The sequence below is a fragment of the Chelonia mydas genome, chromosome 2 (assembly GCF_015237465.2).
Source record: "Chelonia mydas isolate rCheMyd1 chromosome 2, rCheMyd1.pri.v2, whole genome shotgun sequence".
NCBI lineage: Eukaryota > Metazoa > Chordata > Testudines > Cheloniidae > Chelonia > Chelonia mydas.
The window spans coordinates 249,192,493-249,264,581 of NC_057850.1; the positions used below are offsets into that span (position 1 = coordinate 249,192,493).

The following is a 72,089-nucleotide window of genomic DNA, read 5'->3' on the forward strand; positions in this document are numbered from 1 at the left end:
TGCATGTCCTATCATAGGGTGTGGTAGAACCCCTCACAGACATCCAGCTTAGGCGGCAAAGGGAAATCGCTCGCTTAGGAGAGGACGGGGTCAGCACACATGTTGCTATTCATTTAGCTGCAGTCTTCATATCTATACTCAAGATATAAAATAGATCCGTTCAAAAATGTTTTAACATATGTAGAGCATTCACGTTAAAAAGGTCATTGGAAGAGTTGCTATCTATGAAGGAAACAAGTTAACCCTTCCTATTAATCATTTAAATTGTGATTTCTTCCTTTAGCCTACACTCTGGTAGGTGTGTGATTTTTATCATCTGTTGCAGGGAAAACTCTAAGACCAAAATGCTCCATCTTGGGAGCCTGAATTTCTTCACCCAAATATATATTTAGGGTCCTACATTTTCGGAGGTGCTGAGTACCCACAGCTTCAGTTGACATGCATGGGAGCGGTTGGTGCTACACACAATGGAAAATCAGGCTGCTTTGATTTAGGTGCCTAATTTTAGACACTCAAATTAGGGGGAAAAAAATGTCTTAACGGTTTGAGCCTGTCTCCCATTGAAATTAATGGAAAAATCTCAAGGATTTCAGTGGGAGGAGAATAAGGTCCAGAATCCTGAACGTAAGTCTCCAGAAGTAAGAAAAGAATGTTTGCTTTAAAATTATACCTGGATCTAAGTTCCCTTTGTGCCTCTAGCCCTTAGCGCTTATCTTGCACTACCTTGAAGTAAAACTGCTCTTTCCTGGAGTGCTTTCCTTCTGATCTTTCTCATTTTGTTTCTTTCTCACCAGAAGATAAAGTCCATCGCTGCTGGCAGGGGGTGTTGGATCCCAGCCAGAACAGTTCTGAAATATTTGTGCTGTTCGCTTCACTGTGCAGTTCCAGGCCTGTAATCCATGAAAGTGGAATGCTCACTACTCACATTTAACTTAATTGGTAAAATATACCTTGAAATTGATACAGAATAAATTACCAGCATCGCGTTCAGGCTGATGGGCCATCAGGAGCAGGCAAAGACAGACCTGGAGATTCATACATGCGAAGATAAGTTAGGCCCCAATCCTGCAGTGAGTTGTGTGTGTGCAGACCACTGAACGCCTGCAGGATCAGGCCCTTAGATCATTAGCTCTTTGGGGCAGGGACAGTGTCTTTATATATTTATATACAGCAATGGGGCCTTGATCTTGATTGTGGCCCGTAGGTCCTACTGTAATACTGATAACAATGCAGAATGAGAGGAGCTAAAATAGCACATTTTTCATCCCTGTTTTAAGTGCAGACATTAACTAATTCCTGCTGTAGCTTCTGTTTCCACACAGAGCAAATCTCTGTTCATCTGGAAGTTATCATGAACTATGGCCTGGTCAGAGCAGAATGAACTGGACTGGAACATTTAACTACTGCCTTCCAGGTGAAGCAGTGGATTTTTCAGGTGCCTTTCTGGGACCAGGAAAGGTGCCGGCGTGTTGGTGAGAGGTGGTCGCTGGGGAGAACTATAATGGCTAGGGGTCTACTTAAATGGCAGAAAAATTACACAATTTTCACGGGTCGGTTATGGCATAAATAGCAAATTTCGTGACTGTGTAACACATCTGTGAAATTTGCTGTGTGACCAACCCATGAAAAATGTGTGATTTCTCTGCAGCGTTTCTCAGACTAGGGGCCCAGACCCAAAAACGGGGTCACAAGTCTATTAGGGGGCCATGATATTGCCACCCTTCCGTCTGTGCTGCTGCTGGCGGCAGCGCTGCCTGAAGTTGGGTGGCAGGAGGGCAGCAGCTGCTGCCCGGGTGCCCAGCTCTGAAGGCAGCGTCACTGCAGCACAGAAGTAAGGGTGATTGTACCCTGCCACCCTTACTTCGGCGCTGCTGCTGGCGGGGGTGCTGCCTTCAGAGCTGAGCAGCCGGAGACCATATTTCACAGGGGAGACCGTATTTTATGGGGTAGACCAGATTTCACAGTCTGTGATGTGATTTTCATTGCTGCGAATTTGGTAGATCCCTAACCATGGCTGCCTCTCTGCGGAGGGAAGGGGCCGCAGAGAAGAAAGAAAATAAAGACGTAGGTCAGTGGTTCCCAAACTTTAACCACCTGTGAACCCCTTTCACTAAAATGTCAAGTCTGGCGAACCCAAACCTCCTAAAAAAGGAATGTTTCCGGGGATTTTCTCCTTTACCTGAGTATAAATTATAAAAGCAGTGATCTTGGAAATATACAATTTGTTTTTATGACATGCTTATTACACACTATTAATTATTATTTATCATTATGAAAACGGCAACACTCTTCCAAGATCTCACTTTGGTAGCTTGTATCACTTTGAATAAGCCTGTTATATGACAAGGCTCCTATGTTTCATCAAGGAGTATCAGATGTGAAACAGCATGAAGGTATTTAAGAAGCCAACTCAAACAGCATTCAGGTCTTGAGCAGTCCAGGCAAACAACACATGTTACAACAAAGCTTAAACTTGTTCTTCATAATCATTTTAAAAACAATAGTAGCTGCCTATTTAATTTTAAAAACAGCAAAAAATATCCACCTCCCTTTCCATTTCTTATGAGGAGTCTTGAAGTTTAAATCTCCTCAGTGTGATAGATATGCTTGCTTTGATCTGCTTTGCTCTTGGAAGTCCAGGGGCTCCGGGCTGCTGGCCCCTTGCTGCCCAGGTTTCCTAGGCACAGCTCTGTCTGCCATTAGGGAATTTTTTCCTGAGAACCCCCTGTAACATTTCGCGAACCCCCAGGGGTTCATGAACCTCAGTTTGGGAACCCCTGGTGTCGGGGATGGAGGTGATGTCAGTTGTGTAATAAACACCTGGCAGTGGCTGATGTTTCAGGGGCGTATATCAATAGCTACTTGCCCGGCTGTGCAGTACTGTCCATGATGATGGTGGCAGTGAAATGTTTTTCTGAGAGGAGCCGTTGGCACGCTGAATCATGACAGCTGGTCAGCACTCAATATGCTGGTTTACGTTCTAGTATGGGGCCACACTGGGTACATCTACACAGCAAAGAAATACCCGTGGCGTTGGCCCATGCCAGCTGACTAAGGCTCACAGGGCTCAGGCTGTGGGGCTGTTTCGTTGCTGTGTAGCCTTCCGGGCTCGGGTTGGAGCCCAAGCTTGGGGACCCTCCCACCCCAGTGGGTCCTCGAACCTGGGCTGCAGCCTGAGCCCAGAACGCCACACAGCAATAAAACAGCTCCGCAGCCCAAGCCCCATGAGCCCAAGCTGGCTGGCCCAGGGCAGCTGCTGGTTTCTTTTTGCTGTGTAGACACACCCATCCTCATCTGGTGCACACTGGCACTGCTCTGTTGCAGTCAGCGGCGCTACTATGATTTATGGCATTGAGGAACTAGCCTGTCTATTAGCAGAGATGTGTCCAAACCAAAGGCATTGATCCAAACATCCTTGGATCTGAACTCGGCGTCTCTGGCCCATGTGTAGTTATTAATGGTCATAAAATGACCCAGCCCCTTTTGAAATCCTGCTCTGTGACCTAGAGGAGAAAAGCTCTATAGCCTAGTTGCTAAATGTGCTGTTTAACTCTTGTTTTATAGGCCCGCACAAACTGAATATGAAGAAAGGAGGTGAGCAATCCCATACCTCTGAGTATTAAAAGAAAAACTCACGTGATGGCCATGCCCAGAAAAAGGAAAGCGCTAAAAGCCCTGAGCAAGAAGTGGCTAGACAAGGGAGCTTGCAAAATAGAATGGGGCAGAACAAGAAAGAAACAAATGCCAGTGATCAGGCACAGCTCTTCCTCCCCACAAGTGACAGTGAAGGCAGCAACGCATTCATTTAACACCCCATCCCAAATTCCAGCCAACATGAAGATGAACCTCCTGCTGTCAAAGGATGCATAAATTGTGTATGTAGTGGGATTAGGTAATGTGTGTGAGTTGGTGCGTGTAAGCTGTCATTGGTTCCGATTCTGCTCTCCCTTACACCAGATTAAATCAGGAAGCGCACGAGTGATTTCCATGGCACTTCTTACCATTTACACCAGAGAAACTGACCTCAGAATCTGGTCTAATGTGTATGAAGCACATGTAACAGGTAATCTAGCATTAATGGCATGGCAGAGTTTGCAGTGGCTCTAATTGACAGTGAGAGATAAGCACTGCAGGACTTTTCCACTAGAATAAAAGACAGAAGGTTGATTCTTTTATTTCAAAGCAGGAGAAATAAAAAAATTAAAATAAAACAGGCAGATTTGTGGCCTTTTAAAATTCAGTCTTATAAAAATTAAGGGTCTGTCACTTTAAAGTTACAGCCTTGCAGAGACATGATACTGAATCCCTGAAGGAAATTCCTCCAGGGCCTTCTCTTGCATGCTATTCAAATCAAACATAAACTTCTCTTGGCACAAAGCGGCTATTATGAAGTCTGCTGTTATTCCATATGCTGCCAACTTCTGCTGCCACAGTCTTGGAAGAGTCAGAGAAAGAAGGGGCGGGAGGGACAAGGTCCTGAGAGCATATTTATCATCTGGCATGCCCAAGCCACCCGGTGGCTGACCTTAGGTGGAGCCTGAAGGCCTGCAGCCACTGAACAAAATGGCAGTTCTCCCATTAAGTGCAAAGGGAGCAAGATTCGGCCCAGTGCACTCTTCCACACTGTAAAAGAAACTGTAGCTTTGGTCACCTGAAAAGACAGGCAGCACAAGCTGGAATTAGAAGACTGCCTGTGCACCATACTTCTGTGTGATGCCTTTTCACTAGGAGCCAGCCGCAAAGCCCACTGAAGTCAACGAGAGCCTTTCCACAGACTTCAATGGGCTTTGGAGCCAGCCTTGGGTCTCTGATACCATGGTGATGGGCATGGCATAAGAACATGAATAGAACAGAATTCTCTCTCAGCTTTAGTGTACACACTGCACTGCACAAACCCATCATTACAGTTCTCCAATCCCTTTGGGGTTTAAACCCATTACTCACAGTTCATATGGCTGATGGAGCAATACAATGGGGTCTATTCTTCTCGCAGGGGGAGCACAATCAACCTAACGGGAAATTATATGCATAGATGCAATCAATTAAAATTATGACTAAACAGATCCTTATGTGTAGAGGAAATACATGCCATCTGCCTAGCTAACTGTGTATTACATAATAGCTATTGGAGGAGGGGGGTTTAAGCAATTACTATTGCTTAAACAGATGAGGAAATAATTCATAACAAATAGTTTATTTGGTGAATTTAGCCTCTTCCTCTGTTCTGGCAACTGATCATGTTTGAAATTACGCAATGGAATTTTTCATGAATTTCATTTACTCTCTGGCTTGCTATTGGATGGGCAATTTTTATTATTGTTTATTTGTATTGCTAAAGTCCTTAGAGGCACCAAATGAGGACCAAGGCCCATTGTGCTAGGCACTGTATAGACACACAGTAAAGATAGGGTGAGATCTGTATTCCTGCTCCAGACCTGCTAGATAAAAGGACCGAATTAATGGAAAGGGGCCATAAAATGTAGATTTTTTTAATATTTAAAGCCAAATCAGCCTTTATTTAATCTAAAAGGTTAAGTGGTGAGAGTGGGGGTTGGGAATGGAATAGATTTTGCAATGGCTCTGATTTCTTACTGGAATGAGCTGATGTGCATTGTCAGTTACATCTTCAGTACCTATTCCATCCTGCTGTTTTGTTCAGGGATTTGGACAAAATAGAAGCTGCGGCATGCTCCATTGTACTACCTGCTGTAATGGCTGGAAGCTAAAGGGTTAAGGGAGTACTGTGCGTGAAGGGGATCTGCTGTATGTGGTGTAGGGGGGCAATATGGTGCCATTGATTTCAGCATGATTTACACTAGTCGGACACCTTGTACTGGAAATTACACACCCATTAATATAGGAATGGGTTACTGAATGTAGGTTTCTGCTTGAAGGAACAAATGAAAACATTTATAAAAGAAAATGATTCATTGGTTCAGAGTTCAAATCGGTGCTTTGCAGCTTGGGTCTAGCTGTAATCTGGTTGTTGGCTTGGTGAGGGTAAACTCTTGATTTCCTTGTCTTTGTCAAGTTAGAACCTAATGTTACTTCAATGTAGTCAGACAGGGACATTTCTGTATCCAACCCCACCTGCAAAACAAGGACACTTTTATTCAGCCTGAGTGAAATTTACCATAGTGCAGAGACCTGGCATAAGGCCTATGTGCCACTAAAGTCCCACTGAGGGCCTCAGATGGGGAAAAAGACAGAACTGATGCCTTTGATGTTCTCTGAGCTAATCCTATTGGTAGGCTTGCTACTGGCCGCTTATTCTCCAAGAGTGCTACTTTTCACTTGGTGGCGTCAAGTTATGCCCCTCCATAGCAGAAGTTTGTGTAACACCTGCTCTGCACCACGCCACCTCATACTTCAGCACATCTGTCAGTCTCTTTGCACAAGGGTGAGCCAGGTTCGGTTGTTGAAGGCTGTGTTCGGGCGAACACCATCAGGCATGTTGTTGTTGTTATTATTTGTATTACAGTAGCACCTCGAGGCCCCAACCAACCTTGAGTTAGGTGCTGTACACGCCATTAGTGAGAGGCAATGGCCCTCCTCAAAGAAGTCACACTCTAAAAAGACAAGACAAACAAAGGAGGGAAGAAGAAACTGAAGTGAAGTGACTTGCCTGCAGCCACGCAGTAGATCAGTAGCAGAGCTCAGAACACAAAAACCAGGGTAAAACACTGGCCCCAGCTGAAATCAATGGCAAAACTCCCATTGTGTTAAGGGAGGCCAGAATTTTATCCCAGGTCTCCTGAGTCCCAGTCTAGTGCCTGACATACTGGGCCTACAATGCCTCTCTGGACAAGTTTCCCCAAGCCTGTCCACACATGTCCCAGTTCTAACTCGTGTCATCCATCCCACACCTCCTGCATGCTTGTTGTCTTCTCCCAGACAAATAATAAATACCTACACCAAAGGCTGGCTCTCTTAGGCTACTATAGTCCACATTCAGAGAAACAGCCTTTAATTTCCCTTCACTACATGGTGACCCTAACCCAGCCAAATAACACCAAAGGATAACATTTGATAGAGCATGGAGCTCACTGCCTTTCTGCTTTTCACCAGCCGAGGCTACTGTCTTCATGCATTTGCCATTGAATTCTCCTCACTCAGCTGTATGTTTCAGAGCGAGTGCATTTCTTGCCGGCTGCTTTAACCTGCTCTGGGCCAGACAAGTTTCAGCGAGCTGCCCTGTTCCTAACAGTGCTTTCGGAGAGAAAGCAACACAGTGTGCAGCACATCTGTTCGTGGTTAGTGGATTTCTTCACAGGGCATCATTTAAAAAGAAAATCTTTCGTGATCCTCACAACAGAAGGGTGGGCGTGTCTTAAAGCTCAGCTGGGATTCATCCAGCACTTTACCAGGGTAAGGATATCAGCAAATATAGCTTGTTCCCATGGTTACTAAACCGAAGAAATGTTTACATAATAGATACAGGAAAGGGTTAAGCCTTGTGTTTGCCAACGTGTACCGCTTCCTGGGCTGTGTATTGTTCGTTATCACACCTTAGCTAGATAGAATGAAAAACATATTTGTAAAGAAAATGCATTTATCTCACCTCCAACCCAACGCCTGTGATAGCTTTAATCTGTTCAATTAATTTTTTGAATTGGGTGAAGAATGAGCATGATGTGCACATAACAAGAATTACCTCCAGTTGTTCTCTAGCCGCACTGCTCGCTCCAGACAAATAACCCACTGATCAGACTGTATTGTGTCCCATTCTGCACCCAATCCACAGCGGGAGAAGACTGTGTGGCTCCTAGCTACAGAGGTAGTGCTTTAGCTTGGTCTACAGGCATCTGGTGTTTCAGTCCCGGAGCTCCCTCGTTCAGTTCCCCAGTCATGGCCAGGATGGTGAACATCATACAATCCTCTTCCTTCACCCTTTTCCATCCCTTGTGCTATTACATCCAATTTAGATCGTAAATGCCACAGAGAAAGAATCTAGCATTTTTATTGGTCCATAAAGCGATGCCCCTATCCCCCATCGTGCTTGAGAAGTTGGAGCTCAGATACTAAGGTCATGAAATGCCTTTCCTACATGGGGAAATTGACCTGAATAGCTATTCTGGAACAACTCCCCTCTATAATGGGGCTTTGCAGAAGTAAAAAGCATTAAAAACTTATTTTTGTCAGTAATTCAACAGATCTGATGCTGAACACAGACACAGAACTGATTGGTTGCATAAGAGGATGCCATTTTCATAGTTACTTTTCTGACCAAGCCTTAATGTTACAGTGCTCTGGAGAAAGATGGAACATTTCGCCAACGTGTTTTCTGTCTTTTCCCCCATCAGCACTTGGTTCAGAGGGATTTCTCAACATCAAGCTGAAGATAACATTTCTGCAAAATGTTGGCATTTCTGAAAAGACCTTTTGATCCATGTAAACTCTTTTCATTTGTATGCACTTATTTTTCTAGGATGCTGTTTTCCTTTGGACAGTCACACTACAGAGCACAACTCTCAAACTCAGATGCCTACATCCACCTGCTGCCTTCTGAACTGGCACTGTATATTGGCTCACGCCAAACTCAGGCAATGTGGCAACCTGTAGGCCTAATTCTGCTCTCTCTGACACGGATGCAAATCCTGAGTAACTCCATTGGGCCTGATTGTCTTTTTTCTTACACCGGTGTAAATCAGTAGCAACTTTATTGAAGTCAATGGAGTGTAGATATGGGTGTGAAAAAGAGATTCAGGCCCACTGACCTCAGTTTACACTGGTGTAACGTCAAACAGGGTTTTGAACCTTACACTTGTCTGCAGGAGAAAGTTGCACTGACTGAACTTAAGATGCAATCTTAAACATTTGTTTCATTAAGCTAGTGGACAAGGCTGTGTGGACAGTCTTATGTCCATCTAGTTTAAGTCAAGTAGGAATCAGTTTAAGCTAATCCAAAATAAGGTACTCTCAAACCGATATAAACCGCCACCCAGAGATTTGCACCAATTTCACTATGTTTAAAATCACACCCAAGTGTCCCTTTTTGTTGTCTCTTCTCTCTAAATGGTGTGTCATTGTATCAGCAGTCCTGTGTGCTGTACACACACACACATACAAGTGTGCAACAATTTGGTTACAGTCTGATTTCACATCCTCTCCTCCCAGGCAGCTATTTTGAATTGGGAGGCTGTTACACATTAGCCTTTGAAACGCACAAGCATCGTTTCTGTGACGCATCTTAGGGGACCAGTGAACTTTCCTTAGCACTATATTCCGCTGGCCGCCTTAGTGTTGCTGTATGTCATTAATCTGTAGCGACCTGAATGCCACATTCTGCAAATCGTCAGAAGGCGCCAGGAAGTTCATACATAAAAAGCTTTGTTAACAGTAATGCTTGTTCTCTGGGACTGGCCACCCAGAAATAATTATAGCAACTGGCTTGCTTTCAAGAAGCTGCCTTCTTGTCTGAATGAAATATGGAGGAAACAGGAGGAGCTTAAACAGGTCCCAAATTCTTCCTTGTTAGGCGAAACCAAAACCTCAGGGGGGAAATCTGAAGCCTCAGCTTTGATTTTTCTCTGCAAAAATCCCACTAAGACTATATTGAAAAACAAACATTTCATGGTGCTGGCCTCCACACCAACTGAACTATTTTTCTTGGGCTGTCACATAGCAGCCTGGTTGTCCCCTAACCTGGCTTTCCCTGTCCAGGAAGCCAGCCCCTAAAGCTTTAGGTTTTACAAAGCACAGCTCATTCTATTGCACTGTGACTTCTAGGACAATGCTGCAGCCTATGGCAGAACAAGCCAAAAAATGTCCCCTAAGACAGTCTCACCAGGTCTGGTTTGGACTTGGACTTCTGGCCGTCAGCATCTGCTTGGTCTTTCACCTCTCCAAAGTTGCTGAGCTGAGCTTCATGCAGTTTACCATGTGCCGATCTTTCAGATGGGATGGTTGGCTCTCTGCCCTATCAACAGAGCAGGGGTTTGGCCTGCTGACCTTGGATCTGTACCCCAGTTGTGTGGAATTCTGCCCTTCGCACAAGTGGCCCCATGGCAGTCACTCACATGGGGACCGTCTACATTAAGATGAGCACTGCGGAGCTCATTGCCCAAGTGACGGGAGTGAAGATGGCTTTAAGTCACCTGTGCACTCTCCTGAGACTGAGTGGCTCTGCGGATCCCATATGTCTTAGAGCACCCTGGGGGGCCCAGGTAAGTTAGTGCAGCTTTCCTGGGCTGCTCTATTGTCCAGAGCAGTGGTTCCCAGCATCTCCGCGGCACACCACTTCATCACGCCCCTTCTGCACCCAAAACTAGGGCTTGCGAAGGGTCCTCTGATGGCAGCCTTACAGTATGTCTGTGCTGTGCTAATCCTCCCCTGGTGTGAGGCCTTTAGAGACCCTTTACACTGCTCCAGCCTGCTCCAGTTTACAGGGGCCAGTGTGGGGGTGAGGATCTTACTCCATATGTCTTGCAAATTTTCTTTCACCTAAGGGGCCCTTTCTCCCCAAATGCTTATCAGGCATTGAAGTTAAACAGGCATTAACCACTAAGAACAGTGACTTACCTTACAGTAAATACGACTCATCAAGATGTTTTCTCTGTGTAGAGCTCATTCAGGATACCACTCCCCCTCCCCCAGCATGCATGAGGGATTGGAATCATTGACTAGTAGTGTCAGTTGAAGCCATGCCTGTACCCAGCATTTCAGCCGGGGCTGTCGCTCCGTTCCCTCACTAACTCAGAATCCAGTAAAGAAGGTCTCCAGAGAAGCAGGGGTGGAGGGCAGCTTGTGGGATCCACATGGTTAAAACATCTCGAAGAGCCACAGTTGCTGCAAGGTGGGAGGCATGGAGCAGCATTCATGTCGTGCTCCCCATTAGTACCCGGCCTGGGCCTGGGAAGCCACTGATCCCACCAGCTGCCTAAATTCAGTGATGATTCCTGGTCCGCACGTGGCACGTAAGACTGCGAGGTAAGTAACTGTTCTTCTGTCTTCAAGTCTTTGGATCCCACTTATGATGACTTGCTCGCTACAGCTGGCTAAGTAAGGATTGCAGAACTGCTCACGTGAGTTTGGCATCTGATCTAGTTGCCAAATCAGGGCATAATGCTTCGAAAAGGTTTGGGCGGGGTGCCAACGGGCTGCCTTGCAGCATGCTGACATAGAAATATTTCTTAGTCTGGCTGAAGAAGTCACCTGGGATCTCATGAAGGGAAGGGGCATATCTACTCGTTGGTTATAGCTTGTAATGCACTGAGTGAGCCACTTGGCTGAACTCTGGGAAGAGGTGACCTGACCTTTCACAGCCTTCCCCGAAGCCACAAATAAATGGGGTGATTGCCGGAATGGCTCTGTCCTGGCTCAGGAATAAAGAAAGGGCTCTGAAAGCATCTGCAGTGTGATGCTTGGGCTCTCCTGGAGCTGAGTGTGGCTTGGTGAAGAAAACAGGGAAGTTGCTGGTTTGGGTCAAGTGAAACAGACACCATCAGGGCGGCACATAAGGTCTCAGCCCCAGGAAGGCAGTTTTGAATGTGAGGTGACGAGAACACTTGGATGAGTGTTCAAAAGGAGGAGGGGCTCCCAAAGGCTCATCAGAACTACATTAACGTCCCTGAGTGCAGGAGGGTCCCCTTCTGAAGGGAGAGTGTGTGCATGGACCAGTCTTTGAGAGGTTTTGGAAAAGTGGGCTGAGAGAACACTGTATGGGGTTGGACAGGAGGGTGGAGCACGGAAAGGGCAGCAAAATGGAACTGGAGAGTACAGCTCCTCAGCTGAAGAAGACCTCCAGCAGTGCCTCTCAAAGCCCGGGGTCAACTGTCTTTAGCTTGTGGGGCTCAGGCTGTGGGGCTAAAAACGTCAGTGTAGACATTTGGGCTTGGGCTGGAGCCCAGGCTTGGAAATTCAGCAAAACGGGGAGGCTCTCAGAGCCTGGGCTTCAGCTGAGCCCAAATGTCTACACTAATATTTTAGCCCAGCTGTGCAAGCCTGAGTCAGTTGACCTGGGCTCTGAGACTCACTGCTGCAGGTTGTTTTGGTTTGTAGCCACCCCCCGAGAGAGCTGATGGTGACGCCCCATGACATGAGCGAGAGGACGTAAGCCAGACTCTTGGGAATAGGGGCTTGCACTGGAGCGAGACCATGTGACGCCCAGACGGAAAAGTTCTTCCATGTTGAGCTGGTGGAGGGTTTCCTGCTCCGTATCAGGAGCTGCTGGACAGCCATGGAGCAATCCTAGGCTGTGATGCTCAGCCAGCCAATGTCTGAACAGTCACTTGTAGCACCGTGGGCTCTGGGTGGAGAATTTGTCCTCAGTTCTGGGAGCGTAAAGCTGGTAGATTGGGGAGAGAAGTTAGTGGCTGGGTGGACAAAGGCAGTTAGATCTGGGAGCCAACACCCATTGTTTCATGTTCTCTGTGTATATAAAATCTCCCCACTGTATTTTCCACTGCATGCATACGATGAAGTGGGCTGTAGCTCACGAAAGCTTATGCTCAAATAAATTCGTTAGTCTCTAAGGTGCCACAAGAACTCCTTTTCTTTTTGCAAATACTATCTGGGGAGCTATCAGAGTCACAGTGGCTGCAATCTGCCTGATCTTCCTTATCACCCCTTGGGGAGCAGAGAGGTGGGTGGGAAAGCATGCAGGCTTTGGCCCATAGCCTAAAGGTACCATTAAGGCACCAAGGACATTTTCAAACTCACCTCTGAGTTGCTGCCCGACCCCCTAGGTGCCTTAGGTTCTGCTGCTCAGCATTGACAAAGCCGCCTAAGCCCTGCCCTGCCCCTGCTGCTAATGAGCAGCTCAGAGCCCTCGCGCAAGCTGATGTCCAGGGTATGTCTAGATTGTAATCAAACATCCACGGCCTGGCTGTGTCAGCCAGCTCGGATTCAGGCTACGGGGCTACAAAACTGCGGTGCAGATGTTCATGCTTGGGCTGGACCCTGAGCTCTGGCACCCCACAGGCGGGGGAGGGTCTCAGAGCTTGGGCTCCAGCCTGCACATCTACCCTGCAATTTGACAGCTCCACCCCCTGAGCCTGAATCAGCTGATATGGGCCAGCTGTGGGTGGGTGTGTGCAGTGCAGACATGTCCCCAAAGCAGGATTCCCAAATGACCTGGGAGGTGTGCCAAGCTCACCAGCAGGGTCTGATCCTGTAGGCATGCTCTTAGCGCACCCAATACCTGCCAGTCCCTGCAGCAGGTGGGACAGACACATGCCACCAATAGGGTGCGGGGGAGCACAGCACCCTGCACACAAGACAGCTGGGGGCACAGAGCAACGTAGGCCACATGTGCGCAAGAGACAGCGAGACCCATTGTTCGGACGCTAGGGCACGGGCTGCCTGCCAACAACCGCTTTGGTTCCTACGCCCCTCCCCACTCCCAAGCCCGTTTCTGCAGCATTGCACTCCAAACGCATCTTGCTGGCTTCTGAAAAAATCCCTTCATTAGGCACCCACCTCCCCATGCACTGTAGGGGAGCCTGGGTACCTGACGCAAGGGTGTGAATTCCACTGGGCGGCAGGGCACCTGGGAGTTAGGTGTTGCACTGCTGAGTGGTGCAATGCCTAAGCACCTGGGGCCTTGAGAACAGCCTATGAAGGACCCTGGGCTAGCACCTGCTCTGGAGCAGAAGCAAGGACATTTGCTGCTGGTAAACAGCTCTATGGAGGGGAGCCCCCATCCGTGGAATATAGGCTTGAGAGTGTCCGTCAGGGACCATTCATAAGAGAGGCATCTTCTGGGCCTTCCTCCTGAGCCTCTGCCTCCTAATGTTATTCTCGCTCTCGTTGCCTTGGGAGGTCTAAGAGTCACAGCTCGCGAAGGGGATCTAGGAGGAGCCACTCCTAGCGGGGCCTGGACCAGGGGGCCCACAATGGCAGGGCTAGAGCTAAAGGGATAGGATAGAGAAGGAGATGTCTAACTGGGATATCGGGGGTACTTAGGCATTCTGGAAGGGATCTTAAGGAGGACCCCTAAAGTCTGCTGGTGGTGATCAAGGGTGTGATCTGAGTTGCTCTCTCTGGGGGATCCCTGGGAGAAGGATGGGGATGGATGTCCGGAAGAGGGTCCCTGCTAGATTCTGGAGAGAAAGTGTTGTGGGCAGAGGAGGAGGAGGAGTAATTCTGTTCTGGAGGTGATGCTGACAGACTCTCCTGCTGCTGAAAGTTTTAATTCTTTCTGGTGCCAGAGAAATTGGTGCAGGTGGCATTGGAACCAAGGCTGGTGTCCTGGTATGACTCCGGTATCCCTACAAAGCGTGTGGGAGCTGGTGAGAAGTCTCTGCCAGCACTGGGCTTCAGTGCTGGAGTGGACTTAGTTCTGCTCACAACAGGGTGACAAATAATTGGCCCTGCTAGCTTGCCCAGGCTGCTCAGGTCTCAGGGGAAGGGAGCTCTTCTGGTTTAGAAAAGTCAGAAGGCCCATGACTCAATTTCTTTGGTATCTACTGTTCAAAGGAAGAGGATCAGCACCCTGAGTTTCTCTTAGAATAGTGCTAGCTCTGCCCTGCCTGTGTAACTTCAGTGGGAAGCTCCCAGCTGGTGCCAAATTTGCTGTGAAGGACCAAATATGTCTGACTGAAAGGGGTTGCAAGTCCCTTTCTTGATACCAGCAGTGAACCTTCACATTCCAGTCCCTTCTTACTACTACAGAACATTGTGGTTTACCCTGGAACGAATGTTTGGAGAGTTTCCAGAGTAGCCTTCATAAATGCCAATTAGCTCAAGCTAGTTAACACAATCAATTAGCTAGAGGTAAAAACTCTATCATGGACATACCCATAGGCCTTGTCTTCACTAGAAAAAACAAAGTGAGTTCTTAGTTAACACATGGTTTTAGCTAGTAGGTGGTAACTAACACCAGATTAAGGCAAGGTAGCTTGTAATTTTAACATGTGCTAGCGGGTCAAGGTAAACCTGGCTCCCGCCCGTCTTTTACATCAACCTACCCCATATTAAAACTACAAACTTCCTGATCTCCACTAGGATTTTGCCTTGTGTTACCCCATTTTCGAACATCATTAAGAATGCACCCTTTTTCCTAGTGAGGCTGTACCCGTATTGACACAAGGGTGTTATGAAGGCCAGTTAATATTTATACACTTCAAAGGACCTGCCATTATCTGCAAAGGTTTATCTAATTCTGGACTGTTTTAAGAAAGGTAAGAGACACTGTAGGCCTGGGATTGGCAGCTTTCGCTCACAAACCTTTTGACTGGAACGAGTTAACACATTTCAGCAAACACTTGTATTGAAATAGCCAGGAAAAAAGGCAGAGGCACGACCATATTCAAACAAAATTGTTTTATTGAGCGTGTAAATGGAAATTTCTTCATATTGCTTTGATGAAATGACAGACAGCAGCTGTAGACAAATATGCTTTTTTTTTTTTTTTTTTTTAAACAAATGAAAATGGATAAGGTAAAAATAAAGCTTTTTTTACTTGTACCTTTAAGCAACATAATCACAATATATACACAAGGAAAGCTAAAATAAAGCTATGTTGAAACCAAAGCGTTTCAATCAATACATTAGATAATTACAGATTGTGTCAATAAATACCCAGTTTTTAAACTGTTTGATAGGCAACTTTTTACACAGATACGGAGAGGGGAAAAATATATATATTTACAGTACAGTGCCCTGAAGGAGGGGAAAAAAAGAACCAATCTCTCTCTCTCTCTCTCTCTCTTTTTTTTTTTGGCACCAACACAAATAAAATGAATAAATTATAGAAAAAAAAATCCATGAAGGCAGGAATCTTTATTCCCATCATTCACTTCTAAAATGATAGATATGCAGAGAAACCTAGGAATGTTCTAAAACATAATCTTACATTAGTGCCAATAAATACAGAATGGTACCGGACACTTTTTGTCAGTATTTTTGATGCCGTTTGAAGAATAGAAACGACCACCAATTAGATAACTGAATGGGATTTTCAGAACAACAAAGAAAAATTCTTGAAATCCTCCATCTGCCAGTAGTTCACGTACAATGGCCCTCCTGCATGGCAGCCAAGTCCCATCCAGCAACTCTTGCTAGGTAAGACTTGTATGCAAGTGTACCATTGCTCTGCACAGCACAGGGCAGGGTCCTCAGTCAGGGTTCCAGTGTGGAAGGAATGGTGGGGGCTCAGTCAGGGTAGCCGGGGCTCCAGGGGCGAAGATGCAGGGTGTCCCAGAGAGGCAAGTGGAGTCTGATGAAGTTAAATCAGACAGCACCAATGGACTCCTGAGCACCACAACCTGCAGCTATACTGAAACCCAGCTATTAGTCACAGCTGCAAAGGGTCACAGTTCAATTTGGTTTGTTATAATATGTCCCATTTAAAAGTTGACCAGCTCAGTACAAGAGAAGATCTACAATTGACAAAATAGCTCTCCTGGTTATGTGAGAATTTCCTGATTGCTGATAGCTGTGAACAACTTGCCATGCCAATTAGAATACCAAATAATCATTTTATTAACGAGCAGGTACAAACCATTGTAATCTCTATAGTCTGCTATATTTATAGTTCAGCCTATGGAAGTGTTTTGCCTCACCTTTTCATAAGGGTTTTTGTTTTAGCCTAAAATCAGTCAAACTGACACCATCTTTTCCTGCTTGGGAGTCTGCATATGCTGGCCTATTCAGCAAAGCAGACACCACAGGGTTACATTCAGAATACGGGGTTGCTATATGCACAGCTTTTGTTTAAAATAGCTAGAGCAGGACATTTAACTCAATGTACACCAGGCTTTAAAAAGAAAAATGTATTCCCTAGCCCCCCCTTTGGCTATTGCTCAAGTACAGGTATCACTCTATCACGTACAAGAATTGAATCTTTTAAACCTATTTTTAAAGCTGGTAGATTTATACCATGATATTGGGATATACAAACTAGACCAACACACATTAGTACTGTTGGCATAGGCACTTAGTGTACTGCTAAAATACAGATTATGTCCAATTATACGTAATGGCCAGTGACCTGTTTTCAGACTGATTTCAACACACATGCCTAAGAAGGCCTCTAATACCCTTTAAAATGATACTATTTGATTTCTAATTTATTTCTTAAAAAGTTGTGCCAAGTTATTCAGCTTTAGTTTTTTATTTTAGGGTTTTCTAAAACATATAAAAGCAATAAATAATCCAATACCTTCATTTTCATCTAAATTTACTTGTATCAATTTATCTATAAAATGCATATAAATGGTCTGGCCCGCTGTGTTTCATAATCGTTAGACCCTTTACACTTCAGTGTCCTAAGGAGCACTTAAATCAGGAGCATGAGCAGTGTTGCTCTCATAAAGTTCTACCGGCTGGAAAGGTCCTCATTACATCTGCTGCTGCTAATGGTTCCTCTGCATATTCAGGCACCATAATAGATCACTAAAGATCTCATGGCCAAATCCTTAGGAAATTAAATAAAATTATAAAATAATTTATGAAAAAAGTTTTTTTAAATATAGTTAGTTCATATTATTTCTTGAATAGTTTAGGGGGGTTGTTTTCCATAGCAGAATTATGGACCTCACACAACATTGTATAATCCCATCCATGAAAGGATTTTTAGCTACCAAGAGGATGTTTTTAATTATGAAAAAACCCCAACACCAACCCCCCCCGCACAAACTTCACCTGGCTTAGGCTCTTTTAGAAATGTTATACAAAGACAGAAAAGGTATCTGACAATCTCTGAAGTTAACATCTTTCCGTCTCTTTTAAAAAACAGTGTTGTCGTCTTTAGGATCTGTGCTGCTAAAGACTTTATTGCACTTCCAGGTCATTAATAAACCACAGTGCTATTCATGTACTAAAAGGTAAAAAATAAATAAATACAGATATATTATGTAAAAAATATGATTGTACACATAATACATCTGAGGTATTACCAATTTAAATAAGGTTTCATACTAGTTCAAGCTTCGGTGGCTATTTAAATTCTGGAATTTGCAATAAATAGGTGAAAATGATTATGGATATAGTGTATGGATCTTTTCTGTAAACCTCTTCAGATTTAAACATAAGCACATGTCAGGCTCACTCTTATGCAAATCATTTTTCACAATAAATATGGATTCAAAAGTTGTTTTAAAAAGTTTCTGCAACACTGAATAGTTTCTAGAAGGGGCTGTTGTGTATGACTGGCAATGTTAACAAGGAGTATTTCTTAATAAGTCTTTTTGTACAAAACACAGGTAAATTCGTACTTGAAAGTCTTCTATTTTTTCCAAATTATGAAAGTTTATAAATTTTGCACAAACAGCAAGGGAACTGATTGTAGCTGCAGTATTTCAAAGTGTCCATGTTCTACAAAGACCAAAAATAATTTGTCTGCTTAGAAAGCTTTTTGTAGTATTTTCTCCTTCCAGTGAAAGTTTGCTCAGTACTTCAGTTTTAATTTCAGTTTCCTTCTTTTTTTAAACTTTCACTGTTTCCATTAGCGACGACTTAATGGCATCTTCTAAAAGCTGATTGTCTGTGAAAGGGACTGGAGTTTCTGGGACAGATTCAGACAAGCCAATTAGAGACTCCAGGAAACAGGTGCTCTGGTCTCCTGCCTGGGGAAAGCCAGGAAAATTAGGCAATTGAAACTGCAATGCTGAAAAGTTATCAAGGTTCTCATATTCCTTTAACGAGTTATAAAGAGGTCCCAAGTTATAGTCGGAAAATGACTGAAAAAGATCCAAGGAGTCAGAGGAAAGGCTGAGATCTGTGTAGCTCTTTGAGCACTGCTCTGCAGAGGATGACATGCAGCACGAAAGCCCATCACAGTGTGTATCAGCAGTGTCGTCTAGAAAACAACCAGCGTCCTGATTGGCATTTTCATCCAGGCATTCGGAGATGTTTGACAAATGGCCAGAGTAGTTTCCAGTGCTGAGTTTTTCAGCAGTTGTACCACACTGGTCTTCAATGTTAGCACTAAAGAAGTCAGCAGGATGGAAACAGCTCAAGTTGTCTTGGCAATTATTACTGTTGTCTTCGATGTCAGAATCATTGAAATGGAGTATTCTTGCCAGACCATCGTCATCAATATCAGACTGAGACTTATCTGATGGGACACTCTCGTACGGTTCTTCCGAATCCTCGCTCTGAATGGATGAAATCGAAGAGTCTGTCATATCACTACTACAGCTATTCTCCCCAACTGTCTCCAGGTCCATGTTGAACTGAAATGCTGGAGTCAGTGGGACAGCTCTTTCCTCAAACACATTTTTCCCTGCCGAACAGCCAAATTGATGGAGTCTGTCCCGGAATGATGATTCGGGTTCTACATTCCTTTCACTGCTCTGCTGGTTCTTTTCCAGTTCCAATTTCATGATGGTGTGGATGAAGTGAGTTTGCACTCTAGCCTGGTTGAATTCTATTCTTCCTTCTGTATTTCCACAGCCATCTTTCGTGCAGCCACAAGGGAACGAAGTGTGATCCATCTGCCATGGAGCAAAGAAGACAACAGTGTTAGACCTCTGAGATTCTACCTCTGCTTAGGTGCTGTTAGGCGCGGGGCCCATAAACCCTTGCATAATGTGAAAGAAAGTGACTGCAAGCTCTGAAGAAACCCCAAACTTCAGTGATGCTGAGAAACCATCTTCATAACAGAGCATACCAGCTAGCGGGTAAAAACAAACACTCTTTAGAAGAAGGATGGATCTCGGTACAACTTAAGACCAAAGGAGCTGAAAAGGTCTAATGGGTAAAGCATATACCCTTTCAAAGGAAACGTGTGTGGAAAGTTTTGGACAAATAGTATAAATAGTGATATATTGATTATATCATATGCACACGTAACAAGAGCTATCGTGATAGTCACTGGGGACTGCTCCCATGACCCAGGCTGGTAATAAGCAGAGTTTCTACCGTTTGAAGTAAAGGAGTAACTGCCGTAACTGGCACCTGCGGTAGAGTCATCCTCTGAGGACCAGCCACTAGAGGGGGACATGTAAAACGCGCTGGACAGTAGGTTGCACACACTTCACACACTTCCATCCCCACAGCCATGACATATAATGAATTAACATTTCAAAATCCATGGAATGCATCTTGCAGAACATATTTCAAGAGGCAAGCATCTACAAGGAAAACCTGAACACAAATTCCTAAACGGAATTACACCAAGAGGGTGATACAGGCCAACTCAGTCTGAAGTTACCTACAGGCAGAAACTTGAGGTTGGCATGCCAAACTCATCTCTTGGGGTGGGGTGCTTAAAAATGGAGGAGGACTCTTTGAAGATTGGGTGAAGCTATGCACGACATCACATGCTATAGACTGTCAGCCTGGCTTGTCATCACTTCAGCATTGGGATATGAACTAAGAAAAGCCAAGAAATCCAAAGGGACACGCTCAAGACCTAACATGAGACCTAGAAGCATTGTTTAAGTTTGTGGGCATGTGCCTCTGGTGCAGCCCTCTGCTCTACCTGCCTGCTCAGTTTTGGCAAGCCAGTGGAACATTAAATATGCATCAGTCCTGCTTTAAGTGATCAGTATGGGAGTACGGATTTCCACACGTGGTGGATTTGCAGAAACATGCAGAACAGAGGGGCACTGGGACATGGACATGACTGCAAAGAAATGCAGCACCCACTGGGCATCCCAAGGTGGGGGCTGTCCAGCAGAGATCATGGAACTTTATCTACACTGCTACCCTCATTTTATCTTGTGCTCTTGAGGAGTAAGAAGGGCCTAATTTTCTATGCTCTGAAATACAGATAAAGTATATGTGTACATATACCATTTTTAAGGCAGGTAGCCAGAGCTTAACCTGTCAATTTCAACAGTGTCCCTTTGACAGTTACAATTTTTTAAATGTAAGTTAGAATTAGCGCATTTTACAATCCGGCTTTGCTAGCAGGAGAATCTAGTCTATATACTGCGCTTGCTCAAAACGAGCTAATCTTCCCCGTCTGCTTTTTTTTCTGCTTGCATCAAGACTGCAGACACTGCCAAAAAGCCTGGCCATGTACATAGTTCCAATCTGTGCAAGGACCCTTCTGATATTAAGTTTCACCCTTGTCTCAGTCCTAGCCTCGCTCACATATGTCCCGAATGGATGCAAGGCACAACGCACAGCCTGGGTGGCACAGCGAGCAGCACGTACCTGACATTTAATGCCTGCTAAGCTACAGCTGCAGGTCTCTGGATCGCAGAACTCCTGACAGTCACAGCCGCAGTCTTCACGGGACAGGCGGATGCTGTGCAGCTCCCGTTTCTCCTCTCTGTCGATCTTCTTCACCCCCATGGTTTTGAGCAGAGCACGTCTCTTTTTGGCAGGATAGGGCTGTAGGAAGAAGCCGTCTTCCAGCTCCACATTGCTCACATCCACGTCATCGTCGGATATGTCCTCAGTAGTGAGCTGGCTGGCCTCCTCAGACTCCGCCGTGCCGTTCACGGTCAGCTGTACCCAAAGAACAGAGGAAGACAGTCAGCGGACCACATACACTGAAGAACGCATCTCAACCTGCCAGCAGGTAGCTGTACTAGCAAACGCACACTTAGAACTAAGCCAGAACAACAAATATCCTCCTCCCCGCCCCCCCCGCCCCCCACTATGACTGCACCTTGGCCTTTCCCAAATGGGTGTCTGCCATGTATCTTGGGTAGGGGTGAAGAGACGGCTGTGGGGAAGAATCAGAGAACAGTGACCTAAAACTGGTGACCATTAAGACCCAGAGGGGCAGAAGCTAAAGGGAGAGAAGGGGACAGGTCTAGTCCTGCTTCTGAAATGCAGCAGCTTCTTGGGTCATGAGGCAGACACCTGGTAAACTGCTCAAGTGGGAAGAGGAACATTTTGGCCTAGGACACCAGGGCAAATCTTTACTCTTCTCAAGAGAGATATGAGACGGCCCCTCAGGAACAAGCAGACAGGAACAAGGTCTCCTCTAAACACTTGGTAAGTTATTAAATTCATGGAATTCAGTTTCTTCACCTTGGGAGAACAGAAAAGCTGAGCTGCTCATCTCTACATTTGAACACATGCTTCTAGAGAATCTGGATATGTCAAAACTGATACTTAGACCTCTGAGATGCCCCGAATGGTAAAGCAGCCAGAAACTAATCATAAGCAAGGCTGCGACTTAGTCACGGAAGTCACCGATTCCATGACTTCCAAAGACTCCGTGACTTCAGCCAGCCTTGGCTGGGATCTGCAGGGTCAGACAGACCTACCACAACTTCTAGCCACCGCAACTGAAAGGGGGGACCCCCGCTGCTCCTCGCAGCCCCAGAGACCACTGCACCTCTCCGCTTGGGGGGGGTGGGGAGAGCAGGAAGGACCCCCAGAGCTCGGAGCCCCCAGCAGAGGGGGACCCTGGAGCTCCCAGCCCACCCGCAGCTGCTCAGGCTCTTCATTTCATGAGGGGTATTTTTAGTAAAAGTCAGGGACAGGTCACGGCTTCCGTGAATTTTTCATTATTGCCCGTGACTTTTACTAAAAATATCCGTGACAAAACCTTAGTCTTAATCATAAGGACTTGCACCAGCTCATGACAAATGATGCCACATGTTACTACTCACCTTCCATTTCAATGCCTCCAGTTTCTCCTCTTTTAGCCGCTCCTTGAGTTTCTCCCGCCGAACGTTCTCCTGTTCCTTAGAAAAGTCTGCCAGTGTAAACTGCCTGGACGAACTGTGCTTGCTCATCATCCCCAGGGTACAGCCACCACGGCTAGGCACGCTGGTGAACCCCTGGCAGCGTGGAAAGTAAAACACAGTGACCTGGTCGAACTCCACATTGTTCTTCTTTAACCGCTTGGTTTTCTTCAGGATGGATGTAGCTAGAAAGGCAGAAATGAAAAAAGGCACATGACATACCTCTCCTATGAACAGATGTACGTTCATGTTAAACAGCTGCAAACCACTGTAAGACTTCCAGTTAGTCTACATAAATCAACCAGTTAGTATTAGGCCAGTATCTCAGCAGACAGATCCTCAAGTGCAGCGTGCAAACTCATTTCAAGGCAGGTGAAGGTGGTGCAAGAAATCATAGCCAATATTTTTCTGCTAGCAAGGAACATTGATCAGTCTTTCTAAGAAGCAACTGCCTATCTCCTCCTCACATGGATTTCCTCAAGGAAATTTACATTTACTTATTCTTCAAGTATAGCAGAGCATAACAAAATTGTGTGTGTGAGTGTGAGAGATTTTAAACACTTGGGTCCTCTCTATATGCTGTTAGCATCACAGCTTTTAGGGTACCTTGCGTTTATTCCTCAGATTCTTTTTTGCAGACCCCCAAATAGTATGCTTGTTGCAGCTTATATGGGAGAGCACACAATTACCAACAGCTGCTTTTATGGTACTTCCTTTTGCATCCACTGGGAGGAACTATGAATCTGCAGTTTATTCTCCGGAGACTAATTTGAGAGCAGCTGCAAAGATGTTAATCTTTGTACAGGTGATCCCAATATAAACATTGGCAACACTACACTGTGGTTTATCTGAAACTGCTATAACATGCTTTATGTATTGAGAAAGTTTAAAAATGTTATCTCTACAGAGATACCTAGTTTTACATTGTCTAGTGTGAATCTATCTATCTATCTATCTATCTATCTGTAACAGATCAGATTTACTAGTCTACAGGAGTAATTCCAGAATCACTTTGTTGCCCTGCACCTATCAGGACATGTAAAATGGAAGGCAAAATTGTGGCAATATTGGTTTAAGGAACTACTTTTCCTGCAACATGTTAGGAAGAAGAGGCAGCAAAAGACAAAATTAGCTTGTTTGCCCACATCTCTGCTAGATTCTCATAGAAGGTGGGGGAAGTCTTAGTCAGCACAAAGATAATCAAATTTTAGAGCCCAAACCATTGACAATTAATAAACAGACCTCACATGGCAGGTGGAAAGTCTCCAGTTACTGGGGGGGGCCATGTCTTCCCAATGACAATGGCCTCCCATCTCACCCTCTCAGCTAAAACAGCAATTTAAAAACTTGCCTTGTCTGTATATGAAAAATTGTGCCAGATTTTATTCTACATCCCTCTAGCTATACTGGTACATGCCCTAGAGCAGACACACTTAAACTGGAGTAACCCTTGTTTACACTGGTTTAGCTTAAATCAGTAGTTTACCAAACCCTACTGTGCTAGGAGAACTGTATACACACCGAGTAAGACAGTAAATGTCCTGAAGGAGCTTAGAATCTAACTCCACGAGACAGAAGAAGAATTATCGTCCCTATTTTACAGATGGGAAACTGAGGCTGCAGTGACTTGATCTTGCAAAGGGAATCACTGGCAGACTGTTCTGAACTCAGATCTCTGGATCCCAAAGCTAGGTCTGAACCATCTCCTTCCTCTCCTGATTAGAACTACTATGGATATGGAATTGTTATGACCAGCTATAAACTCAAAGGGTGTTTGCAGAGGTGGGGTGGGATCAAGTGCCCCTGAAGCTTAGAGAAATGCAGAACTGGAGTTAGCTAGGCCCACTTTTAACAGTAAGCCTCATTTACCAGCATATAAACAAACATTTCTTAGTTTAGTCTAAAGGAGCATTGATGCAGCTATGTTAGCAGCTTCTACTACACGTATCAGCAAAGCTTTCGAGATCTCACACTGGTCATTGTCATCATTTTAATGACATCTTCTCACTGGGCACAGCATTTTTGTGTAGTCTTGGCTTAAGCATTTAAAAGTATTTATTCTTTACCAGAACACCCCACCCGCAAAAAACAAAATATAAATATACTTTGCTTCCCCCCGCAAAAAAAATTGTATTCTCATTCCTGACACTTTTTAATCGGGCCAGAGCATACAGAAAGTCCATTGTTATTTCACAAAACCCAGAGGACAAAAAAGAATGAGACTCTTTATTATTACAAGACTTCTAATGCTTTTTCAGACCAGTGCATGTCTGTGTATGTCTGCTAAGTGGACCTTAACTGCAAGATATTTGCAGGGCTCTAGTATAATTTACTTGGTAAAGCTATTTCCCTTAGCTGAAGATTGTGCGCATTGTAATTTTTGGATGACAAGTGAGGGAAGAAGTTCTTCTGTGTTTCCCCAAAGCAACCCAAACTGGTAGTAGCTGCTAGGAAAACAAAATAGCGTTTGTCTGCACCAGCAACAGTGTCAGTGGCAAGTTATCCGGTTTGCTTACGAAACCGTTCTTTGAAATGGTTTGTATTAACTAATTAAGCCATTGGTTAATCACTTGTACCCTACTTTTTTTTTTTTTTAATGGCCACCTATAACTAACATTTAGGCCCCTAGTTGCCCATTTAGATACCTGAAGGTAGCTTTAGGTACTTAACTTCAGGCTCCTATCTTTGCAAATTGGGGCCTCTATGCAAATTCATAGAGGCCCTAATTTTTAGAAAATACTGGGATAAACAGTTGAAGAAAACTATCCTTAAAATGCAGGCTAAGTAAACGGACCATATTTATAAAATTACATGCACCAGACTTCATAGACTCATTCCATAGTTACAATGAATAAATCAGCATCTGCCAAGATTTTGGGAGTGACTGTAATAACTATCCACAGAGATGGTGCCATGTTTTAAAAATTCGTTTGCAGAGTGTTTGGACATACATGGGCTCCCCGAGAACACAGCCCCACCATCTAGATATAACAACATATACTGTCATAGGATACTTACGAGTAAAACTGGAGGGTAAGGCAGTGCTGGGCTTGCTGTCTCCTCGGGAGTTTTCCTCGTCTGTTTCCCAACCTGACGAGGCCGAAGAAGAGGAGAAAGGGGAGCAGGAGGAAGAGGAGCAGTAGGTGGCATCGTCCTCCAGTTCATCATACTTCCTTTTCAATACCCCACTCATGGTTATTCGGTGTTTTTCATAGAACTGAAAAATAAGGGAGAAAGGAAAAATAAAGCATGGGCAACAATGGATGTTCTTCACTAGGGGTGAAATTCGCTCCTGTACAGGGAGCCAACACAAATACCAAATACCACTTAAGCCTTATTTTGAGGGCTTCATTGGCATTTCAGTGGCTTCTGTGCCAGCTCTCTGCACGTGGCTAAGATTTACCCCTATGCACCTAAAGATCAGAGGGAGAGATGTTTAGGCCAGCTACCTATAAGTCACACATTTGCTACCTTCACATTTGCTGGGCTGTTCCCTCACAACCTAGATAGGTGGTGGAGCACACCATGATTTCAGTTTCTACATCAACTAATTCCCATCCATGAAAGCTGTCCCCTGATTTCCACCATAATACAAATGGTTACTACTTAAATTGCTATAGTTTTTGAACACATCCAAGTCTCTCCCCTACTTCTGAGGTTCACATTTTTACCTAATTCACCCTACCTTCAAACCTTATTTATGACAACTCAACTGAATTTCCTTGCAGCATTCCACCCATATTAAGACTGTACAAAAAAGGTGGGTGTAAGTTACTGCGCACACACACACAAAACAGATGTTCCACACATTCATTCCATCAACAGAAATGTTAATAAATTATAAGTACTACATTTTGTGCACTAAGTCTTTTATGTTAACTCCTTACCTAAATCACTTACTAGGAAGTTACAGCTCTAGCTTCTTGCTAATTACAAAAAGAAGCCAGTTTGTTGGGAACAATCCCTTGCCATGATTTACTTGCTTCAGTCCCCTGGGGGCTTATTAAATGAAGCACTGAAATATAAATATATCAAATGCAAGAAACAACCCTTCCTCTCAGTTTCTTTCAGATCCAGCCCATGTTCACTAAACCATGCGTTTATTTTGTGTTATAGATCAGACAGAGTACCAATTAAAAGCCATCGAGCTAATTAAAAACAAAGTCGTTCTGTACTTGTCTGGATTTCTAAATGTTGTTCATTTCTTTTTCCAACGTTCAACCCACCAAACAACTTCACATTTAATCCTTTAGCATCTTTGGAATAAGAATTTCCTACAACAAAAAGACACTATACTTTTCATATAATATGCCAGCTGAATCATATCACTTACTCTACAGCTCAGAATCCATTGAGTCAGAACACTCTTGGGGAGAATGCTGTTTGGACCAAAGACCTTTTCTCCCTGTAAAACCCTATATACAACATACTCGATGGATGCCTCTCTATTTTAATAGAAATCACCACTGGTCTATTTAGGTTTGAAGCGGGTGAGCATGTAACCAGACATCATGACAAGATTATTACTGGAAGACTGACTCACTATGATTCAAACCAGTGCATTTATGTATTTATCAGCAATAAACATATGAGGCTACAAATCATGACAACCCAGAGATAGAGTTCAGAAACTTCCTTTGGCAAGGAAATAGGTGCAGTTTATGAGAATCACCCACCCTCTTACTGAGGGAGGGATGATACTGTGGCTCCAGTCACTTGGCATGACACAAGTATGGCTGCTTCTTAGTAAGCAATTTTAGCAGCCAATGAAACTAAGAGGCTATTATCAGAAAGTGTCGCTGAATGATAAGAATGGAACTTGATCCAAAGTCCACACAGCCAAACACAGCTGACATGGGAAGCAAGACAAGCAGAAGGATGCTGCCCTCTCCCCTCCCCTTTTCCAGATGCCTTACAAAAAAAGGTCTACAATTAAAATAAAAAAAGTCACAGTTTAAGAACCATTAGAAAACATCTAGTGAACGAAGCCTGGCCACGGACCGAAGAGTTACTCAGCTGCTTATTACCAAGTTACACAGAACTTCTTGAACTGCACGGAATTCAGGGATCTCACAGGATTGTTCCATTTAACATCCTTAATTCTAAAAAACCCAGAGGTATCCTTTAACGTGACACTAAAATCAGAACTCAAGGATGTGTCAGATATGTATTAAAAACAGGCCTGAAATCTTACAAAGCCCAGTGTTGTACTTGACTACCAGAAACTCTCCTCCCCAATCAAGGTTAGACTTTTCTATTAGCACAAATGTGTTCGTGACCATAATTGTATTACTACCTCTTTCCTTTGCATGGCTAGTCTGTTAATTCTTCTTTAAAAGCTCCTGCCAAGTGTGGGCACACAGCAAAAAATGCATATTTCAAAACCTTTTAATGATGGGATTTTAACATTTCAATAGCACTGCATAATAATACTTAGCGCATCTATATAGCTCTTTCGATCTTCAAAGCTCTATACAAACACTAATTAATTATGTTGACAAACAGCTCTCCAGAAGACAATAGTCTCTAAAAGGTTAAAAATTGCTGGCTGTAATGGCCCTTTGGTTATAAGAAAGTTAATCATTTACTGCAGCATGGCTGTATTGGGGCTTCAAAGGCACCAGGCTATGCAACTTTCTAATCTGAACTTGGGCTCAATGAAGAGCATTTTTATGCACTATTTTCATACTAGTGAAAAAGTAACTGGTTCCCCAGCCTCTTTTTATACCCTTTGTTGACAGCTCGAACATGACAAGGAGACAGAACTAACATTGCGGGTGGTTTTGCCACAGTTGTTTTTTTGGCCTTAATCCAAAACAGATGGGGAGGTGGTGGATTTGGATATCTTCCATCAGTAACACCACATGTACTACCTGACACCTGGCTTAACCCCTTTGTTACTTTCCATTTAGCTCACCAATACGATTCAGCAAGAACTCCCAAGTGACCACAAGGAAGCTCAGCTGTTAGTATAAATTCTCACTGTACTATGTGCTTTCTCCCGCATTTTACAAAATGAACACGAACTCAGTAGTTTAAAAACAAGACAAAAAAACCCCCATCGTCTCAGTGTGGGGGTTGAAACAAGCTCTGTGCAGAAGTCTGAGGCTTTATTCAGCTCAGTTTTACTAGTCTGTTCCAATTATATAGTTGGAAAATTAGGAGTGACTGAGCTAGTTAGTACTCAACTACTCCTTACTTTATTGTTTGATTTCCCTCCTCCTATTTCGGGGGGTGGGGGAAGGGGGAGTAATTTAAAGCAGCCCCAGTTGCGTTAAGGAGTAATCACTCTTCACTCTCTCATGCCTCTAAGCTTGTGGACAGCTCATTTGTAAAGCATACTCGCATACATGTGTATGCAGCCTGACAGCTGCTCCTTACGTCACAGTCACCTTCCACCCCAACATGCAGACTTTTGAGCTACAGCATTTGCAAGGGATCCCCCATTTGAAACAAACAGGGATGAAAGTAACCCTCTCTTCGCTTGTGCCATCTGAGCCGGCCCCATGGCTACCATGACAGATGTCAAGCAGCAAACGCAGGAAACTCGTAGAACAGTCAAGGTTGCGCTACAGAAAAGATAAATAATAGGGAAATAACACAGATCATGTCAAGCTCTCTTACAGCAAAGCCCTTCCCCCCCTTGAACAATGTAAACTACTGCTTTGGAAGAGTGTTACCTTTGACATTTGTGCTCACAGGCCACCTACACTGAAATCAGCCACAACCATCTTCCAACCCAGCCTAACCAACAGCCAAATTCTGACCTCAAATTCTGGCCTCTCTTCCATCTCCCTGATGGCTCAGTCACTAATTTGTGCCTCAAGAGATATATTTGGCAGTTTGGTGGTACAGATAGGCTACCACGGGCATAAAAGAGAACCAAGACCACAACAGTTTCACTTGCAGGCAAAAAGGCGGCACATTAGAAATACTGAAAGCAAAGGCTACAACAACAACATACCTGATTGCTAACAAATTACATTTGTTTTTACGTTGTTTAATTGGCCTGTACAGGCTCTTCCAAGATGACACTCGAAGTTGGCTGGCCTAAATGACTGTGTTGACAGTGGTCTCATTATGAAGTGGGAAAGTACCAACATGAAAATCAACACTGATCTTAGAAGCACAGAATAAGGCACATACACACTGGTCTGTTTATAAAGACACAGCAAATCATGTCACAGATAAACAGATGGTCTTAATGATTGTTGGACTGAAGCACAAAACCATGATCAAGCTAGGTTATAATTGAGGATTACCTAATGCAATAAAGCCCATTATAAAAGTGCTCACCATGCATAAGGTATTTTCCCCAAGAGTGGGAAGAAGGAAAAAACGTATCACTTCGCTTCATAAGAATGAAGTGAGCTAAACATTTAGGGGGAAAATAACCCACTACAGTATGACAAAGTTATTTCAAATATTTTATTGCACTGTCAGTGCATAAATAGAGATCATGCAAACACAGTTCTTGATTAATTGGAAAAGCTTTTACTGAAACTGCTCCCAAAGCATTTTTCCCTTTTCTGTTTTTGATTTTAAGATGGAACATTTCCCCAGGTAGTTTTCAAAACCTTTTCACGAAGTATACAGATAAGAGTGAAGCTGAACCCTCAGTGTCTAGTTGCACCCACCCAAAAAGAAAATCTGACAGAATAGAGTTAAACATTTGCAGTAAAGCCAATCACTCTTCCGTGAGAGCAGAATTCGGCCCAGTGATCTGAACACTGCCTTGAAACTCTGATGTCTCTTAGCCTGTTGAATGCTCAGCCAATAAAACCTGAATGCCAATTTATAGCCAGTGAGGATATTTTAATGGCAGTAATTCCACAATTAAAATGTCTATATAGGACATAAATATGGTTTTAAGAATAAGCCACCAAAACTACACAGCAGCTTGAAAAAGGTTCCTATTCTTGCACTCACAAAGTCTGCAAGTACCATATACAAGAGGAGTTTTTTCCCCATTTTTTTTTATATAACCTGAAATAAAATAATCCCATCTCCCTTTTGGTTGCCAAAAAAGACATTCTGTTCTTGGCTAAGACTCCTTACTCATCTATTTTACTGAAAACAGCTTTTTGAACAAGTACATAATGCGATGGATCAAACCCGCAGGAATTCCACTAGCACCGCAACTCCCACTATCCTGGGAATACTTTCTAACAAATATTTAGCTCAGATGTGCATTCCTCTCTTCTTTTTTTTTTTTTGAACATCAAACTTGGGGCAGAGGGGGGATGTCTAGTGGGGGAAGGGGAATTGAAATGGCTAAATCCTATTTCTGGCTCTCAGCAAGTCGCAGGGCAAAGCCCTAGTACACTGGAATGCAAGGAATTAATGTTTTAGCTATCCTACTCTTGGACTACATGTCAACAGTAAATATTTCAAGTAATTTAGATTTAAGAAGATTTGGCATTTATTTAGTCAACCAGAGGAAAAGCAACCAAAAACAATAGTGTTCCTTTAGTCTATTTATAACTAACCCCACAAGACATTATGTTTGTGTATGCAAGTTGCTGGTCGTTTTATTGCAGAATATAAACTATTCGCATTTTTACTTCGTAGCTGTTATATGCAATTGTACAATTGAATGGTTGTAGGGTAACCAATAAAGTCAAACTACAGAAACTTCTTATATTAGATCCAGTTGCTGTAGGTTCTGCATTCACTAGTACCAGGCTGGACATCCACATCCATGCTTATAAAGAGCATCAGAAAGGACATCAGTCTGCAGTGACATTTTAAAGTTTGGTTTCATGGCTGAGGAGCCAATGCATGAAGGAATTCAAGATTTGTGCAAAAGTAATTTAAAGTGCAGCTCTACTCTGAAAAGCAACTTTGTAAAAGTGTTGTTATGGACTTAAATATTTGTTTTTCAGTAACTTTCAGATCAAATCTCTTCCATTTACAAGTAAAAAGATGCCAACTCTGCAAACAACCTGGAATCTGAAAGTCAAGGTGGGTTCTTTCTGGCTCATGGGTCAACAACAACAAAGAGTCTGCAACTGGAAATTAGTTAGCAATTTTGTTGATCCCAGAGTCAGATTAGAATCCAGCTCAGTCCCCCAGGGCTATGGTGGGTTTGCATGTCTGACAAGAGCAAATATTGGTTTAAAAACACCACCATGCATTTTAGTCAGGAAGGACACTGAATACACTCACTGAGCAAGTCTGGAGTAAGACTGCAATTTTTACAGTCTCTCTTCAGACCAGGAGGCACTCATTTACATGCCTCTGTTGACTGCAGGTCAGATGACCTTGGTACTGTATCTAGCATTAACAAAAATTGGTGTAGAGCAGAACTTTTAATTTAACCATCTGAATGTCAGATATCTAAAAACAGAGGTGCTTTCACTGAAGCTTCTAGATTACTTAACAATCAGTACTCTGCTGGCACTGATTCACTGAGCATCCATTCGTTTAACTATTTTAATTCTCTAGATATTTACTTAAGTGGTTTCCATAGCACTACTGTTACATGCTCTAGCCTGACAATATCACCTGGGTTGATGTAGGCATTTTGAGGAAGCTACCATAAAAAGAACCAGCCTAGAAAGGAAAGTGCAAGAAAAAAGGTAGTCTCCCTCCCAGTTTCCTGCTCAAGCATGGAATGTAAAGCAAGGGATAACCAGCATCATAGACAGTATTCCAAGAAACACAAGCCTTGCTTTCCAGTTTAAACTAGATCATTTTAACCCAGCTGGGTATGGTTTCATAACCTTACTCTGGGTAAAAATAGACTCTGCCTACCATGCAACAGCAAAAACTGAACTAGTCAGTGCCACAGAATAAAAGCATGAATCAGTTTATAGTGCAAGTTTATTCCTATGCCAAAATATTTTTCAGAGGAAGAATTTAAGACTTTTCAAAAAGCCAAGAATTAAAATTTGGGTCTGTGCTTTCCCCACCATGCCATTATTTCTTGTTGACAACTGGAAAGATAAACAAAAAACAGCAAAATACATAGGAGATTATCTGATTTGGCTGCTAAGAAATTAAGCTTCCAGGTCTACTTGACAGGGATCTTACTATAATAAATATGAAAATACAGTGTGCACTTTGTCTAGGAAAATCCTTTATTTGATTACCCCTTATGAATAATTCACAACAGGTTTCCATATTTGTCCTCCAGTAGGTACACACTGTACATTACTTTTTCTCCTATGTGTGCACACTTTTCCTGCACTAAATTATTAAAAAGCTTGCCAGCAGCTGTATGCTCTATTAGAGTGAAACATACATCCACCAGATACTAAAACAAACCTCCCGACCTTGATGGCTTCACTTAAAATTGCTTAGCAAAAGCTCCAGTTGTAAAATGTTAGATGACTTGATAGTTCAATGCAACAAATAACTATACATTTACATTTGTAGATGGCTATAAACATTTTCTGTTGATTCCAACAATTTTTTTTAATTGGACGTTTTAGAAGGCCATCATTACTTTAGAAAAGAGTTTTCATGCATATCACACACACATTATACAGTCTAAAGAAAACCTGTTTGGTTTGAGGAAAAAATACACACTCATGAAACTTTACCATTTTAATCCAGGTATATACTTAAAGAAAAGTCAAATTGTTTACTTAATAAATTAAGACAAGAGCCACTGCTCTGGGAAGATGAAACTGATTTGCATACAGTTCACAGAAGAAGTCACAGGCTGTGGGGTAAAGTACCTTCCTGCCTGGTGTTTGGGCAGCAGGACAATGCAGCTGATCAATTTGTCTCTAAACCAGTAGGTGTTGCTGTGGCAATGGAAAAATACTGTCAGTTTTGCAAATTTGGGCGATATAACTATCAAGTGCCCCCATTTCTTCAAATATCAACAGAAAATTCAAACTGCAGCCTTTAAACATGGAGAGTGTTCGGCTTTTTGTCTTGAGGAAAAGCTGAGTGTCACCACCAAAATAAAAAAGTTATTCTCTGCATTTACATTTGTAGTATGGAACCAGTTTTGATGCATGAGCAGCATTAATAAATCCTTAAGGAGTGCCATATAATAAACACTCTGTCCCTTTTTCTCCTGAAGCTATTTCAGACAACACCTGGGCATCTAGAAAAGAACCTGATTTTAATCGTGAGTCACGGGCAGAAAACTACATCCAAAGGCATCTCCACTAGCATGCCTATTGGGAAGGGATCTTATACAGCAGTCTACAGGACAGAATGGAAACCCCTTGGTTTCGTTTCCTCAGTGGAGGAAACAATGTTAGTGTCTTCCCTGCACGCCTGGAACCACGGAAGGAAGAAGAAAAGCAGGCATCAAATTCCTTAAAAGCAAAAGAAATCCCCTGCCTTGTTAATTTGCCCAGAGGGAATGTGCATTCCCTTCAGAGGAGATAGCCCAGCATGGGGCCAGAGATCATTATCTCTTCGGGCTGGGGGACCCGGGCTCCTTAATTAACTTCTTTTGAACTGTTTTGGTGCATATCACTCCAGGACATGGGGAGGGGACGGGCCGGCTCTCCATGCACCCACTGCGAGCGAGACTCAGCAGCAAGAGTAACAACTTGGGCCAGCTAAACGTTACTGAGCGCGGCCCTGGACACCCCCGCGCCGAGTACCACCAGGGGCTCGGATTATTGGGCAGCCAGCGCGCTCCGCAGTCATGCACTGGGAGCCAGGACCGGGGGAGTCACCCCCCCCCCCCACGGCGCATCCCTCCCCCGGTAACGCCGGGCCCCGAGTCCCCCCCAACCCGGCGAGGGACCCTAGCGGCGCCATCTCGCACGGCGCTCCCCACCCCTACTGGAAGGGGGCGCTACCCCCCAAAGCGCATTTCCGCTCCCGCCCCCATGCCAGCCCCCGACACTGTCCTAGCCCCCCTCCCCTTTCCCATGAGAGATCCCGAGCTGCCACCGGGCGCCCCACTGAGCCGGCGTCTGCTTCACCCCCCCCCCCTTCCCACTGCCCCCGCCGTGCGCCCAGCTACTGGAGCGCCCCCACTCCGCTCTCGGGTGTCTGCCTGCCCCCTCTGGCTCCAGGCTAACTGCGCCCCCCCCTTCCCCTCCGGCCCGGGGCGCCTCGGCTGCGCCCCGCTCCCCGACCCCCTCCGGCCCGGGGCGCCTCGGCTGCGCCCCGCTCCCCGACCCCCTCGGCTGCGCCCCGCTCCCCGACCCCCTCGGCTGCGCCCCGCTCCCCGACCCCCTCCAGTCCGGGGCGCCTCGGCTGCGCCGGCTCCCCCCGCGCCGCCCCCCTCTCGCCCTGGGCGCCCCCCTCCCGCTTCGGCGCCTCTGCTGCCCCCCTTTCCTCTCCCCAAGAACTGCAGCTGCGCTGGAGCCAGCCCGAGCCCCGCTCACTGCCCGAGCCCCGGAGACCTTCCCCCGCCCCAAAGTCACCCCGACCCCCGCAGCCGCCCCCTCCGGGGACCGGCACCGGCCGCCCCGAAAGAGCCGGAGACACCTACCTGCGCCTGGGTTCCGGCGGGGGCGGCGAGCGATGGAGACGCAGGGGCGCCGAGCAGGCGCCAGCAGCCCCGGCGGATCGGCTCCGGGCTCCGCAGCTCGCAGGACGGAGCCTTCGCTCAGCCTCGCATCGTCTAGACAAGCGGCTGCGTCTGGAGCTGCGGCCGGACTGGCTGCGCCTGGCTCCGCTCTGCGCCTCCCTCCTCCGCCGGGCGCAGCAGCGCTGCCCTTTTTCGTCAGTGGAAAACTCCTGGGCGCTGACGCAGGCGGTGACAAGGGAGCCGGAGCCAGAGCCCTGCCTGCCTCCAGCCCACACTCTGCTTCCTGCCCCCTCCCTCGGCGCAGCCCGGGAGCGGCGCGAGTCCTGCCTCCCCTCCAGCCGAGAAATTACACGGAGCCGGGAGAGGGGAGCGAATGAGTCAGTGTCTGGCTGCTGGGAGGGAGAGGCCCCGACTCACATCAAGGGCTGCTGTGTCCTGAGAGACAGCAGGGTACACACCTGACAACAATGGGGGCGGGGGGGGGGGGGGGACAGGGCGTCAGACGCGGGACTCCTGGGTTCTAGCTCAGATGCCCTTCGTGATTAACGGAGTGACCTTTGACGTCATGTCACCCAACAGAGCCTTGGTTTGCCCCTGTGTGCGGAATTAAATATCCAGATGCTCGGTTCCCTTCTCTATGGGTCCTTTGATCCCGGCCAGTTCATGTCGGCTCCGTGCCTCAGTTTCCCAGTCTGTCATGGGGAGGACAATTATACCTGCCCAGCTTTGTAATAAAGGGTTCCAAGATCCATGTGGCTGAAAAATGGTAAGTGTTACATCAATGAGACCAGTATCTGTCCCTGAGTGCTTTGGGCGTAGTGTGACCAGGGGTCCTGATTTTATAGGGACAGTCCCGATATTCAGGGCTTTTTCTTATATAGGCGGCTATTCCCCCCACCCAGTCCCGATTTTTCACACTTACTATCTGGTCACCCAATTTGGGCACCACAGGCAAAAGGTGCTATGTGGTATTTTAAAAACAATAGATGTACAATATCTATGAAAGGCAGCCATTTGAGGGGTGGAAAGCAGAGACAACTGGGAGATAAAAGGAAGGAGGACATCTTTAGCCAAGGATGCATAGGCAAGAGAAACAGCACTGCGTATAGAGAAGGCACTGGAATCTTTACTGTCCTGGGGCACAACCAGGTTTTGAAGGCCTCTTCTGAAAACCCCCCACTCCATATGTAGTTCCCTTTATGAAGGGCTGAGTTAAAGCAGTCCAGAGTTGAGCCTTTGGTGCCAGGGAGATTAGGTATGTTCATTGCTTTGAAATACCACTGAGCTATAGGAAGGTTTGTTAAAGGATGACACATTGGGGTTCACTGTATAATAAAGAAGGGGGGAGGTAGGCAGAGGGGTATCACCTTTTCTGTGAAGGTGCTCTCTGCTTGAGATGCATTATTTAGAGGATTCCTAAAGACCAGTGAACAAAGGGGATTGTTCCACTTCAAAGATAAATGACCCTGATAAAAATCATGTGGGCTGGAGTGGAAAGACATTTGCTTGTGCCAGACTACCTTTGTGGGGTAGCACTGAAGTGCTAGATGAGGGTATGAATGCAATTACCATAGATAACCTGAGAGTTTCAGGGGGCTTCAGATTTTTAATCATGAATTTCATGTTAATGCGTATTGCCAGATTGCCACTGCTATGAGTACTTGCTCTTGTTGGAGCCTTTCAGTTGGGTTCAGTGGGGTAGAAACCCCCAACTAACATCTGTTTATCAACAGACCAGATATGAGGACTGGCTGGTCAAACTTGCCCTTCAGCATTGCTCAGCTTTGTCATTATGCCCAACACTTAACCCAGTGTGACAACTTCTGGGGTTAGAATAGTTCACTCCTCTGAGCAGACAGTGCCATGAAGGAAAATTGCTAGTTAGCACCAGGTCTTGTGTCCATTTACTGGGACACCCAATGGTAGTCTTGGCCTGTATCCAATCCAATTGAAACAGGATCAAGTACTCATAGCAGTCCTGGCTCTGCAGTCCCATGGTGGACCCCAGTACTATCAGGCAGAGGTCTCGCTGACATATCTTGGGATCCAAACTGTGTGGTTCTTTGTGTCCCCTCCCCAGCCCAGGGGTTGCATCCCCGAAACTGTTGTTTCTGCCTTAATCAACACTGTATCCACCTGTTACCTCTAAAGGAGATGGACAAGAGTCTCACTGGAGCACATCTTAATTTGATTATCCAGCTTTCTTGCATGCAAGAATCATCTGTGAAATACTCAGTGTTGAGAAGCTGCCTTTGCTGTGAATGGGGAAGTTCACACCTCTCCCCAGAGCTATTGTTTCAGACGTAAACACATCAAGGCATTATGTATATGGTGACTTTTGACTTTGAAGATTTTCTTTACAACCATATAGAGTGGAGAATTGCACTGAGGGAACTTCAAAGCAGTATAGCCTTCTAGACTAGATTGTTTTGAAAATTTTGTGCTTAATTCTTTTCAAAATGAAATCTTAATTTTGGAGCTAAAATGTCAGTCATTTGGGAAAAGTATCTGATCTGGCCTAGTCCATCCGAGGAAGTGAGCTGTAGCTCATGAAAGCCTATGCTCTAATAAATTTGTTAGTCTCTAAGGTGCCACAAGTCCTCCTGTTCTTTTTGCAACCATTTCAATTCACAGTCAATTAAAGAGCCAAGAGGTGTGACTGACACTCTTCCGCTCCTGTCCCAGATCAGATTTAGAAGTTAATATTTCTGCATTCTGTTACCTTGAGCCGCACAGCTCAGCACATCCATTGGATCCAGGACGTCCAGTATCCTGATTCCAGCTCTGCACACTATGTAATCTTGGGCAAATAATTAAGATAAATGTTTTAAAAAATGTCCACTAATTTTGGATGCCTACCCTGACATTCTTGATTTTTCAGAACTGCTGGGAACCTGCAGTTCCATTGACTTTGAAAATCGGGTTGGGGACCCGAACGTGGAGGCACCCAAAGTCAAAGTCTGCTTCAGAAAACGTAGACCTTGCTTCCTGTTCTCTCCATGCCCTGAGCCCCTGTCTGTAAAATAAAGATGAGAGTTACCTACCTCACAGGAATCTAGTGAGGGTTAGTGTATAGCGCTGTGAGAGCGCAAATGTCATACAGGCAATATTTATAGATTCTGAGGCCAGAAGGGACTGTTCTGATCATCTAGTCCAGTGGTTCTCAAACTGTGGGTCAGGACCCTGTTTTAATTGGGTCACCAGGGCTGGAGTTTAGACTTGCTGGGGTTTGGGGCCAAAGCCTGAGCCCTGCTGCCCGCAGCCGATGCTGAAGCCCGAGCTGCGCCACTCAGAGCCGAAGCCCAAAGGCTTCAGCCTGGGAGAGTGGGGCTCAGGCTTCGGCTTTGTCCAGCAAGACTCAGGTTAAAGGCCCCCAGCCTGGGGCTGAAGCCCTTGGGCTTTCATCCGCCCCCCTCCCACCCCGCCCAGAGCGGCGCAGTTTGGGCTTGGGCTTGGGCTCAGACTTTGGCCCCCCACTCCTGCGGTCATGTAGCAATTTTTGTTGTCAGAGGGGGTCGCGGTGCAATGAAGTTTGAGAACACCTAATCTAGTCTGACCTCCTGCATAACACAGGCCAGAGAACTTCCCCAAAGTAATTCCTAGAGCAGATCTTTTAGAAAAACCACCCAATCTTGGTTTAAAAATTGTCAGTGATGGAGAATCAACCACAGCCCTTGGTAAACTGTTCCAATGGTTAATTACTCTCACCATTATAAATGTACGCCTTGTCTCCAGTCTGAATTTGTCTAGTTTCCACTTCCAGCCATTGGATCATGTTATACCTTTCTCTCCTAGAGAGCACATTATTAAATATTTGTTCCCCCTATAGGTACTTATAGACCTTATAGACTTAATAACCTCTCTACCCCTACTCAAGATTCCCATTTATGCATCTCAGGATCACATTAGTTCTTTTGGCCACAGCATCATACTGGGAGCTTGTGTTTAGCTGATTAACCACCACGACCCCCAAATGTTTGCTGCTTCCCAGGATAGAGCCCCCCATCCTGTATATATGGCCTACTGTGTTTGTCCCAGATGTGTACATTTACATTCAGCCATATTAAAGTGCATATTGTTTGCTTGCACCCAGTCTACCACATGGTGGGTGAGGTTATATATTTTAGTGCACTGGATGAGATATACCACATGTTGTGATGGGCCTGGGTAGGACCCATAGATTTTGAAATATGTGTTATGGAGGAGTGAGGGGAGGGGGGAAACTGACCATCATAGCAGTGGAGTTATGGCTGCAGGTTGCATCGGGTTATTCTGGCAGGGTCTGGTGCTGCTTTGAGTTGGTGTGTCCTGGTCTGTGGGGAGCTTGCATCTGATGATGAGCTTCACAAACTTGGAGGGTTGTTTGAAGGCCAGAAGAGGGAATTTGGGAAAGATTTCTTTCAGGATGTGGTTCCCGTCAAGCGTGGGTTGTAATTATTGGCTGTAACTCCGTAGGGGTTCCAGGGTGGCGTGGCAGGTGACAACTAGGGGTTCACCAAATAACCGCCTTCACCTAACAAGGACACCCCACCAGAGAAGTAGCTCACACATGGAATGGGCCACCCTAATTCCCTGAGAGAACCAGCTTCAGTACAGAAAAAAACAAACCACTGACCGCACACCCCAGTTGTCATTTTGAATGGTTTCTTGCACTATGTATTTACAATCTGTTCCACTACAGATGTCGCTGTGACAAGTACTTTTCCCAGACCTGAAGAGGAGCTCTGTGTCAGCTTGAAAGCTTGTCTTTTTTACCAACAGAAGTTGGTCCAATAAAATACACCCTTCCAACCCTTTGTCTTTCTCATATAGGCAATATGTATTTATATAGCTAAACTGATAGTATGCAAATTACTGTTCATTCTTATCAGTAATGTACGTGAGTCTTCCTGAATATGACGGCTTACAGCACTTGATCTTCAAAGGAACAATTTCCTTGAGGTTTCATTTACCATGTTTGGACGCAGCTGGGATTAATATTTCCTCACAGGAAATCGTCATGAATGCAGGCTTTCCTGTGCAGGGCTTGGGTCGAGGGCTAGTGAGGCTGGGTTGTACACAGGTTCCTCACTTCCTCCCACTTTGAGACCCACCCCAGACCTCTGGCCGCCTCCCTATCTACTCTGCAGCTTCTGAGGCTCTGATGATACCATGTGCAGAGGGAGGTTTCCCCTACATCAGTGTCTGTGGCTTTGAGTTACCGGGCCCATGCTGTGTCCATTCAAATCTCACCACTCAAAGGGGAGGCTCAAAGTTTAGGAGAATTTAATGTAGTGACACCAGGACAAGTAAAGTTGCAGGTATACTGAGAAGACGTGTTCATGAAATTAAAGATACAGGGCCTAATTTATCATTGCAGCCAGACTGAGTTTGGCACTGGGTTTGGGGTGGGAGGAAGGGACACCCTGGCTTCAGGCAAAATTAGAACTGCCTCAGGAGCTGTTATTTAATTCTGCAACCAGAAGATTGCAGTCCAACAACAGCCGGAGAACAGTAGCTCTCCACAGCAACCCTCCCTTCCTCCCAGGATTCAACATCCTTACCATGCTGACTATGCTGAGGGTTACTGGAAGAGTTGGCCCAAAGCTAGCTATGCTGGCTGTATGCCATGCTTGTATTCCTCTAATGCCAGGGGGATGCCCTGTTGACCAGTTATGGCAAATTGAAGGGACTTGGTAGAAAGTGGTAATCACAGATCTGGCTCAGCGGAGAAGGGTGCCAGAATAAGGAAACTAAGTTAGGGGAGATAACGGGTGTGAATGATTTGGGTCCAGACGCACAGTTCCAAGTTGCTACTATTCATATTCCTGCAGACTCCATTCTAATCAATGCAGAGCAATCTGTTTTTCAAAATATAAAAGTTCACTAAGTACTTTCAGAATTAACAAGTTAGGAGAATTTGGTTCTACTTTGTAACATGTTTATGTGCGTAGCACTAAACCAGATTTTAAATGTTAAAAGCCCTTATCAGCCTTTTTTATCTCCTTTTATCTTATCGCCCATGTGCTACTGGACGGTGTAGTTACTGATTTCCAAATGAAGATACAGGAGAAAAAGAAACCCTTGGTCAATCACATGTTTGGCAAAGGTGCCAGCTGCCGCCCCTGCTCAAACCAGTCACTTTTCAAGTTCAGACAAAACGAGTACTTAGCCTTGGTAATGCACTATGTAACCTGGACAAATTGTGCTGGTTCTGCCCATGAGTTTTCTGTGCTTGTACCCCTTCCTCCCCTACCACATCTGAAACAAAAGTAGAACAGAGCCTCAAGTTGTGTCTTTCCTTGTAAAACTCATGTTTAAATAATTGATCAGTAAGCTATGTGTAGCTTGCATTCTAGTGCAGTCTGTTACACTGTTTTATTCAACCAAGATGTTCATGGGGAGTGGGTCCTGAAGTTGCCAGAATGGTGGGAGAAATGTGTGCAAACAAGGCCATGTCTACCCGACAGAGTTCGGTTGACACAAGTGATATATCCGTTTGCAGTGTTGTAGCGTGTTGGTCCCAGCATATGACAGAGACAAGGTAGGTGACGTAACATATTTTATTGGACCATGTGTACAGCTGGCGGCTTTCTGTATATTCCCTCAGATACGTGCACACCTGGCTGCTTGTGTTGGTGCAGTGTGTATTCCCCATAAGTGGTTGCGTTGATGGAAACTGGTGTACCACAGATAGGTATCCCAATGAGCCCCTTGCTGCTGTCTGGCTCAGTACCTTATGGGACATCTTTGTGAAATACAGCAATTCATCCTGGGATTTCTGGGAACTAGGGATCAGTTCCCCTCAATGCCATTTTCTCCACCCCACAATGCTTTTCCCATCCTGTATTTTTTGTGCTGGTTTTAAAACTCCCACAGTCCTGTGAACCGCTTTTCGGCCTCTGCCATTGCTCTGGCAGCTGCGTGGACCCTGCAGAGCTCAGCACGATTCTAATGACCATTGCTAACATGGGAAGTATGATTCTCCTGTATTTGCAGAACTTGGACTGCTCAGGGAGGCCTTAAAAGACCATTTTAACCATCAGCCACAGTAGTGTTGTGTGCTGCTTTTATGAACTAGTGAATCTTCATGTATATGGAGCTTAATTATGGACGGGGTATGACTCCCATTATGAATTCTGTAATGCAGCAGTTATGGTTGGTGTAAACTACTGTAATAAACTAATTCTGAGTTTCCAAAAATAGAACTTTATTGTAAGCAAAGAAAGAGGAAATAAAGCTAAAGAACAAATATACACATTAAAACTATTTTAGCAGCACTGTAAAAGGGTGAGCCGTACTGTAAAAACACAAGTAAACAATAAATGCTTATGTTTATGTTTTAAAAACCAGGCCAGTGTTTCAGACCTGGTACAAAACACGTTGTTCATTGTGGTTGCTCCTGTGGTTTTTGCAGGTCTGTGTATGTATAGCTACAGTTCTCCTTGCTTTTCCCGACTGCATGGAGTGGTTGGGGTAGGGGGTTTGCACCATGCTGCCCCCTGCTATGTGTAGGGAGCAGTGACCGTGGAGTTTTTCATGGCTTGGACAGGCTGCTGTGCCTCTGTGTAGGTGGGTCGATAAATGTGCCTTAGCACTGAGATTGTTGCCTGAGTGAACCCAGGATGTCCTGATGAACTGCCCGATGTGCCTTTCCGTCCTCTCTTGTAGCAACCACTCTGTCCATTTTCAGTCCTTCTCCCTGGTCACGGTCAGACAGCCCCTCCAAGCCCTGTGTTCCCGGTCAGTGGCTGTAAAAGCCTGGAGGACAGCGCAGAAAAAACGTATCCTCCCTAGTCTGCTTCTTTCTCCTCTTGATTGGGGGCAAATGTTCAGCAGGCATGGAGGGGGCACCTCTCCGGGCCACCACACCAGGTTGCTGATTAAAACAGACAGATCCACCATTAGATTTACAGTCACAACGGAAAGGGAAGGCAAAGCCTCAGAGCCCCCTTACATTATTCCCATGAACACCTGTCATAAGAAATATTAAATGTCACTTTAGTTTTGAAGTCCTTGTTACAGCACTGCTCTGCAGCTCAAATCATGGTGGGTCTGGCCTAGCCTGGTGGGGAGGAGGTGGGGTGTTCTGTGGCATAGAAAGTTTAGACACTTGGGCACCCATGGGCACGAGTATCGGGAAAATGGAGTGAATACAGCCAGCGTATTCCCAGGTAGTGGTTATTCTGTCTGAGATCTCACTCCTGAGAGTGACAGACGGAGGCACAGAGAACCCAGCTGTGACTGGCGTCCCAAAGCCATATGCTGCTAGCCTGTTTACTGCAATGGTGCCGGTGGAACTCATCGCGGAGTGGCATGGGAAAGTCTCCTGTTGCAGGGGAAGAAACCAGGCTGCCATCCCTAGAAATGTTTGGGAGGGGAGTGCAGAGTATCTCCAGGAAAGTTTTATCGGGATCACTCAATAACATATCCCTATTCAGATAAACAAAGCACAGTGCATGGCCCCCCGCCTTGCCCAACAAGCCAAAGAATGGAAGAGCGGATGCAGCCTCTACCTACTTCTTCTACGTCTATCTGAGTAGCGATCACTGATCTGATGTGGACTGTGTAATGTGGCCTGCCATGCTCTTTTTTAAATGGATTTTCTAATGTTTTATGAGTGACGTGAGCATTGAAAAGCCAATGCCTTTGTTCTGTAAAGCAGATGGGATGGGTGCCATCTTTAAATGGAGAAAAAGAAGCCCCCCCCCAGCCCCGGTTGCGTACTGCAGGAGTCTTCATCTCAGACTCCCGCGAAGTGTCCACATTCGAATGTGGGGTGCTTGTGGGGTCCACACCAAGTATGACATGCCGGTCGTTGTAGAAGAGGAAGGTCATGGGTGAAGGGCAGCCTGCCGAAGCTCCTTCGCTTGGATGCAGCACTGCTGCTCATCCCTGGCGTTCCCCAGTTTCAGCATCCCCTGTGCAATCTGCACATGATGTCTGTGTTCCTTGGACTGCTCCTCAGCTGGGCTCAGACCGTCTCTTCTCCTTACAGCCCAGGGAGATCCAAGACTTCTTGCCTGCTCCAGGCAGGGGGTGTGTCTGGTAGCTCTCTGTGAGTGGACCTGACATGGTTGGATGCTAACAACAAAGATGGGCTTGCCAAGGTGGGCAATCGGGAACAGGCATTTCAAAAAGACATTGGGAATTTTAAAAGGGGAGGGTGGCCCTTCCCTTCTCTGTAACCCTGGGCAGTGGAGAGAGCAGCCATTGTTACAGGGACAGGGGCATTGTGGGACAGCTTCTGGAGGACTGTTAAGGTTGACACAGGTCGTGCAGCAGCTACACTTGTGCAGTGATCTAAGTAGGTCAAACATGGCGCTGTGTTGTTCAGGGAGGTGGTATTATTGTATTGCTGTAACAGGGTGCTTATGTTGACAGGAGCAGACACACATACAACCTAACTTTGTAGTGCAGACCAGGCCTAAGGTTACACCATGAAACTGACGCATTAGAGGACCTGATTCTCCTCCTTACTTATTTTACACCCGTGTAACTCCAGCAGTTTCAGTGGAGTGACTTCTGATTTAAAATGGCACGAGAAGACAATCAGATCCATAGAGTTTACATTGCATACATGGGATTCTATTACTTTGATCATGATTTATCCATTCATTAAAGCATATGCCAACCTCTCACCTTCTTTCATATATGCTGTTCCATTAGTCTTTAGGGGTATATACTGTATCAAGCTAGTGCAATATTCTCCTGCATATAACCACACTGGTGAAACAGGAGAGAGTGATCTGTTTGCCGGGGTGTGTAGGTATAATTTTTCTGCACTTCACAAACACACCAAATGTGCAATGTGGGCAAGGTTTAGAAAGTTTTGCTTTAAAATCAAGACACACAAGATGAACTGTGAAAGTGTCAGATAGTTCATTAAACTGCGCATTGGTAGTTGGCTAGTGGCAAGAAAAAAAGAGTAAGGATCAACAAAATGTTACACCACCACCTGCATGCGAGTCAGGCATCCAGGTCCTTAATTAATCGGACCAAAAGCTAACCTCAGTGTCAATAGAAATCCTAACACCAGAAATCAGAGATGGAAAAGATCTGTTTGCGCACTATATATTTAGTGTATTGTCTATTTCAGCATTTCAGTGTTTCGACCGATGGATCTGCCACCATATCTCTTTCAAGGTGCTTGCTCTCATGCTAATTAAATCTGTCCCTTTCGAAGAGAGCTACCAATGGCCATACTTTAGAAGTTGTTCTTTTCACTGAACTGTTCCGCCTCTCCACATAAAGGTGTTCCAAAAAGCTGGTAGAACATTGTTAGTACCAGCAGGGCCAACTAACAGTAGATTGAACTCCAGCCGTCGCCAAAGGTAGCGACTATAAACAATCTATAAGCAGACACCTAGAGCACTTACAATTTGTCATGCTCCTGGATTCTTAGCAGGCCCTGAAGAAAGTGGAAGCCACAATGTGGCTTCTTCATTAACAGGGTGGTTGAAATATGGTAGTTTTTCAGCATTAAAACCTGTCTCCTGCTCCAGGTTTGTAATTGGTGTTGTTGGCAGCGAGCCAGGCACTGCGAGCAGTTCTGTCTCAAAAGGACAAAACCTCCATTACTTTATGCTCTCTAATTCTCACAAGGTATGCTGGTGTCTATCAATAGAGTCGCCATGAGGTAATAGAAATTACAAGCCTCCCCAGACTTATTTGTCTGAAAGCATTTCTTGTAAAAATAATTATGCGAGTCTCCAGAACTGTGATACATGAAAATAGCAGAAGAGAATTTTCACAAATTAAAATGCAACATAAGGTTCTTTATCATAAGCTGAGAGAGAGCAAGAGAGAGAGAGAAGTTTCCATTCTACTGCATGGTAGTAGCTTATGCAAAAAAAAAAAAAAAAGCAAACCTGCTACCTCTTTCCCTCTGCAGCAGACCGGGTATAGAGATCTGATGCCCAAGTGAGGGTATGATTAAGCAGAGATGGTCTTATGGTGAAGGTAATGGCTTGGGATGTAAAAGAACTGGGTCCAATTCCTCCCTTTGCCACAGATTCCCTGTGTAATCTGAGGCAAGTCACTGTCTGTTTCTGAGCCTCAGTTCAGGGGCCTGTGAAATGGGGATAATGCTGTCTGCCTTGTCTATTTAGGTTGCAGGCACTTCAGCTCAGGGCCTTTAGCGTTGTCCTCTGCACTAACTAGCACTGGCTTAGTTAACTTGTGGCAAACCTCTGTGTGGTCAGAGTGATTTACTGCGGTTTAATTTAAACCTGTTCCCAATCAATTTAAGCTAAACTGAAATAAAGGATTTAACTAAATTGCTTTAAGTTAAACCAGTGCAACTGTTTCCTGTACAGAAGGTCTTACTCAGGCTGGGTGCTGGGGATCAGATGTCTTCATAGCTGAACAGTTGTCATGACACTTGGCTTGTAGCAAGAGAGCAGCGTTTTTATTATAATTATTATAACCCGATTGCATTAATCCATGGCAAAATGTGCAGTAAAAGCCCTGGTTCTGTGTCACTCACAGATCAAGCATCTTGTGGTGTATATCACTGCAGAGTGCCACACACCACAGCTTAACTCAGAGCTACTCAATGTTAGTGTATCTAAGCGCTGGCAGATAAAACCTACTTAAACAAGGAAAGCAAATAAAACGGCAGCAAATCTCCATTTGGAGATTGGTTTTAACTGTGTGCCGATTATCTTAACTCTATTCTTCTGCTGCTCACATGGTGCCTGCCCAGTGTCATTCAGTTTCAGCATCATATGCTGACAGTGCAGAGGCTTTGCTTCAATCAGAGCTCTTAGCAAGGATAAGGGAAAGGCCGGAGCATGGAATGAGGTACAGGAAGTTAATTATTATTTATACATATGGGCTACATTCACATCAGGACTTAGGGAGCCTAGCTGCCCCTTTAGGCACCTAAGTCCAAGACTTGGGGATTCACAAAGCCCCTGCTCAGCTGCCACTGAACGCTGTAGATAGCTAAACTCGCTCGGCGCCCGGAATTTTTGCAGTAGAAGGTCCCTAGCACCTATGTTTCTGCCATGGAGTGGGCTCACCACAGCCTTACGCCAGGCATCCGGATGCCTGAGCCCCAGAGTGATTCATGAAGTGGGGAAAGGCGGGAGACCCAGGGTTCAGGCCCCCTGCTCCAATGACTTTTTTTATTAATAAGCCACAGGGGAACAGCTTCAAGAGAAGAGAGTGAGGGAGCCCCACCTCCGACTACTCCATAGCCCATAGTGGGTAGGGCACGGCACTGAGAGGTGGCAGATCCCAGTTCAACTCCTTTCTCGCACTCAGGTGGAGGGGCAGGGGGTTTTAAACCCACATTCCCCCTCCCCCCCTGCCGTTCTTTTGTGTAAGCTCCTCTGTAGGGGCCTGATCCAGCAGGCAAGCTCTGAGCTTGCTTACCCGATTGGGCTCTGCTTGGGTTGCCAACCCTCCAAGATTGTCCTGGAGTCTCCAGGAATTAAAGATTAATCTTTAATGAAAGATTATGTCATGTGAGGAAATCTTCAGGAATTTGTCCAACCAAAGTTGGCTCCCTAGGCCCTGCCCATGAGTGAGGTGGAGGACTACCTGCCTTTGCCCAGCTCGTGAATTGCTCTGGGCCTTAGGCATCTGGACGCCTGGCCTGGGGTTGCTCTGCGCATACTCAGAGGCCAGACCATTGGCACCTAGGGAACTTTTACTGCAAAAATTTAGGAGCCGAGCATGTTTAGGCACCTACAGGGATTAGGGGGAGCTGAACAGGGGCTTTGTGAATCCCAGTGGGGCCTGATTTTGGCATTTAGGTGTCTGAAGAGGCAGTTAGACTCCTTTTGTGAGTCTAGCCCAGAGAGGCTGTGACTTGCCCAAGGTGGATCAGGAAGCTGAACCAAGGTGTCCCAAGTGCTAGGCTAGTGCTCTAACCACTGGACCAGACTTCTTCTCTGCTGTCCGGTGACTCTTATGGAGCTGTGCCCCTGTCCACCAGGTCTGAATTTTAACCATCCTAACCTGCTGCTTGCCTTGGAAAGAAGGAGCAACCTGCATTTGCACCAGGGTTGCTGATGTTGCAAGGCGTGACTGAAATGCTCTTGGAATTTTTGAGAGGAGGGGAGCTCTCTAAAGAGGGCTCCTAGTGAGCTATTTCAATTTGAAGGTAAGGTACATATAGTACCAGACTCTTTTCATTTCTCTAGGACATTCCCCAGTGCTTGTACACACAACACTTTTCCGGGACTACCAGTAAAACAAAGGGCTCCACTCTGTCTCGAGATCAGCCTCTGAGTGGCTCTCTCAAAAGTGGGATGCACACAGAGAAACTAGCACTCCAGGAATCTGTGCTAAATTAGCAATCTCCCGGTAATTTCAAAAAATTAGCAGAATCCATCAAAACATGTAGGTCATCACTATTTGAGAAGACAGCTTTGCAAAAAGAGGGAGGCTGAGCCTAAAGGTGAGCACAATGCACCAGTTCCCAGGCTACCATCTGAAACTAGGAGCTAGTTGCATAAGCCAGTTGCAGGACCTTCTACTGCCAAATCCAGTATTGCTAGACTAACCAGTGATTCTTGTGACTCAGCCTAGCCTGCTCCCAACTCAAAGATCCAACTGCGAATGCTAGAATCCATACTACTTTGCACTTAAATTATATCCATAGATCAATGTGCTTCATAGAGACAGCAGGCACTGGGAAAGTCAATGACTTGCCCATGGTCACACAATGAGTTAGTGCAGTGAGGCAGATCTCCTAGCTCCATACTCCATCTAGACTACGGGAGTTCATGGGTGTTAAAAGTGCTGGATTGGGAGCACTCGGAAGAGCTGGGTTCTATTCACAGTTCTGCCATCGACATCTTGCGTGTGCCCCTCAACTCCCTGCCTGTAAAATGGGGACAAAGTTACTTCTTTTCACCCTGCTTTTGTCTTGTCTGTTTGGGTCGTTAGCTCTCTGGGGCAGGGATGGAACCTTCCTTTCAGTTTGTACAGAATGTGCCCTGGATCTCTGCGGGGTTTTCAGGTGCCACTGCAGTATGCCCAAAAATGATACAGCCCTCAGGACAATGAGATTGCAACACTGACACTCTTGGTACGGATGTTCTGCATAATCTGATTTGCATATTTTATTGATGTAAGAACACAAAATAGAAATTGCGTCTAGGAAATGTGAGCAGGTGTTGCATCATTCTGTGGCATGTGACATGCTTTCCAGTGGCAGTCCACAGCCAAAATGCTAGCAGTGACGTGCCTTATTACATGGTTGGAGCCCTGCCATGAAATGTAGCACTGCCCTACTGTAAAACAATGCTATGCAAGTATAATCTCACCAAGGAAGTGGATTGCTGGGCTATTTAAAAATTGAATAATTGCCATTCTGTGGTGTCTGCCATGTAGGGATCTCAAAGCATGTTATATATTATTTGTACTACAGGAGCAGCTAGAGGACCCAGCCAGGATCAAGCTGCATGGTACCAGGCCTGACACATGCGCATAGTGTGGGAGTTCTTGGCCCAAAGACTTTCTGTCTAAATACACCAGCCCAGCAGCACAAAGGCTGGAAGGGGAAATTAGCGACACAGCAAGGAGAAATGACTTGCCTGTGGGTCACTCAGCATATCAGTGGCAGAGGCAGGAACAGAAACCGGGTGTGATGATTTGGGGTTCTTAATGTGACGATTTGGGGTTTTGGCTGTATCACTTCTGATTTGTGGATGATTTTATGAAATTGTACCATAGAAAATTACTGTTTCCCCCATTAACAGGGTTGTGTCATGTCTCGGCCAGACCAGAGACAATGATGAGTGATCAGTGCTCAACAATTATCTATTCAAAGTGAAACACCCTGAGGCAATGGGTTTACTCAAGACACTTCCCCCTTGTGTTTGAAGGTGTGCGGTGGAGAGGAATGCAAAGTTACTCTAGAAGGAGAAGCAGGTGACCCCAGCAGGAGTCTCTAAAGGTCCTCACAGAGTGGAACTGGGGGGAAGACCCATTTTGCACCAGATTAGCCCGGTGAGAAGGGGGCAGCGGACCCTGCCTCACGGATCACAAAGAATCCCCCAAGGGAAGGGTGAGCTAGTGAGGGACATTGCATTTGGGATAGTCTATTGCTTTGTATGATCTGTACACTCCTGTGCTGTATCTGTTAAGTAAAGAACATTAAAGTTAGACTGTGCAAAGTGTGTGTGTGTGTGTTCAGAGCTGCTGCATTGTGCCCCTGACAAAGTTAAGTTGTAACCAGGGGCTGCGTACCTATGGGGTGGAGTTCTGAGGAGGTGATGAGTTTAAGTACTGGGGAGTCTGAAGGGTCAGTGCTGCTACGCGGCTGGACAGCAAGTTCCAACACTCGCAGGAGGGTGGTAGCTAGAAGGGCTGAGCCCTGAGTGTGTACCAAGAGACCCTGAGCATGGGGCAATGGCTGGACTCCATCCAGCTTCCAGGAGCTTGAAACTCCCCAGAGATCCAGAATGGCAGATGCTTGGATTCTCCTCACAGCAGTCCTAGTGGGTGGCCAGGAAGCGGCGCTTGCTAGGATCTGTGATCCCAGGTCTCCTGAATTGCCGTTCACTGGACCACAGCACTTCCCCAGCATTAGTGTATTAAAGGAAGCATCACAACATCCCCAGAAGGTACATCTGTTTTACAGACCAGAAAATTGATGTGCCAAGGATTTGTGACTTGTTCAAAGTGACACGACAAATTTATTGTCGAGGAAGGAATAGAACCCAGGTCTTCCGATTCCCAGCCTTCTCTCTTGCCTATGTCTTTCTCCAAATAAAGTAACGTAGAAATAAGATGAGAAGTGTATACATATATACCTTGCTCAGCTTCTTTGTGGTCATTCAAGGAGAAAGAGGCATGTCCGAGTACATGACTAGAATCACAAACTCTCGAGTCTAATCTAAGGCCAGCTCTGACTCATTCCCTGACAGGCCCAACGCCCTCTGCCTCTGTTTCCCAAGCTATAAAATGGGATGCTAATACTTACCTCCAGGGATTTGTGGGGATTAGGTTGTTTGCAAAGCAGTTTAAAAAGATGAAAAGCACCATAGAGAAGTGCTAAATGCTGCTATTGCGTATGGTGCATACACTGTTTGGACACCGCAGTGTCAGTTTCCTCACATGCTGATAGTCACAGTTACTATGATTTGTGTTGTGTGGTATAGAAGTGACTAAGAAGCCAGCTCTCGATTGGCCATACTGAATGAGGCAAATGCTAGATACAAAACGGCGTAGCCCATATATAGGCAAAGGGTATCGGAAGTGCAGATACGGAAACCCGCCTAACCACAGCCAAATCCACTCCCACCTCTCCCATGAGAGAAGCAAGCAGCAAGAGTTTCCAGCTCTCTCTTGTAGCACAGACACTGCAGAACTTCCTCCTGGCGGGAACAGAGCCAACCGCTACGCTCAGAACCTTTCATACAGCAAAGTCTGAGGGCACCGGGAAGGGAGAACGGGAAAATGGGACTTTTGTCCGACAAATGATTAGCCAGTCTGTGGTAGTTGTCAGTATTAAGGATGCAATACAGTACATGCATGGTAGTGGCTGACATCTGTGGGTGTGAAAGACCTGTGTAAGGAAATGACTGACCACAAGATAAACACTTAAGGCTACCCACTTAACTAGCGGCAGAAAGGGAGGGAAGGAGAATGAGTGTTTCTTAACAAGCAGCACAACCCTGCCTTCCTTACGCAGGACAAAACACTCACTGAAGTCACAGATGAATAAGCCCAGCATGACCAGGCCCAAGTTAAGCGTTACTGTGCAGATGGGTGCAGTGTTGCCAGTCCCAAATATTCAAAAATCACGAGCCAGGCCCACCCTCAAAATCATGCAGTTGGTTGAAAAACCAAGAGATTAAAACAAATCTATCAATCTAGGTTCTTTTAAACTTCCCTCTGGGTTTGGCATCTTTTAAGGGTTCACAGTTTCAAGCTTTTCCCTTCAGCCATCAGGGTGACACACTTACTTTTTGATTTTAAATAAAAACCACAGATTTTTAGGTAATCATTTGACTCCAGGAGCTGAGGCTTTAAGAAAACAAAAATCTGTGACACTTGCAATGTAATCGTGTCTGCCCATGTCATCAGTGCACATATGGAAACTGGAACTAAACTATGGCTTTATCACACCAATAGTTTATGTACATTTCATGCCTTCACTCATCCTTTGATTCCATAAGAAAACCATTAATATTTGTATGTAACTTTGCGTGGTTGATTAGCTCATCTTCCCACGTGTTTATGACCAAATCAGAAACCTACAGAAATGGAATCGCAGTTGTGTTTTAGAGATCTAAAGCTAAATTACAGTGTAATATGCAAGTTATTTCACTAGCTGACTGTATTTATAAACACTTTCCCTAGCTAGGATCCTCTCTCTTGGTGCTTATGAAGTTTTCGTTGTATCCCTTAGTTATCAGAACATTTGTTATCCTTCTTTAATGGGAAGTTTGAAGGAGCAGTGAGATAGGACTATACCAATGAATTTTATTTTGTCCAACTCTGTAAAAAGTAGCACTATTTATTTTACCAGTGAAATGAAGACCCTGCTTGTAGCCTATGTCATACTCTCACACTGTGTTGTAGCATCATAACTATAATAACTCAACATAAAAATGCTGCAGGGGAGAAACAGTTCTTAGAGTCACGTGGTATAATTTACTAACAGATGTATTAAAATCTTAAAAACTAAAAGTTCATTTTACGCAGTTGTGCTTTTGCTGCTGTCTAATGCTGTAAAAGCTCATCAAATGAGTCATTTGCACTCACTTTCTATAACACCCTTTTACTATAAACTTGAGTGCGTGTTTGCTTCATAATATCAATGGACCCTTAATTCCATGCACCAATCAAATTCTGAGGCTTTTTGCTATAGTAGCTTAAGCATTTCAGTGTGGTTACACGGCATGTTCAGGACCTTACATGCTTATAAACAAGTGAACCACTTGCTTTAAGTAAGCATCCAGTAGTCCTCCTGCTTCATTGTTTATGAAGAGGGTTTTAGTATACTTATTAGGGCTTTGTTATATCTTAACCACATTGCAGAGTATTTAGCGTATTTAAAGTATTGGACAAACTATTGTTTTATAGGGATAGGATCAAGCAGTGAACTGCATTGACCTTCATTGTTTCTCACGAGCAATGTGCACCAAAGAACACATCTCGGAAAAGACTATCAGGGCTACGAATGGTGTAAATATTTTATATATGTATAGCATTTAAATAGGACTTCAGGCCTTAGCATTCTTCCACTCGGCCATCTCTAAGGGAAAGGGATCACTGATTCCAAAGTCTCACACTAATCGAGAGGAGCAACCACACCAAAAGCATTGAGGGGGCTCTATGAGCAAAGATGCATCAATCCTGTAGCTGCGCTCAGGGGAAATCAATGAGATAGTAGTAAAGGTCTGTGCTTATGCTCCAGCCTTTCACACCTCACCTCCTCCACTCCAAGTGACATTCCCCCAAATCCTTCCAGTCAGAGAGCCGCACCATTGCTTTCCTTAGCCCCTACACATTTGACCCTTCACCCTTAAAGGCCCATTTGTGCAGCAAGTGTTCTCTGACTGCTGAGGGCTGAATGCATCTTCCTGCAGTGTTGAGTGATGCTCTTAACCCAGCCAGAGGGACTGCTAATGGGCAAAGCGAGGACTCTCCCATTTGTCCAAAGTATGTGCACACTAGACAGTCATGAGACCATCTTTGTGGCAGTTTGCCCAAGGCTCAGGAGTGAAATATTGCTCTGAATTAGAGCTGTGTGAATAACAGATTGTAATTTTCAGTTCAATTGCTGAACCGAAAAAGCAAAATCAGGTTGGGTCGAACAAAACATTTTGTTCAACACCAAACTAAATGCTTTGTTTAGTTTTGGGGTTTTTTTTAAACCTTCAAAATTAAAATGGAATATTGGACTGGCACTCAGGGGTGTGACAAATCCACCCCCCTGAGCAGTGTAGTTATACCGCCTTAACCACCTATGTAAACAGTGCTACGTTGGCGGGAGAGCTTCTCCCGCCAACATAGCTCCTGCCTTTTGGGGAAGTGGACTAACTAAGCCGATGTCGGTGTGAGCGTTTTCATTAAAGCGCTACAGTGGTGCAGCTGAGCCGATGCAGCAGAAGTGTAGACTTGCCCTTAGGCCTTGTCTACACTACGGGGGTAAGTCAACCTAAGTTACTCAACTCCAGCTACGTGAATAACATAGCTGGAGTCGACATAGCTTAGGTTGACTTACTGCAGTGGCTACACCGGGCTGGGTTGACGGGAGACACTCTCCCATCGACTTACCTTATGCTTCTCATGCCGGTGGAGTACTGGAGTCAACAGGAGAGCGATCAGTGGTCGATTTAGCGAGTCTTTACTCAGTGCAAGTGTAGACATGCACTGAGTCTCACCATCTGTTTAAAATGGGAATAACAAAGCAGCACTCTGTAAAGCACTTTGAGATCTGATGGAAACTGCTATAGTGTTGTCACTGTTTCTCCTTTGTGGGTGAGGTTTTGAGAATGTGGGTGGAGTACTGAAAGTGTGCCCCACGGACCTCTGGGCTTTACAGTTTTTCATACATAAAGTGTCTGATACTAGAGCCTGGTACATGCACTAGTGTAACTAAAGGTGTGATTTAAACTGATTTAGTTAAACTTGTGCACCTTGTGTGTGAACATTCTTATAATGGAATAAATCTGATCTGTAAACCTGTTTAAGGCATTTGCTCCTGTTTAAATTGGGTTGTAAGATGATTTAAAGTAACACAGTGCAGCTTATGTGCAGATAAGCCCTGGGTGTGATGATGCTTTGTCATCACAATAACCTTTGCATTTTCACGTGTTATAATTTCATGATCTGGACCTAAGGGGTTGCCTATGGAGACACACTAGGTCTGGGGCAACAATGGGATTATAATGGAAACAGTTGCAACCTTGACGAAGGAGCGACTATCACTACTCCTTAATTAGATCGTACCAGTGATTAACCTCAGCATACAAAATAGCTAAGTAAAGAAAGCCAAGTCCCTCGAGCACTAAAAAAAAAAATAGCAGAATATCAGAAAGAATCATCAGTGAGTCTTTGTTACAATTAAAATGATTTAATCATGTTTTCCATTTAATCACAAAAAAGTAACATTAAAGATGATTCCGTTTAGATTCAAGTATTTTATATTTCCAACCCTGTCACACCTGCATGTTCATTGATAGCTGTGTGAAATAAACAGCTCTTTGTTATAACCCTACTAGTCCACTTCATCTTTATAGATTAATAGGTTATAATCCTCTTGTAGTGAAATCATAAGCATTCCTGCAACTAACAGATTCAGATTTCGCAAGCAGGGGGATTATGACTGCGTAGTCTGAGCAAGGAGAATGAGATGGACTGTCAGGACAAGAGCACTTGTTAAGAAAATCATTGTGAAGCATTTAAGGGAAAAAACACCACCACAAACACATTAAAAAACGGACTTTCGCGATCCAACTTTGCAGAAGCCTCAAATGAAATGTCATCATAATCAACTGTTTCATTTTTGGTTTTGACCAATAGAAAATACAGCCCAGTTGGCTGCAGCTACTATACTAGGTACAAGAAGTATACGTACATTGTAAATGATATGGTTGTCGGTATTAAAGGTTTTGCTAACAGTTACCCCAATTTTCTCCTGTACTTAGAATAGAAAAAGAAACTAAGAGTCGCTGGCTAATCTGGCGATTTTAACGGCAAAGACTGCATATGCTATCTATAAGGCTACGATTTAGTCATGGGTACTTTTAGTAAAAGTCATGGACAGGTCATGGGCAGTAAACAAAAATTCACGGCCTGTGACCTCTCCGTGACTTATACCATAAATATCCTTGACTAAATCTTAGTGGGGAGGCACTGCTCGGGGGAGCCCCAGGGGCTGATGCTGGGAGGGAGTCCCTGGGGGCCCACTGCTGGAGGTGGGGCTGCCAGCCAGTGGTACCAGCTGCTTGGGGCTGCCGAGCGGCAGCAGCTCCAGCCGCCCCTGAGGACACCTCCCTGCTGCTGCTCCGGCCACCCTGAGACCGCTGCTGGGGGCCACCCCCTCACCGCTGCTCCAGCCGCCCTGGGACAGCTGCCAGGGGTGGCTGAGCAGTGGCTGCTCCAGCCACCCCCAGGACTGCTGCTCTGGCTGTCCATGGGGCCAGCCGCATCAGCCGCAGCTCAGGCGTCCCTGGGGCCAGCTGCCTGGAGCTGCCTGAGCAGCAGTCAGTGCGCCTGGCCCCAGGGCCGCACCAGCAGTGGCCAGTGTAGTTATCCCCTGGGACACTTGAGCAGCCGACCCTGGAGCCAGCTGCTTGGGTGGCCCTGGGATCAGCCACACTGGCTGCTGCAGAAGGCGCAGAAGTCACGTCCCCAGCGATCTAGGATCCAGTTTGATGGGATTGAGAGGCTGCCCGCAGTGACTCAAGAGCCTGAGTACCAATCTCAGGGCAGAGGGTTAGGAAACAGGGCATGAACCCTAAACTGGTTGTGAGTCGCATTTCTCTGTTATCATGGTATGTTCTGCTAGGGGCAAGACGTGACCCTGGATTTCCACTGGAATGCACTATTTTGTAAGTTAAGTCTGGCAGGTTGAAAAACACCTGCCTGTGGTATTTCAAGAGGGCCAACATCTCCTGCTTTTGGGTTCGGTCCAAACCCTCGCAAATCCAAGAGCTCTCTAGAAGAGATTGTTCCTAACTCTCCCTGACCACAGCAATTAAAGGGGCAGTAATTGTTCCCTCTTCAGCACAACCAAATTCACCAGGGTCTGACAAGATTTCCCTAGGGGGAAACCTCCTTTGCTAAGAAATGGTAATTAGGGCAATAGCCAAAGTTTCAGCTTCTATATTAGATAGAGCAGTGGCTTCAGGGTACCTAGTGGAGGAATCCACCACAACCAGTAGATACTACTTTCCATTTCTGGAAGATCTGGGTAGGGGTCCCACAATGTCTATAAAAGAAAAGGAGGACTTGTGGCACCTTAGAGACGAACCAATTTATTTGAGCATAAGCTTTCGTGAGCTACAGCTCACTTCATCGGATGCATTCAGTGGAAAATACAGTGGGAAAATTTATATACACAGAGAACATGAAACAATGGGTGTTACCATACACGCTGTAAGGAGAGTGATCACTTAAGGTGAGCTATTACCAGCAGGAGAGCGCAGGGGTGGGGGGTGGGGATGGGGGGGAGAGAGAAAACCTTTTGTAGTGATAATCAAGGTGGGCCATTTCCAGCAGTTGACAAGAACATCAGGAAATGGCCCACCTTGATTATCACTACAAAAGGTTTTCTTCCCCCCCCCCACCCTCCCCCCTCCCACCCGCTCTCCTGCTGGTATTAGCTCATCTTAAGTGATCACTCTCCTTACAGTGTGTAAATTGGTTAGTCTCTAAGGTGCCACAAATCCTCCTTTTCTTTTTGCGAATACAGACGAACACGGCTGCTACTCTGAAACCTGTCACAATGTCTATAGACACTCAGGCAAACACCACCTTAATGATGGGCAACACCTGCAGAGCTGCCTTGCACAGTCCCTTTAACCTCTTATGCTTCTGACATAAGACACAACTCGTATAGTAATTTTTTATTGTCTCAAACATGAGGCCAATAAAATCCTGTTTGAGTCTTTCACGGGTTCACTCCACTCCTACATGTCCGGCAAAGGGACAATCATGAGCAACCTGCAGAAACTCTGTCTTGTGCTTATCAGGCATTGCATGTTTGCATTAAGGAGCAGTTTCTGGCAAAGCAATGGAATCTCCAACCTCTTCCTCTTGGGAAAAACTGTTACTTTCAGCTGACAAAGAACTGAGTGTTTTTCCCTCCACCTTGCAGCCCTTCCTGCTGCCCACAGATAAGCCAGGCCTGGCAGGGCTATAGTCTTTATGGCTGTGAGTTAGGTTATTAACCTGCTTAGACATGGCTAAAATATTGTTACCAATTCAAACATCAGTGGGAAGTAAATTCCTGCTGCCCACAACAATATCTCCTTTAACATTCTCACACTCAAGATAGACCTTTGCCAAAGGTACAATTACAGGGGATTTGGCCAAAGCTAATGTATTTAAGCTTTTACCAGAAGGACTGTCTCCCTTCCATACCAAACTTTCCTTGACTAAAATGACACAGGGATGCTGTGTCCCTCCAGACCTTACAAACAATGCCATTTACCTTAGCATTTTTAATAAATTCTTCACTCCGAAGACTCAGTCCTAATATAGGTCATTAGGATTTCCCCCTGCTCTACCACTGGGTCTGGGCAATGGTAGTGGCACTCACTATGGGAAGTGGGGGTGTGGATTGTAGGGTTACCTTACATTTTGGGTAATTTGGTTTTATATAGCCGGGAGCCCCACAGGGATGGCAGATTACGTGCCTTTCTTTTTGGTAGGGGGCTTTAAAACCTGGACTCCCTTGGGTTTTTTTTATCCAAGTTGGGGTTAGGTTTATATCCAATCCCCTCTTCCCTCTTAACCTGGATGACATGGGGATTTACCATTCTGCTGGGATTTGCTCCCCCTATGGACCCTTGATTCAAAATATTCATCTGCAATTTCTGCAGCCTCTAAAACTGTGGAAGGTGTTTTCTCATAGATGGCTGCCTTTACCACATCTGTAACTAGTCATAACTATCAGATCAAACAATCACTTTCAGCCCTCCCACCCCCATTACCCATTATCTCATAGACGTACACATTTTATGTACATATTCAACAGGGGCGACTTTGTCAAACATTCTGAGGTTCTTATACTTCAGTCGACAGGCCTCAGGGCTGATCTTCAATCTTGTCAATACATTTTCTTTAAATTCCTTGTACACCTTAACATCACCCTCCTCCATATCATTAAAAACTTGTCTCACTCTCCCAGTTAATCTGCTCACCAGGGTAGTCAGCTGCTTATCCTCTGGAATACTGTGCATCCCACATAGTCTCTCAAAGGTGGACAGGAACTCCACTATACAGTCTATATAAATTGGCAACTTTCTCCCTTGTATAGCATGTGTGTGTGTCTGGGGGGGAGGCGGTTACTCACCGGATGGGGATGCTCCTTTTGCTGCTCCACTATTCTGAGCGTCATTGCCCGTGCTTCCATCAGCTTCCTGTGTGCCCTCTCCTCAACATCTTCATTGGCTTTGACTGTGGCTATTTGGTCCATGTGTCTTGGGGGGCTCTCTCCTCAGCTGCTTTGATCTCTCTGATCTGCAGTCCTGCTGTCAGTCTCTTCCTTGGCTCTCAGGCGCTGCAGTCAGGCCAGTTCCCTTGGGATGGTCGCCTCTATGGGGCTGGGACAGGAGGGTTCTCACCCGCTGGATTGGACTCCATCTCATCTTCTTTTGCACCCAATCAAAATTATGAGCAAAGCTCTCTACTCCTGACCTGGGGTTTTCATTTTAAAGGATATTCCCCACTGGAAACATAAACTTTCGAGGTCTTTTCTCTCCAGACCATCGTATGACTGTGATTCACGCATTATGTCTATTCTTTAGCCTTTAAAACGCTCAATGGTAAGTTTGAATTTTAACAGCGCTGGAGTTATGATCTATAAGCTAACTGGACCTGTGGCATGTGAATCCTTCCATGACGATGCCAGCGTAACACTGCCGGCAGTGACTCAAGAGCGTGAGGACCTTGCCATGAGCCGGACCCTGGTCTGCCAGCATCACAGGGACTATTCTGATAACTAAGCTCTGTGTCCCAGCTCCTCAAAGCTATGTAGGCACCTACCTCCCATTAATGTCATCATCTTGTGGTTGGGACGCTGGACTGGGTTTGAGGAGATCTGGGTTCAAGTTTTGGCTCAGCCCCCAGACAACTTGGGTGGCCCTCGGCAAGGGATTTAATCTTAGTTCCTCATGTGTGAACTGGGGACGGTAATACTTCATCTTCTCTATTTTGATTGTAAGATCATCCAAGCAGGGAACTGTCTCTTATTATGGGTCTGTACAGCATTTAGCACAATGGACTCCCAATCTTGGCAGGGGCACGTAGGTGCTATGGTGATACTATATTTGGAAGGCAACACATAACACACAGGTTGTTTTGCCCATATTTGTAACGTAATCACATTGATGTCAATTTCAGAGCATGCATTAAGGTATTTCAATACCAGTGACACTGAGCATCTTACACATGCTCAGAAATCAGATCCATCCATCAAACCACCTCCACCATCCCTCTACTTAGCCTTCTACTGCTCAATTTTTTTAAAAAAAGGTATATTTCCTCTGTTATGCAGTTCCTTAAACTAGGTTTCTCACATCTGTAAAATTCACCACATCTTTTCTGGGATTTCTCTGTCAGCAGGATGTTATGAATCCCAGATGTTAAAATATGGATCTGCTGATAGCTCATGGATTACAATGGCACACTATAAAAAGGCACCTTTTTTATTTAAGGAAGTGACAGGTTGGGTTTTTTTGCTACAGTGCATTGAGTTGACTTTGCCCATTTCAGTGTGAGTTAATTAGCATGGTTTTAGGATTGTTGTAAATTAGCTCACAGTCTGCAATGAAATGTCAAGTCTGAGGGCTGAGCAGAGGTTCTACCCATCTGAACAGCAAATGTCACTGCTAAGAGCCTGGGAGTGGGTTGGGGGAGGACAGGCGTGGGTGGAACTAAGCCTCAGGAGTTAGTTCCCTGGCAAAGCAGGTGATTGAGCAGGTGAGCAGTTCTGGACACCCAGGAAACTTGGAACCAGAGGTGTTCAGTATCTATTGCTGCCCCTGAGGAAATGGTCTGGTCAATAAAAAACAGCTTCTCACAGCTGGTGACCATTACCCAAACACGGTGTTGGACACGCTGCAGGGGCTCTTCAGCCAGAAGGTGGAAATGTTTGTGAAAACCAGTTATAAAGCATTCATCCTATTAACACACGTTGTCGTCCCCTGCACCTCATCCTGCCCCTTATCTACCAAGTCACTAAAATAACGCAGTCTGGTAAGTGAGCAGAAAGGTTTTATTTCCCCATGTAGGGCCAGCGCTCCTTCCTGCACAGATGCTTTAGGGAACGGGAGGGTGGAAAGGTTCCTTCAGGCTGAAGAGCATTATTATTATTTAGATTACAGTAACACCTAGATGTCCCAGCTGAGATCAGGGCCCTATTGTGCAAAGTGCCATTCACACATGCTATGAGAGACAGTCGCTACCCCAAATACCTTACAATCTAAATAGACCAGACAGGCAAAGGGTAGATGAACGGAATTATGAATGGTCCCATTTTGCAGATAAGGCATAGACAGATTAAGTGACCTGTTTAAGGTCACAGAAGAAAATTATGTCAGAGCATGGAAACCTGAGTTCAGTTCCTGTGTCCCAGCCCACTCAAGGCACTCTCTGGCTGTTATTGCCGGACCCTCTTTAGATGTTGCTTCCCCTTCCATAAAGGCTGGTGGAATTACAAACATGGAGGCACCATTGGCGCTCATGGATCTCCTCTTCCATAACACTTTAGCTGAGTTACCATCTGCCTGTGGCATTTTGCAGAGGGAGTGGGATTTGCCCTTCAGACTTTAGGTTTTATGAGGCAGGTTTCTGCACCTCCTTTCCAAAAACACTATTCAAGGGTAAGCAGCAGTTCTCCAGCTGAAAAGTTCTGTTTTTAAATGGAAAAAGCATTCTTAGCAACTGTAAGGGGTTGTGATTAGGCCCTGTGCTTTGTGGTATGGGAAACCTGAATCCCATTTCCACAGATAAGGCTTACCTCTGAGTGAGCTGGTGCCACAAAAGCCAGGAAATTCAAAGTTAAGGTTGACACTACACTTATCTCGCGCAGCACTGTGAAAAGGAACACAAAGAGTGTGACTGGCAAGAAACAGCCTGAGTGTGGAATTTCCTGGCTGTTGGTAGGCAATCAGCAAAGGGCCAGATCCTTAGTGTAAATCTGTGTAGTGCCTTTGTGTTTCAAGAGGAAAAATCTTTGGTGGGTGTTTCTGAGGCATTTACTAGCTTGTAAATATTTCTTGGCATATCAATTTGTGTTTTGAGATTTTTTAAACCCTCATCATTCTAATATTTGCCATCTCACCGGGGAATTGCAATACTCTAATATGAATATAAAACACACACAACGTTTGCCACTCACTTGTGTTACTGTAACAAAACTTGTTAAATGCCTTACCTAACTACAATATCTTGTATTTGTCCAAACCACATACCTATCTATTACAAGGTCTTTCTGATACAGCTCTAGACAGACTTCAGGTCATGAGATCCTGACCTTGGTGTGTTTTTACTCCTTTCCTTTCATGAATTAACTTCTGAACTATTGACTCTCCCTTGAATGGATAGCAGAATTGAGCCACATTTTGCATGCAGGCTTTTACATCCTGTATCTCACCCATTGTGAACCCCAAGGACGAGTAAATACTTCAACCTCAGCCATAAAACTGACAAGTTGCAAAATGAACAAAATGACTTTAGTAACTTACAAGAGAGATAACATCAAGTCTGTAATGAGCTGGAACTGAATGTCAGCTGTCCCTTCTCTCTGCTTGATGTAGGTGGAATAGTGGGGGCAGATTACCCCTTTCCATCTAGATTGCTTCATTTCCCTCTAAACTGAGTCCTGTTAAGACTTGCCTTCATTTTTTCTGTTTGGATTATGATGGAATTTGTAAGTATTGACAACCCCAAGCATTTGGAAGTCCTGAGTCAGGTCCCAAAAAAATCATAAGATTGGCTTAGAAAAATAAATAAACTTTAGGGTTTTTCTTCTTTTCTTGCCTTCTGGTTTTTGAACCTTCAGAGTTACACTCCAGTCACATTTTCTCCACAATCATGAATGCTAGAAACAATTTTTGAAAAAGTGAAAGCTGAAATTCTCACAGATGCATAAGATTCCAGGAGCGGGGGCTTTCAGAAAAAATACCAAGTATCACAAGACTCACCAGACAATCACCAGAGATGGTGCCCCTGTTGAAACACTGAGGCATTATAAGGATTCTCTTTAGAATCTATAGGACCAGATCCTCAGCTGGTATCAATCAGGATCAATGAAATTCAGTAAACACAAGTCCAAAGTACTACAAGGAGGAAGGAAAAATCAAATACAGAAATACAAAACGGGGAATACCTGGTGACGCAGCAGTACTGCACAAAAGGGTCCGGTGGGAACTGAATATGACCCTCCCCTCTGATGCAGTTGCCAAAACGACTAATATCATTCTGGGGTATATTAGCAGGAGTTTCATATATGGTAAGCTCTCAGATTTGCCTTCTATACAATGGGGACAATATTACTTCCATACCTCAGAGAGGTTTTAGAAGGAGAGTTCATTACTGTTTGTGAAGTGCGCAGCTGCTGTGGTGATGGGGGCCAAGAAGTACCCACATAGCTACCTGGAAAATGAAGTGTTTAGCTACAAATCAGTTTCCACATGGCCCCCAATGCCTGGAATCCTCCCTCGCCTAAGTAATGTCACGTGATACGCCCATCCCCTCCTCCAAATCCCTCTTTAAAACAGAGGTCTTCCCCAAGGTCTGTTAACTCTTATCCCCCTCCACCTTTGGTGTTATGATAGGGGAGCAAAAAAGAAACAAACAAAATGGGGTCCCATAAAACATGCACTGGCCATCACCACTCATCAAACACTCACCTTCGCTGCATCCCATTCCCCAGTCCTCTCCTACTCATCATCTGCTTGAGACCGAGCCCTTGTCTGTTGCCTTTGTGGCGTCCCTAGCACTCTTTGGATGCTATGTAAGGGCCAGGTTTCAGTAGTGCTTTGCTCTACATGTAGCCCCACTGAAACCAGCTGGAATCCTTGAAGACTAAGATACAACTTTGGGTGAGCAGGGATAGCAAAATCTGGCTCTCTGTAGTCATTCCAATGAACTTTTTTGCACTTAATTCCCTGCAAAAGGGATCTAGACAAGAGAGAAAGGTTCATGGACACACATGAGCGAAGACATGATGTACATTGAGCCCTGATTATCATGTAACCAGACAATTTCGAAGTCCTCTAGTTATTACTAAACTGCTATTGATTAGTCTGAGTATCTACTATGAACATCTTACAATACAGAGGGAGAGTGTGCTGTAAAACTCCTCCTGATCGGGTTAGCAGTTGCACATGTACAATAGAAGCCTTTCAGACACATCTAGAGCATAAAGCATTTCCTAGATTCCAAAGACAGATCAAAGAATCCTCCCCGCGTAAAAGGATGGCTCTACAGTACGGGACACTGCAGGACTTCTGTAATCCTCCTACAAGGTGCTTATCAAGACTTGATTTGAAGGTTTCATCTGGCTTTGATTCCATCACCCGCCTTGGAAGCACGTCCTGATGCTCACTTGCTAAAGCTCTTCCAACCAGTTAATCTAAACTTGCCTCCATTCCGCTGAAATCCACTGCCTCAGCTTTCACACAAAGCAGTTCCTCCTTTTCTCTTTTGCAGGCTACTACGGTCTAATCACACCCAGAATGTCCCTCTCTTCAAACTATAGCTGCTGAGTTAGAGTCAGCCCTGGCCCTGGGGTACTGGGCTCTTCATGACTACTGCATAGATTCCATCCAAATCCTGCCTGGCGAGTCAGTGACACAGTGGCTGCTATTCAAAACCTGGCTAGTGTCCTAGGTGAAGTGACTTGGAGAGCTCTCCACAACGGCTTGTATGTAGCACCCTTGCTGTCAGCCTCAGCGGAGAGGGGCCACACCCTAGCTGGGAATGGAGAACTAACCTCGCTCCTAAAGTTGGCCCTTCCAGGTCCAGGCTGGATCCCAGCACTGGCACTGCCCATGCCAGGCCAGTGCAGTGGTGACTGAAGTCTTATTTAGCCACAGCACTGTCATGAACACCAGTCACTCCACTTACCGATTTTTTAAAGTTAGCTTGCTCTTCCAATGACTCCTGTCTCCCCGTTGGATTGTTTGTGTGCTTTGGGGGTGGATTGTTGTAGAAATCTTGTGCCAGGCCCTCAGCTGGTATAAGGTGGTGTAACGCCATTGATTTTGGTAGAGCTCGACCTAGTTACACCAGCTGAGGATCTAGCCCATCATCTATTTGGGTGTGACAATATCTCCTTCTTGAGCTGCAACAACGAGGCCGAATTGCCAGCATGTGCTCATGCATGTCCGCTGGAAGAGGGAGTCCAGAGCCATCATTCTGCAGACTAAAGTTCAGTGTGCAGCTAGTACAATTTTTAGGAATGGAGTTTTTAAATAGTTGAGGAAAGGGGATGAAACACCGGCCATCATGTGCCAGCAATGCCCCTCTGCCATGTACGTTGGCCAAACCGGACTGTCTCTACGCAAAAGAATAAATGGACACAAATCTGACATCAGGAATTATAACATCCAAAAACCAGTGGGAGAACACTTCAGTCTCCCTGGTCACTCAATACCAGACCTAAAAGTGGCAATTCTTCAACAAAAAAACTTCAAAAACAGACTCCAACGTGAAACTGCAGAACTGGAATTAATTTGCAAACTGGACACTATCAAATAAGGCCTGAATAAAAACTGGGAGTGGTTGGGTCATTACAAAACCTAATTTCCCCCATACTAAGCTCCCCCTACTGTTACTCACACCTTCTTGTCAACTGTTTGAAATGGGCCACTCTTATTACCACTACAAAAGTGATTTTTCCTCCCTCGGTATTCTACTGTTAATTGAATTGTCTCGTTAGGCTGACCTCCCACTTGATATGGCAACTCCTGTCTTTTCATGTGCTGTGTATTTATACCTGCTACTGTATTTTCCTCTCCATGCATCTGATGAAGTGGGTTCTAGCCCACAAAAGCTTATGCCCAAATAAATGTGTTAGTCTCTAAGGTGCCACAAGGACTCCTTGTTTTTTTTTTGTGATAGCTTTACGCTATGCTATAAACTGAAGGCTTATATACTAACATATAGACACCTGCTAGCCCACCTATATGTTAGTATATAAGCCTTCAGTGTAGCTTATGCTATTCTGTGGAGTTGGTGCTTTCAGGAATCAGAGCAAAATGTGCTGGACTATGGGTGGATCCCAGTAACATAACATGGAGTGAGGCAAGGGGGAGATCTGCAAAGGCAAAAGGGGAAGTCAGGTACCCAAATCCCAGTGGTTTTCATTTGTGCTTTTGAAAATCTCCCCTCTACACAGTATTTTTGCCTGCTAAGGAAAATTGGCACAGATTTCTCCATTTGAAAAGAGTCTTGTCAAACTGGTGTATTCCAAAAGAAAAAAAGGGGCCAAATTTTGTTCTCATTTATACCACTATAGCAGCAGGATCTGGATCCAGGAGATTTTCAGATAGCATTTGTAGATAAATGTTTTTGTGCTCTATTGGAAGATTGTCATTTCCTGGTTCTTTTTAAAGTCACATGCCCCATAAAAGGCTTTTTCATTTTCAGATAATTTGCAAGAAATTATATATACTATTTTAAAATGCTGTTTATCACAGCCCCTCCCTGCCCCCAACACAGAACTTAATTGGCTAAATGTAATAAGGGTCTTTGGTGGATTTCTTTATGGGGTTTTTACTTTGATTTCTATCCCATATCCACTTCCAATTCCCAGTTACTGCTTCAGACATTAACCACACACGAAGCTAAGTGGAAGAACAAAGATTTGTAAGTTGTTAAGAAACAGAACTGTGAACTAAATAGCTATGAGAATAAAGTAACCAACCAGATTTAAGAAACACCTTTACAGATAACAAGCTACAGGAAGAATAGGACCATTCAGTTATAAATCACTTTGCTTATTGCCTTTACTAGAGTTCTATATTATGAGATCCCAGCCTCTGGTTAGGATTAGAGATCTGGTAGGAGTCATAGCCTTTGCCTCCTAGTACTCTGTAGGTTAGGGCAACTGGTTATTCTGCCTTTAGATCCAGATAGTTATCCATCAGCCCAAAAGCCTCTGCCACCCACCTTCACCTCAGGGAAACTCTAGACCCAGACTGGCTTTACCAGTTGAGAATGCCAAACAAGAGACACATTCTTTGAAGAGAGACCATGTGGGCCAATAAAGAGGCCACCTCACTTCTATTTTCAGCTCTGCAACTGATTCACTGAATGGCTTTGAGCAAATTTTCCTATTTAGGTGTCTAACTTTAGCCACACAAACATTAATATTTTGACTTTTAACTCTCTGTGCCTCACCCTGCACATACAAGATGAGCACAATGGAGCTACTCTGCAGTAGTAGGTTCAAAAGCCAGAAGGAACCACTGAGATACTCAAATGAGAAGTTCAGCTGAGGACAGTCATCTCAGGATTGAAACCTATGAATTATAAAGAACGATTAGTCAGAATTGTCCTGCATAGCTTGTAAAGAAAGAAAGAAACCAGAGGCTAACAGGGTCCTAAAGGGAAAAGATTGGATCGAGGTCAAAAAGCGGTCTGAGAACATAATTAATTCTAAAACAAGAAATAAGGAGTGAAGTGGAGCAGATGACCAAGTCTGATTAGGATTTTTAAATCCATTAGGCTAGCTAGAATATGGAATGAACTGCCAGTGTCTAGTGGTCAGAATATAGGACCCAACCTAAATATTCCAGCATTCCTAATCCAGTCTTATCTTCACTTTAATCTTTACAATGAGCAGCTCCAGACGATGGCACTCCTGGGACTCATGCCATACAGCATCATCCAGTTGTTCCTGGAAGGAATGACAAAAAGCAAAGTGGCGGAAGTGCTCACTGGTGGAAGAGGGTAAAGACTGGTAGGCAAAATAGCTGACACACCTGTGAACCTTCAGGTTTCAGAGTAGCAGCCTTGTTAGTCTGTATCCGCAAAAAAACCAGGAGTACTTGTGGCACCTTAGAGACTAACAAATTTGTTAGTCTCTAAGGTGCCACAAGTACTCCTGGTTTTTTTGTGAACCTTCAGATATCCTAAGTTAAAGGTGCTTACTCTGGTCTCTGCCCATTTATCCCCATTCTAGTAGACAGCACATATTGTTTTGTAGCGTTTCATATCTTCAAAGTGCAATAAAAATATTAAGTTCCTAGATTCATAGATTCTAAGGCCAGAATGTGATAATCAAGTGTGACCTGCATAACACAGACCACAGGAGTTCCCTGAATCAATTCCTGTTTGAACTAGACCACATCTTTTAGAAAAACATCCAGCCTTGATTTAAAAATTTGTTAGTGATGGAGAATCCACCACCACCCTGGATAAATTGTTCCAATGGTCATTTACCCTCACTGTTAAAAAAAAAAGTGCTTTATTTCTAGTCTGAATTTATCTAGTTTCAACTTCCAGCCATTGGATCTTGTTATATCCTTGTTTGTTAGACCGAAGACCCCTCTATTACGAAATTTGTGTTCCCCATGTAGGTACTTACAAACTGTAATCAATTCACCCCATAACCTTCTCTTTGCTAAGCTAAATCAATTGAGCTCCTTGAGTCTCTCATGTATTTTCGAATCCTTTAATCGTTGACTCTGGACCCTCTCCAATTTATCAGCATCCGTCTTGAATTAGGGACGCCAGAATTGGAAACAGTAGTCCAGCAGCAGTCACATCAGTGCCAAATATAGAGGTACTCAGTTTTTTTACCAGTCCCCTAATCTATATCATTTTCAAACTTTATCAGTGATGATTTGATGTTTGCTTCCAAGTCATTGATAAAAATATTAAACAGCAGAGGGCCAAGAACTAATCCCTGTGGGACCCCACGAGAAACACACCTGCTTAATAACGATTCCCCCTTTTCAATTATATTGAGACCTATCAGTTAGCCAATTTTTAATCCACTGAATGTGTGCTTTGTTGATTTTTTGTCCTTCTAGTTTCTTAATCAAAATGTCTTCTGGTACCTAGTCAAATGCCTTACAGAAGTCTAAGTGTATTACATCAGCACTGTTACCAACCAAACCTGTAATCTCATCAAAAAAGATATCAAATTAGTCTGACAAAATCTATTTTCCATAAACCCATGATGAATGTTGTTTGGCATTAATTGTATTACCCTCCTTTAAGTCTTTATAAATTGAGCCCCATATCAACCATTCCATTATTTTGCCCAGGATCTATGTCAGGCTGACAGGTCTATAATTATCCAGGTTGTCCTTACTCTTTTTAAATATTGGCACAACATTAGCTTTCTTCTAGTCCTCTGGAACTGTCCCAGTGTTCCAAGATTTATTAAAAACTTAGCATTAACAGTTCAGAGAGCTCCTTGGCTAGTTTTTAAAGCTCTAAGATTAAAGTTATCTGGACCTGCTCATTCAAAAATGTCTGACTTTAATAACTGCTGTTTAACATCCTCCTTCGTTACTGTTGGAATGGAAAGTATTTCATCATCATCATCTGATATGACTGCATCACCTGGCTTCTTCACAAATACAGAACAGAAATATTTATTTAACTTTTCTGGATTATTATTGAAAATTCTACCATTTCCATCTACTAATGGATCATTACCATTGTTAGGAGGGTTTTTTAAAGTATTTTGCTTGCTGTTTAGATGAAAGTATTTTGCTTGCTGTTTAGATGACTTTTTTTTGGTCCTTTTGCTTCCCTTATCAATTTTCTACAGTTCCTATATATCACTTCCCCTCTAAGCCAGGTTGTTTGCTTTTTTTTACCAGTCTGCCTGTCTTTCTTGATTGTGGTGTTTTGGACATCTAGTTTAAATGTTCTTGAAGATCTCCCAATTATCATTCACATTTTTCTGTTTAAATTCTCTCCCACCATAATTGTTTTCAGCTTTGTGAAATTGGCCCTTTTAAATCACCAAGTATGTATCATTCTTGTTTGGTAATTGGATATATTACTGGTAAATGAAAGGGTAGCCAGAGGTGTTTTTTGAAGACAAGAGAACAGGGCTGTAGGTGTGTAAAAGCCATGATCCCATATGGAGGAGCTATAGTAAAGCCTCTCTGAACAGCAGCCAGCCAGGGGTACACTACCTGCAGCTGCTCTCTCTCTCAGCTTGTGGGGAGAGTTTTTGCTCAGAGGCCATTGACTTGGAGATGACTTTCAGATTCTGATGAGGAACTTCAGGATGAGGCCAGGACAACTATGGGACAAGGGCTAAAGAGTCTGGGTGTGTTGGCTTGGTTCTGGGGATGGGAAGGAAAGAAGGAAGGAAAAATGCCACACACTGAGAAGTAGCATAAGAGGGAAACTTTCCTTAAGAAGAGTTTAGGGGTGCCTTTCACTTAAGCTTCTCTCAGAAGGATGTGAGTTTTCTAGTTACAGTGTCCTGAGGCAACCGGATGCCTTGCTCAGAACCTTAACGTAGGACATTAAGCATTCATCAAACTTCTATTAAAGCCAGTTCAAAGAGTACCTCCAACTCTTCAGCTTCTCCAATGGCATTTTCAATAGCGTTCTCTACATGGAAATTGGGCCCCTGTCAGAGCAAATTCCATAGAGGTGCAGAGACCTTTAGGATGACCTCAAGATAAACTCTCTCTACCACAGAGCACAAGTGATTATCCTATCAATGTTGTCTCATAATCCTCCTGGCAGAAGACAACCTCTGGCACAAATGTAGGTACTAAATCCTTTAAAAGCTCTATAAAAAAGGACTAGCAATAAGTAAACAACTTTGCTTTTACCAAGCCACCCTAGATGCAGAGAAAAGCAGTATTCTAGAACTTGATAGCAAGAGGAAGGATTTGCTTGTGACAGAAGCACTGGAGTGGGATCCAGGAGATCTGGGTTTAGTTCCCAGCTGTTCCACAGACTCTCTGTGTGACTTTGAACAAGTCACTTAATCTCTTTGGGCCTCAGTTCCCATTTATAAAATGCGGATAATAATACTTCCTTTTCCCCAGTCTTAGCTGTTTAGATTGTAAGCTCTTTGGGGCAGGAACTGTCTCTTACCATGTGTGGGTACAGTGCTTTGTACAATAAGGCCCTACTTTTGATTGGGTCCTCTAGCTGCTAGCTACTGCAATACAAATAAATAAGATGGATTGTGAACCTTTGCTTTGAATAGGTCACCACTCTCATTGGATCACTTTGCTGGAGGCCTATTGTGCTTCTGAACTTCTTGTCCTTGCCTTCAAGGATCTGCATCATTCAAACTCATTTTATGTTTCCAACTTTCCACACCATTTCCAATGCTGTCAATGGCACCTTTCTCCTAATGACCTTCCTTTCCTTTCATGAACATTCTCCATTCCTTCGTATGCCCCTTGCTCTTGAATGCCTTCCCCAAGCATATTGGCCAAGTGACCTCTGTCACCTCAGACAAATCCTTCTTAAACACGTCTGCCATCTCACCCATGAGAAGGGATCTCATTGTCACTTTCGGCCTCTCCCCTTCCCACCCCTTTCACCTGTTTATGACCCTCACATTTGTCATGTTGAATCAAGATTTTACAGTTGTCATTGTCCAGAACTAGCTCTCATTAATTTCAGTCACAGTTGGATCAGGCCCTAGGTCTGTGTTTGTTTCATTTTGGGGCAGGCAAGTAAACTCTGCTTCATTTTTGCCAAATATTATGCCTTGAACAGATTTGAGCGTCAAGATTTGATGTAATATGTGGAGATACCCTCATTCCCCCTCATAGAAGTATGCTCTGTACTAGGCTGTTATGACACAAGTCATGTCTTGTTCAGAGGGGTCAGCAAACTTTGCAGGCCAACCTCAAACCACTTTGTGATTGCTCACTATGGACTAATAGTTCCTGTGTTATTAAGGCAGTGATATCTTGACCTGTACGTTGTACATTTGTAAAGGTTTGGCTTGAGGAACCTTCCTCTGGCTTTTTCTCTTCCAATTTTTCTTTTCCAGCCACACACAGACAATGTTTGAATTTGCAGAGCTTTCTAGTCTTGCTATAGATCTGATTCCAATACCTGTGTCAAAATAAGCCAGGGAGCTTGAAGCTACTTTTTCATCTGGCATCACTTTCCCTCCTAAGCTGTGCTCACAAGTAGAGACAGTGCATCTGAGGTAAAGATGTTACCTCAAACATCCTCTCTATAAATAGGCCTGGCTGACTTTCTGAGGTGGTTCGTACTGCTGTCAGAGCATGGCTAAAAGACTAATTCCAGCATGTGCCTGATGTAGAGATCACTGCAACCACCCCAAACAAAGATAAATTCATTTTTCTAGGGCTCTCAGTGCGATTAAAACTGTGATTAATCACACTTAACTCAAGCGATTCACTCAAAAGAAATTAACTCGATTAAAAAAATTAATCGCGATTAATCACAGTTTTAATCGCACTGTTAAACAATAATAAATACCAACTTATATT

General features: G+C 44.7%; 1 protein-coding gene across 1 annotated transcript; it reads right to left on the reverse strand.

The window, feature by feature from the left end:
- Positions 1 to 15,854: 15,854 nt before the first annotated feature.
- On the reverse strand, positions 15,855 to 35,549 carry CSRNP1 (cysteine and serine rich nuclear protein 1). The gene is made up of 5 exons (XM_037891155.2): positions 34,954 to 35,549; positions 25,557 to 25,755; positions 22,464 to 22,723; positions 21,049 to 21,345; positions 15,855 to 19,379 (listed from the first exon to the last, which is right to left on the reverse strand). The coding sequence occupies exons 2-5, from the start codon at positions 25,729 to 25,731 to the stop codon at positions 18,369 to 18,371; spliced, it is 1,743 nt and encodes a 580-aa protein (XP_037747083.1). The 5' UTR covers positions 25,732 to 25,755; positions 34,954 to 35,549; the 3' UTR covers positions 15,855 to 18,368.
- Positions 35,550 to 72,089: the final 36,540 nt, after the last annotated feature.

Bases quoted from the DNA above. Each gene is read 5' to 3' on its own strand.
- CSRNP1 (XM_037891155.2), bottom strand. From the start codon at position 25,731: ATGAGTGGGGTATTGAAAAGGAAGTATGATGAACTGGAGGACGATGCC. The intron at 21,346-22,463 runs GTGAGTAGTAAC...CTTTGGGTACAG, and splicing joins TGGAGGCATTGAAATGGAAG to CTGACCGTGAACGGCACGGC. The intron at 19,380-21,048 runs GTACGTGCTGCT...GCTCCATGGCAG, and splicing joins TAGCAGGCATTAAATGTCAG to ATGGATCACACTTCGTTCCC.